Source organism: Papaver somniferum, chromosome 3, assembly GCF_003573695.1.
Source record: "Papaver somniferum cultivar HN1 chromosome 3, ASM357369v1, whole genome shotgun sequence".
NCBI classification, from domain to species: Eukaryota; Viridiplantae; Streptophyta; class Magnoliopsida; order Ranunculales; family Papaveraceae; genus Papaver; species Papaver somniferum.
The window spans coordinates 25,574,974-25,647,062 of NC_039360.1; the positions used below are offsets into that span (position 1 = coordinate 25,574,974).

The 72,089-nt window shown below is 36.7% G+C and overlaps 3 protein-coding genes and 1 long non-coding RNA gene across 6 annotated transcripts; 2 read left to right on the forward strand and 2 right to left on the reverse strand.

Annotated features, from left to right (window-relative positions):
• Positions 1–31,294: 31,294 nt before the first annotated feature.
• On the reverse strand, positions 31,295–31,645 carry LOC113359186. The gene has a single exon (XM_026602859.1). It carries the CDS (start codon positions 31,643–31,645, stop codon positions 31,295–31,297), a length of 351 nt encoding a protein of 116 aa, XP_026458644.1.
• A 1,404-nt stretch (positions 31,646–33,049) lies between these two features.
• LOC113355619 (putative uncharacterized protein DDB_G0270496) lies at positions 33,050–38,082 on the forward strand. 2 transcript variants are annotated; one of them, XM_026598525.1, is made up of 14 exons: positions 33,050–33,238; positions 33,593–33,683; positions 33,756–34,009; positions 34,330–34,402; positions 34,677–34,751; positions 34,888–34,998; positions 35,198–35,240; positions 35,430–35,526; positions 36,420–36,522; positions 36,598–36,687; positions 36,857–36,889; positions 37,089–37,188; positions 37,403–37,487; positions 37,801–38,082. In XM_026598525.1, the coding sequence occupies exons 2-14, from the start codon at positions 33,600–33,602 to the stop codon at positions 37,904–37,906; spliced, it is 1,254 nt and encodes a 417-aa protein (XP_026454310.1). In that variant the 5' UTR covers positions 33,050–33,238; positions 33,593–33,599; the 3' UTR covers positions 37,907–38,082. The 2 variants fall into 2 exon arrangements, with proteins under 2 accessions (XP_026454310.1, XP_026454311.1); XM_026598526.1 differs by having other exon boundaries at positions 33,600–33,683.
• Positions 38,083–44,029: 5,947 nt separating this feature from the next.
• On the forward strand, positions 44,030–45,976 carry LOC113355620. The gene is made up of 3 exons (XR_003362489.1): positions 44,030–44,242; positions 45,206–45,576; positions 45,706–45,976. It is a non-coding gene; the product is annotated as an uncharacterized LOC113355620 (long non-coding RNA).
• A 134-nt stretch (positions 45,977–46,110) lies between these two features.
• On the reverse strand, positions 46,111–53,212 carry LOC113355618 (pleiotropic drug resistance protein 1-like). Of its 2 annotated transcripts, XM_026598524.1 has the most exons (24): positions 52,603–53,211; positions 52,393–52,513; positions 52,208–52,296; positions 52,024–52,108; positions 51,755–51,914; positions 51,590–51,666; positions 51,443–51,496; positions 51,255–51,345; positions 50,844–51,145; positions 50,479–50,760; positions 50,073–50,389; positions 49,802–49,962; positions 49,595–49,698; positions 49,333–49,498; positions 49,139–49,246; positions 48,908–49,050; positions 48,455–48,787; positions 48,064–48,354; positions 47,896–47,979; positions 47,653–47,786; positions 47,331–47,558; positions 47,070–47,241; positions 46,675–46,929; positions 46,111–46,577 (listed from the first exon to the last, which is right to left on the reverse strand). In XM_026598524.1, exons 1-24 carry the CDS (start codon positions 52,929–52,931, stop codon positions 46,320–46,322), a joined length of 4,344 nt encoding a protein of 1,447 aa, XP_026454309.1. In that variant the 5' UTR covers positions 52,932–53,211; the 3' UTR covers positions 46,111–46,319. The 2 variants fall into 2 exon arrangements, with proteins under 2 accessions (XP_026454309.1, XP_026454308.1); XM_026598523.1 differs by having other exon boundaries at positions 52,208–52,513; positions 52,603–53,212.
• Between the last annotated feature and the right edge of the window lie 18,877 nt (positions 53,213–72,089).

The window sequence follows — 72,089 nt, forward strand, 5'->3', positions numbered from 1 at the left end:
ATTTCATCATACATTCTTTCCAAACATAAGATCATAATTTTTCATCCAATGGTACCTTTCCAAACAAATATTTAAATTTGCTGCATAGTTTTTCATAGGTCCTTCATGGCATATGGTTTTATCAAAAAAATTTGGTTCATTTTGAACTTTTTTGATCTTGTCGTCGATCTACTGGCATTTTCTGATATAGTTTTTAGTTTCCTTTCTTGGAAACTAGATAAGATGTTTTATGTCAATAGGACATTCTAAGTTAAATATATCCCCTAATATCTTGCTCCGATATGGATTTCGTCTTAGGATAATAGATTCAATTAGGCCAGTAATAATATTAAAACATAATAAGCTTGGATTGAACGAGTAAGCTTTAATATGAATTTTTCAGATTAGGACCTCCAAGGCTCTGATCAGTTCCACCGGAGAACAACCCAAATATATCGACTGTAATTCATTACTAGAAAACATCTTAAAATTCACAGAAATTCACGTAAACATAGACAATATACTACATAGAGAGAACCTTTCCCACAAAGATTCTTAGAACAAACACAAAAGAAAAATTTACAGAATCGACATAACACATTAACATAGACAAAATACATAATATAGAACACTTTCAACCTTTTCAAACCAAACATGCATCTGACAAACCACTAGTATTCCCTGCAAAGATTCTTAATACTCCATCCTTTTTCCGCCTCCTCCCTTTCAACTTCTTTGTAATGGCCTTTTCCCCTATTTCTCTGATACCGAGCCTCCCTTCTCAATACATATTCATAATCGAACCCTGGTGGCATCTCAGAACGATAAACAAGAGCATCTAGTGGTCTTCTCTGCTCCATCTTAACTTGAATTCTTGCCTTAGCTTTAGGATCTAACTTATCCTTTTCCTACTTACTCATGTTACAATATGCTAACCACTTCGCCTGATCAGGATAAAAAAATCCTCAACATCACAATTCAAACACACAAAGTAGTGGATTCTACGTAGATGATTGTCTCTACATCGCATAATACGAGTAGAAGATATACGAGCATCTTGAGGCACAATTTTGTGATTGCAAGCCATAGTTTTTATGATTTTATTTTCTTAGTCCCTAAAATCTCTGCTCTCTGATGTGATTTTTAGGCCTTAAATAACCTAAGGAAACCCCTTTAAGTTCCAGGAAGTTAAGTGCATGCAAGTAAAATCTCATCTGTACTCAGCTTTTTGTTTTCTACACGGAAAATTTTCAGACTTTAAATCCTCATTCTTCGAGAGGATCCTGGCTTTCTCCATGCAATATGTATGCAATCTAATGATTCACTGGGTAGGTTTCTGATACACGTCTAAGTCTATTAATATCAATTAAAAAAAAATAATAACCAAAGAATTAGGATAATTATTGACTAACTTGACCAAAAATTTATTATTCAAAACTAACTGTAGTTGATTAGTATATCCCCCCTATCTTGAGATTTGGTGTACTCTTGTCAGTGATAGCCATATTTTTATATCCCAATAGAAATCGGACATACCTTTCTTCCAGGTACCTATATCACCTTAGAGACCGTAGTATTGTCTACATCCTCTCTGTGTTGCTTTGTTGTCTCTGATCCTAGGTAATTCATCTCCCAAAATATAGTATACTCAAACTTCTCTGATGAATACTCATCCTAGTACTAGGTACTTTGTGTCAATATTTGAATCATAGGACGTTGTCGAATTTGGATTGGTTAGTATTTAGATATAATTATTTTAGTTTTTACCAATAATCACGGGTCTTTTTATCCTCAAACCTTTTTATGGTCTCTTCCACATCCTCTTTAATCCCTGCATCTTGTCTTGCTCTGAGTGAAATCTCATTTCCTTACTGCTTCAATGGGTGATCATTTCAATTTCTAAAGACATCTTAGTGGCTTATCCTTAGCGCAGCATTATGCCAACCATAGTAACTCAGGTTTACTTCCTGCACCACCTGATTTTACTGGAGAGTTTGGTATCAAACAAAATAGCATCCTAGCTAGAATTTTTTCTACTGATATACTGAAGTCTTGGAAAGTTAGGGGAGCTCTTAGTAAATTCTGGGGAGCAAATATGGGTTTCCAAATAAGAAAAGTAGACCCAAAGATTTTCATCATCTCTTTTTGTTTTAAGGAAGATTTCACCTGGATAACATTAAACGGACCATGGTATCCTTTTGGTAACGTCCTCGCAACCACAACTGCATACCAAGGAATGTGCATATCAACTGAAGAGGTATGTTTTCTTGATTTTCCTTGTCTTTTTTTTCGAAATATTATCAAAACTTAAAATGTTCTTTTTCTTAAAGAACTGGTCTGTAGATGTACACCAATCCATGTGCTGATGATGTTGCCTTTGAGGATCTTTAATACATCTTAGATTATCTCTAAGCCACGGAATTGCGCTCTTGAAAGCATTCTCTACATTAGATTCATGATCTAGAAGATACCATTTAAGAACCTGAATTAGAAGATGGGGTTGAAAGAGGGCGAACATATGTTGAAAAGAGTTACAACAGGTTCAATATCCCAAATGGAAACTCGACTTGGCCGCTCCCCAACAGCAGATTCATCCCAGCTAACCTATTCAAATGCAAATACGCACTTTAATTCTTAAAAATACATATTGAGTAGAGTTCCGTGATCCATAATGGAAACATGAATCTCCTTTATAATTATACTAAAACAATTACATTTGATATCATGCCCATGTATCTGCAGCAGATTGGGTTGTAAAAGATAGTAAATGGACTATGCTTGTAGCCACATGAGCGGCTGCAGCGAGAATTCCCATATACATGCTATATATCACTTGATGTTACAGATGACAAGAGTGTTTATTGTTGTCTATTATTAAGTTTTATACCCAAAATAAGCTCTAATTTCTCATTTGTGTACAAAAAGGTTTGTTACTTTTAGTGTGTTGTTGAACAGAAAAATATGAATAAGTACCAACATGATGAACACGAAAAAGTTTGTTACTTTAAAATATAATTAGATGAATTTGTTTAAAAAATAAAATATAATTTAAAAACATGAGAAGAATTTAAGGAAAAAGATCAAAATAAGTACCTGTGGTTTTCTTCCTCTTTGGGCATAACGATTCAATTGTCGCTGTTATAGTGAAGCTCATGGTCAGTTCAGCTGGAAGGGGGTTTGGTCAGAGGGTAGCGATGTAACATAAAATAATATGTAAAAGTCAATTTCAGTATATATTTCCCCTATAATATCAATTATATCAGCTTTCTCCTAAACAAATCAGCTTTCCCCCTAAACAAATCTAAAAGTATGTTGCCCAAAGTTGAACTTAGACCACTTTAGGCCGGTTCTCATGGGTGTGGCAAATCAATAGATTTGCCAGTTGTGCACCCACTATGGAGCTGACAAACAAACAAACTGGTCTGGCTAACTGGCAATCTAATTCTCAATCTAATAGAAACAAGAAGATTAGGGGTCCAAAATTTATCTTAGCCGAAGATGAATGCATTTGCAGAAACTATGTTTTCTTTACATAAGATAGTATCAATGGTGCCCAACAACCATCTACCAAGTTGTGGGATAACATATTTGCTAAATTTCGTGAAGAAACTATGAACATCAACGATCGCGATGCAAATGGATTGTCCGGTCGCTTCGTTATAATCAATGCCCAAGTTGCCTTGTATGTTGTTGCTATAATGCAAGCTGCTCGTGCTCGAGCGAGCGGTCTTGTCGATCTTGATGTCGAAAGAAAGTGTCGAACTGATTAGCACCACAAACATGGGAAAATTTTGGTTATGAAAGTTTTTATCCGATCGCTGTTGTATGCGTCAAAAATAATTTCACTTTCTCACTCACAAGTAATATGGATTAAGTATAAGGTAGGAAAGAGTTCGTATCCACAGAGAGGCAATTGCTGTTATGCAATTTTCAAATTCTTAAATAACCAATGAGGGTTTTTTATGAAAGCAATAAAATTAAGCAAAGCAAATAAAATAATTGGAATAATCAATAAGGAGAAGACATTGTTCACGGGATAGTATCATTCACAAACATGTATTTTCATCAATGACTAGAATTGGTATTTTAATCTCGCAATTATCAAAAGTCCTAGGATATTTTGATCGCAAGAGTATCCCGTTTATTTCCTGATTTTATCACAAACAACACTAAAAGATGCTATTGTGAAATCTACCTAGAAAGCAACCTGAAGTGTAAAAGTACAATTAAGTTTAACTCTCTAAGAGAAATAAGTTCTATGAAATAAGACTAATCAATGCAAACAAACGTGTAAAAGTACTAATTCGTTTTAACAAAGGTTATGATTCATATGCGATTAGTAAGACGTGTCACTACAAGAACTAACTACAAGATGCTACTAGAAATCAGAGATTAACAACTTTTACGTATTGAAAACTCTAATATAGCTATAGAGATGAAAACAAATCCAATTGATTCCGGACTCAACCAAACTAGCATTCAAATCATATGATAATAAAAACGATGAATCATAAACGATAGAATTGAGACAAAACTAATTCATCGAATCAAATAACATTTTTGATGAAATCAACTTTATCCCATAACCAATAATTGTATTTAGTTATTCATGTTAATGGAGTTCATCATCATAATATTAAAGTAAAGAAGATGAAAAATAACGAAAGCAAACCCTAGTCGCCGCTATCTCCAAAGCTCCAAGTAGAACACGTGATATCCAAAGTTGTAGAAGTCTCTTTCCTTTTGTAGTTTTTTTTTCAAAACTAGGTCAAGTCTCCAAAGTCCAATACAAAGATGTCCACCAAGCCCATATATGAGGAATATCCATGTGAAAATATGTCCCAAAAGTGGTCGCCGGAAAACTGGTTCCATCACCGGAACTTGGCCGGAAAAGTCGTCGACAAGCATCTCAAGTGTCCGGCAAATTCCACCCGGTCACCGGTCAATGGGTCAAATCGGTCAGGTCGACAGAGTCAATTGACTAACTCAGTAAGATCATGAGTCAGACAGACGAGTTAGATAGCTAGCCAGACTCAGCTGAGCTGAGTGGCCTTGGCCCGAGCCATTGCACTTTTCTCTTCAATCCATAACAAGACTGCACCCTCCGAAACACCATCAGCTGGATCAACATATTCATAATTGCAACTCGGCCATCTCAGTGCAGCATCATCAGGGGCATTCTCTATAGCTCACCAAATGCAGCAACACAACTGAACTCCTCCATTATAGCTTCCCTTGTATCAAAATCACCATTTTCCACAATATCATCTCCATTACTAGCTTTCACCTTAAGTCAATCTTCATATTCTTCTCTCAGCTAACTGCAACCACCTATACACACACAACACCAGAACCTTTGTATCATCACAAGCCACCTGCAACATAGTTTGCCATGGCAATCATCAACACCTGCTCAAAGCCACCATCTCAAAAACACTGTCACATGCCTTCACTCCCTGTAACAATAGCAACAACAACAACTTCAATTCAGAAACATCTCCTTCCAATTCCAACTCATGCAATGCTTGTTCTCCTGCATTTAGCACCACTGTGTCAGCTCAAAACAGCACCAGACTAGCACAAACCATTAGCATCAACAACTCAGTACTTGAGCCATTATCTCATCTCTAATCCATATATCAAACCTCAACACGACCAGTGGTGCATCCCAACCAGTTGAACCCACACTTCATAACACAATCCACACCTTGTAGCTTCATATCAAGAATAAACTCATAATCTCCATAATTCCATTGCAACCACAACTGCTCCATTCTCTACAGTCCTTCCATTTCAACCACCAGTAATTTAAAGCTTCACCATCTTCTGTTCTTGTCTTCCACCTTTCACCATCCCAGCTTCCTGTGCACCAGTGCCGTCTCTAACTGCAGCTCAATTCCTCCATAGTTCCACCACCAATTCTTTTCAAATTCTTCTGTAGCTTCTGCAACTTGATCAACACTATACAGACTTGAATCTCTCATCATATTATTGAATCTGACTTCACCTTTTTTCCAGTTCTTTCTTCCTAACTCATTTCAACAATATCAATTTAAACCTTAATCTCCAATTTCACCAGAGACCCCTAAATTACTGTTTGTTGAGAATATATGTTTTAAAACCATTATTGATTTCCAAAAATTAGTGTCTCATTTAAATGGTTTAAATGTGATAATTATTCTCTCTTAAAGAATAAATTTGTTTTGAGTTAATGTCAAAAACCGTTTTTTCTTGAATGAGTTAATGATGTTAATTAACATCTTAATAATGTTTTCCAAAAAGAAAATTTAATTTTTCATTAAAATTTGACCGTTATATATTTGTGGTTTTAATGGTGTTAACTCCACCATAATAACATTTTCATATAGCACTTAAATATTTTGAAACTCTTGAGTATAAATCAGAATTTTGGTTGGAAAAACAAAATGAGAAGAAGAAGAGTTTTAGGATCCTTTTTCTTATAGAGAGTTTTCATTTATGTTTCTTGAGTTTTACATAAAAATGAATTTTTGTGAGAAAGAAAAATAAGTGTGTGAACATCTCTTATTTTTCTAAATGAGTTTCTGAGCAAGAATGAAGTGTAGAAGTTTCACATCCTCTCACCGTGCAAGAGTGATTGTGTAAGAGATTGATCTCGGCTGTTTTATCCTGGGGACGACGCACCATTGAAGAACTGCTTGCACAATCTTGGGCAGAGCCGCGAAACATCTTAAAGAAAGCGACCTAGTCCGGCACTCAGCCATAACATTGTTTTGTTTGTTTTTTGTGATTGTTTTGCAGGCATAATTCAGCAATTGTTCCAACAATTTTAAGACGTTTTATTCTGCCATAGATATCAAAAGAAAACGATTGCTGAAACGCGATAAGTATCATTATTTTATTTCGTTTTATAGAAATATAATCGAAATAATTTTTCTTTGACGATTGAAAATGACGATTGAGATTTTAGGTAACCTGATACCTAAAGTTAATTTTATGTTATAGACTAGGATTGTAAAATGGTTGATATCTATTCATGAATTTTTAGCATAAAATATTGATGATAAACAAATATTTTTGAACATGTTTTTGAGTTTTATTTTTATCTCCGACATGAGAATGAATTGTGTCTAGAAATATTTACTAGACATACTAGACATCATGAGGATAATCCACGCCGAAATTCAGAATTTTTGAAGCACTAAAAGTATTTTTAAAGTATCTTAGAATACTAAATAACGTATCTGAAAAATTCTGTCGGGCAGAAATTTATTGCTATATGAATTCGTTTTTGCTAATCTTTGTGTAGATATTTTGAAATAGCGTAACATGAAGCTCATAGATCAGGAATTAATCTTCAAAATCCAATTTGAAGTTTTCCATTTGAATTTTTAAATTGAGAGATGTGGTAATTTCAAAATCGTTGTGTATGTCTATCTAAAATAGGGGACATGATACTTGAGATTGGAGAAATGTAATAAATTATATTAAAAATATGTTTGGATTTTTATTTCTTTATGTTGTTGTTTTGGTAATGAAAAAGAAGATTATTGTTAGAAATTAAACTAATGCACCATATGTGTTTGATAATATGCATAGTAGAAAGTTATAAGTATATGTATGATGTTATGACTATATAACTTTGAATCTTTGTTTGAAATTTAAGAGAAACTTGAAGTGATATGTTTCATTTGATTTTTAAGTAATTATTTGAGTGCATACCTTACTTATTTTTTTGGTTTCAAATGCTCACATGTACATGATTGTGACAGGTCAAAGTTCACTAATTTGAGCAAGTTTTTATTTTCCAATGAAATAAAAATTGCGGGAGATTAATCGATGTGAGTGATGAGTGCTAAAAAGTGCATATTTCTATATATTTTTCTTGGCATTTAACTCATCTTTTGTGCATTAATTCTACATTTTATCCCATATTCTGTATTTTCATTGTTTTCAAGAATAAATATTTTTATTAATTAATTTTGCATTTTTAGGTAATAAATAAAGTTTGGATGAATAACGGAGCGAAAAGAGCAGAAAAGTAGTGAAAAGCCGGGAGGAATTACACAAGGAAGCCGCGAAGAATGTTGTGCACAAGACCAAAAGGCTAGAAGTGGGCTTGAAGAGGAAGAATTGTTCTTAAAGAAGATATGGGCTTGGCATACCCAAGGCCCAAAACCCTCACCCAAACCCATTTCCAATATCCATACCCGCCTTCATATTCAGCCGTCGGATTGGATCATCGAAATCCAATGGTCGCTTCAGTAGAGTGCATCAAAATCCGAGGTTCTTGTCAAACACCGTAGTGCTTAATTTCCAAGCCTTCAGATTAGATTGCATTTGAATCCTACGGTCGCTCCTATGCATGTGCATCAAATATCGATACTTCCGCTAAACACTACAGCACCTAACCTCGATCTTCGCCGTTAACTTCGTTGTATCAAGACATCCGACGGTCGATACCAGCCTCTTCAGGGGTAGCCATCCGATTCACCTACAGCTTCGCATCCAGTGACTCAGTTTCGCCAATATAGAACTTTGATACCCCGCCTCACACACTAGCAACCTATACCTATTAACCTAAAAACATCGACCATTCTTCTGTTCTCTTCTCTTTCTTCTTCTCCCTCTTTCTCCCCTACCCCGACAGTTGCAGAACCACCACCACTCCCTGCAACTGCCGCGCCACCACCTCTACCTGTCTCACATCATCCCTAAACTACCAACCCATCATCACCCCCTAACTATCTAGCCCCCTATTCCCTCAATCTCTCACGTTTCTTCCCTGAAACCCTAAGCGTGAGAGGTTGATGAAGTAGGTGACCTAGAGATGAAATTGAAGCATGGGAATTACGCAAGGGAAGCAGAAGAAGTATGGGTCGAAGAGATGGAGCAATTGTCCCATCTAATTAGGTGAGAAATCAGAAACCCTAACTGCCCTATTTTGAATTTGGGGGAAAATTGTAAACCCTAATTATGTAAATTGGGTATAAATAGGACTTGTGGGTGTTGTTGTAGAGCTATGCTGGAATAGCCAGTGTCATTTGGTTTGATTTTGGGAGAACTGGATTAGCCAGTCTCTCCAATTTTTGTGTTGTTCCATTTATGTTCACTGTGATGTTTTATGTTTAATACTATGTGATGTTAATGTTTAGTTCCTCAATTGTTCTAAGTTTATCCACTGTTATGTGCTTCCCATGTTATGTTATTGTGTTTAAATTCATGTTTTGTTTCACTGTCAACTGTTAATGTATGTTTATCTTCATGTCTATCATGTTCTGAACCTCAAATGCTAGGACTAGATGAAATTATGAACCAGCTGAGATAGTCTTCATCATGTGCAGCTCATGTTCAGTGTTGCTAAGCCCTTAGACTAGTTGTGCTTTAATCAGACAATTAGCACTTTGGTAATTATCTTAGCTGTGAGTAGAATATCCCTTAGGTTAATGGTGGATTCAACATCCTAGTGTTCTTTCATCACTCTTGTTTATTGTCTCCCTTCATTGCTGTTTTCTCAATAGTTCACTGTTAGTTTACTGTTATGTTTAGTGTTTAATGTTTAGTTCCTCAAATGTTAAGTTTGTTCACTGTTAGTGGTGGAAGTTTAGGTTAGAATTCATGTAAATTGAGCTGATTGAGAAATGGAGGAATTTAGTGTCCACTGTTGCTTGTGATTGATTGTGCTGTTAAAAGACAGTCAATGCTAGGAGTAAAACAGTTGGACAAGCTTCTTCTCCTTCCATTCCACTTATGTATTCCCTGGAACATAGGCAGGCTTGAACCTTCACCTAGCTCCATTAGGGACAGGTATTTAACATAGAATTACACTATCTGGCTAGGTCACAAGGTGGATTCATAACCTAGTTGTGTTGTTTCTCTGTTTTGTATCTGTAGTTTTGCTCCCCTGCCATTGCCCTTGGCTTAGGCCTTGGTTTGCAACTGTCTTGATTTATCACTACCACATTGCCACTACCATACCATTGTATATGCCACTGTCACCTTTAACTCACCTTGTATAGGCCCTGTTTTGCTCTCTTTGCTTCATTGTGTCATTGTCACTCATTGCATTTAGATTAACTAGCTTAGGAATGCCTCAATACACCCCAAGTCCCTGTGGAATGACCCTGTTCTTGCACACAAGCTACAACTGACCCTGTGCACTTGCAGGTATCACTGTAGGCATCCATTTATTGTCTTATTTTCACACCTTTAAATGCCTACAAAGTTTTGGAGCCGCTGCCGGGGACTCGGGTTTGTTTCTCTAGTAGTTTTATTAGCTATTTTTGCATTTCACTGCATAGCATTTGCATCTGCATCTGCTTCACTTCATTTGTTGTTGGACCTGCTGTTCTGAACCTGTTTTTCCTCTGCTGGGACGCCACCAAGGAAAAGAACCAAAGCCCAACTGGGTTTTTGCAACAATATCAGAGCAGCTGGGCTGTGCTTAAAAGGTAACCCATTTAAGAGAACCCGAATTGTGGGCTTCCAATTTTTAATTGTGGGCTTGTAATATTAAAGCCAATTTTTGGGCTTTTTATTTTCTGTTGGGTTTGTAATTAATTTTTGTGGGCTTGTTTGTTTAATTTGTGGGCTTGTTTAAATTCTTTCATTGGACTTGTATTTTGGACTCTGGGTTTAAACCCAGCTGAGCTTGTAACCGATTGTGGGCTTGTTTCCACTCAAGAGTGGACCTCGAAACCAAAGTTTTAAAACAAACATCGGGCCTTAACCAACTGGGCCAAATTAAACTTTCAAAATTAAAACTTAGTGTTTCGTGGGCCGCAGCCTTCCTCCCATTCCATTAGAGGACCAACAGTGGGCTTGCTCCCAAATTCAAAAAAAAAAAGAAAAAAAGAAAACAAATTTATTTTCTTAAATAAATATTTTCTCTCCCATTCAAAAATCAAAAATTTCTCCCATAAAAACCAAAGTTTTCCAAATGTTTCCCTAAAAACCAAAATTTTTCTTTTTCCCATCAAAACCAAATGTCTCCCGACAAAACCAAATTTTTCCCAAAAAGTCCAATCCCATTAAAAACCAAATTTTCTTGTAGATAATGTGTTAGTTCAATTTCCTTTTGTATATATTTTGTGCTCATCCATTGTGACTCTGAATATGTTGGAGTTTTGCCTTGGATAACGGAGTTTTAATTCTGCTTTCGCCGAAATCGGGTATTCTCTCTCCTTTTACTCTACTCAGCATGTCCCTTTCCATATGTTGCATTTTAATTCTTTCCATATTTTTAAACATTCAGGACAATGTTTAGTTTAGGTTTGGGGGTATAGAGTAGATACCACGATAATATGCCATAATTGAAAACAAAACTCCATCTTTTTGAAAAAATTGAAAAATTCCAAAAAAAATTGAAAAATCAAAATAAAAAATTTAAAAATTGAAAAAAACAAAACATAAAAATGGAGCTCATTTACCTTGAAATGTTGACTCTTGTGCAAATATGTAATTATTAGGAGTCTTAGTCTAGATATTTAGGCACCCTGATTCTAGCACAATTCACATAGTGATAAGAAATTTGCACGCGCACGATCTACCAATACATGTATAGCCTCGATCTTCAAGGTGTTTGATAGGAAGTCACGATTGCCAATCACTTTAGAATACTGAACGAAACTTGACTAGCTTGTTCTTTGGTTGGTTGGGATAGAAGGTGGAGGTTACATTAAGAAAGACAACCATCGAATTTAACTGGGTGCATCAAAAAGGGCTACCTCTTGCAAAGTGTCATGTAATCTTTTGTTTCCTTTTGTATATGTATCAAAAGTGTTTCTTTATCAAAAAAAAAAAAAAAATGATGTATATATTCAGAAAAAAAAAATGAAAAAAATGAAAAAATCAATCAAGTATTTATCAATTCCATCCTCTCTTGTTCCAAAAATAAAAGAGAGTAGTCAATGTAAATAAGAGTCATGTAAATAGTCATTTTGTTGTTTCATTGTAATAAGCAAGGAAGGGTGTATGCCATTGATGTACAACGCGAGTAATTGTGAAATACCTCCAACTCATTCACAATTCTCGTAAAGTCCGGACAGCTAGCTAGATTTCGACCTCAGTTCTTAGCCTGAGAAACTATCTCTTGGTGATTAGTAGTCATAACATCCGATCTTTCTTTACACATGTGTAGATACACTTTACACTCTTATCACATGTCTTTATTTGTTATCAGTGCTAGGATTGTGCCTTAGATAGCTAGATTGACATCTCCATTTTGCTGTGAGCTTAAACTGTCTTGCACATGTCACATTTGATGGAATATGAGCTTATATTTTGGCCTAGAACTTTGTAGGTACGTTCTAAGAAAACCTTCACGAGACTTCACTCGTCCACTAGGGACACTTAGTGGTTTAAAAGGCTTAGTGCATACGCTAAATGCATTCGAGAGAGGTAGGATTTCCTTAGTTTTGTTTTACTTGAGGACAAGTAAAATTCAGGTTTGGGGGTATTTGATGAGTGCTAAAAAGTGCATATTTCTATATATTTTTCTTGGAATTTAACTCATCTTTTGTGCATTAATTCTACATTTTATCCCATATTCTGTATTTTCATTGTTTTCAAGAATAAATATTTTTATTAATTAATTTTGCATTTTTAGGTAATAAATAAAGTTTGGATGAATAGCGGAGCGAAAAGAGCAGAAAAGTAGTGAAAAGCCGGGAGGAATTACACAAGGAAGCCGCGAAGAATGTTGTGCACAAGACCAAAAGGCTAGAAGTGGGATTGAAGAGGAAGAATTGTTCTTAAAGAAGATATGGGCTTGGCATACCCAAGGCCCAAAACCCTCACCCAAACCCATTTCCAATATCCATACCCGTCTTCATATTCAGCCGTCGGATTGGATCATCGAAATCCAATGGTCGCTTCAGTAGAGTGCATCAAAATCCGAGGTTCTTGTCAAACACCGTAGTGCTTAATTTCCAAGCCTTCAGATTAGATTGCATTTGAATCCTACGGTCGCTCCTATGCATGTGCATCAAATATCGATACTTCCGCTAAACACTACAGCACCTAACCTCGATCTTCGCCGTTAACTTCGTTGTATCAAGACATCCGACGGTCGCTACCAGCCTCTTCAGGGGTAGCCATCCGATTCACCTACAGCTTCGCATCCAGTGACTCAGATTCGCCAATATAGAACTTTGATACCCCGCCTCACACACTAGCAACCTATACCTATTAACCTAAAAACATCGACCATTCTTCTGTTCTCTTCTCTTTCTTCTTCTCCCTCTTTCTCCCCTACCCCGACAGTTGCAGAACCACCACCACTCCCTGCAACTGCCGCGCCACCACCTCTACCTGTCTCACATCATCCCTAAACTACCAACCCATCATCCCCCCCTAACTATCTAGCCCCCTATTCCCTCAATCTCTCACGTTTCTTCCCTGAAACCCTAAGCGTGAGAGGTTGATGAAGTAGGTGACCTAGAGATGAAATTGAAGCATGGGAATTACGCAAGGGAACCAGAAGAAGTATGGGTCGAAGATGGAATTGTCTCATCACAGTTGGTGAGGTAAAAATCCTAAACCCTAGTTCACAGTCAATTTGGGGAAAATCATAAAAACCCTGATTATTGTTGAGAAGAGTATAGAGAAGATAGAGTGGGTGAAATAGGGTAGGTAATTAAACCCAATTACTGTTTAATTTGGGAATTTGTGTGATTTTGGAAAACCCTAATTTTTGGGGAATTTGGGGATTGTCTGTAAGCTATAAATAGAGCTGGGTGTTGTGTGTTGCAAAACTTATGCCTGGATTAACCAGAGCATCAGTAGAATAGTTTAGTTTGTTATTTCCATGAACTGTAGCTTTGAGGGTTATCAATCTTTTCAATTCCATGATTCTCAATTCAAATGCATTGTTAATTTTAGCTGTTCAGAACTCCAACATGTATTTAATTTGAGTGTGTGATTGTTACAATTTATATCAAGCTCATGTTCATGTTTATGTTAAGTTTGTTCACTGTTAGTAGTGGAAGTTTAGGTTAGAATTCATGTAAATTGAGCTGATTGAGAAATGGAGGAATTTAGTGTCCACTGTTGCTTGTGATTGATTGTGCTGTTAAAAGACAGTCAATGCTAGGAGTAAAACAGTTGGACAAGCTTCTTCTCCTTCCATTCCATTTATGTATGCCCTGGAACATAGGCAGGCTAGAACCTCCACCTAGCTCCATTAGGGACAAGGATTTAACCAAAAAAACAGCCACTGCCTAGCATCTTTCCTGTTCTTCTTTGTTATCTATCTGTTTTTGTGGCTTCCTATCACTGTTTTTATAGCTGTTTTTATAACTGTTTTGTGCCCTGTTCTTCCTTTGCCTTTGGCCCTTGGCCATTGTCTTTGATTTATCACTGCCATGCCATTGTAAATTCGCATCCCTTTTCCCTGTGTTGCTTCCATGTATATGCCATTGTCACCTTCACCATCATCACTGTTGTTTGCTGTTTGCTTTTGCCATTGTAAATATCCATGTTTTACCTTGGCCTAGTGCTCTGCTGCCTTGTTTAGCTCCAGCTGCACTAGGTCTTTTTGGATTTTCTGCCCTTTTCCTTCCCTGGCCTTGCTGCCAGTTCTCCCCCAGCTGCTACTACTTGCTGTTGCTGTTGCTGCTGCTATGCACTGCTTCTGCTGCTGCTGAAGCCACCACTGCTGCTGCTCCAGGTCCAGTTCAATTCTGGGCTACAAGTCCAGTCATTACAAAAGCCCACTGTATCTGCTTAGAAACCTAAGGCCCAACTCAGTTCAGTTCGTTCAGTCTTGGGTTAATCTAGAAGCCCATTGACACTCAAAGCCCAGTGCACTTCAAAGGCCAAGCCTAGTGCACTTCAAGACCAACTGATCCCAAGCTCAGTTCACTTCATTTTCAAACAAGCCTATAATCTAAAGGTACCCTAAGCCCAAAGCCCAAAAGGCTTCATAGTTAACCAACAACAGTTTAGGAGCCCAAAATAGCTAGAAAACTCCAAAATACTCCCAGTCTCTGTGGATCGACCCGTACTTGCACAAGCTACAACTGACGACCGTGCACTTGCGGTATTACTGTAGGCCCGTTTCATTTCGCTTCAATTTTATACGCTTTCCCGGGCCCACCAAGTTTTTGGCGCCGCTGCCGGGGACTCGGGTTTGTTTCTCTAGTAGTTTTATTAGCTATTTTTGCATTTCACTGCATAGCATTTGCATCTGCATCTGCTTCACTTCATTTGCTGTTGGACCTGCTGTTCTGAACCAGTTTTTCCTCTGCTGGGACGCCACCAAGGAAAAGAACCAAAGCCCAACTGGGTTTTTGCAACAATATCAGAGCAGCTGGGCTGTGCTTAAAAGGTAACCCATTTAAGAGAACCCGAATTGTGGGCTTCCAATTTTTAATTGTGGGCTTATAATATTAAAGTCAATTTTTGGGCTTTTTATTTTCTGTTGGGTTTGTAATTAATTTTTGTGGGCTTGTTTGTTTAATTTGTGGGCTTGTATTTAATTTTTGTGAGCTTGTTTAATTTGGACTGGTATCTTGTATTCTGGGTTTTTAAACCCAGCTGAGCTTGTAACCGATCACGCTAGGTTAACTCGTTAGTGGGCCGAGTACCCAAATTCTAGGCCGAGATTTTGGACTCAGTTTCACCAAACGTTTTCAAACCAGCTGAGCCAAAGCAAACACAAAACCAACAGTGGGCTTGCTCCCATTCAAAAACCAAATTTTATTATCTTTTAAAATAAATAAATAAATAAATAAATATTTTCTCTCCCATTCAAAAACCAAAATTTTTACTTGCTCCCAAATTTTAAAACCAAATTTTATTTTGCTCCCACATTAACAACCAAATTTTTTTTTTTTCTTTTATCCCACCAAAACCAAATTTTTCCCAAAAATCCAAACCCATTAAAAACCAAATTTTGGGCTTTGTAATATAGTTACTTAGCTTTTGAGCCCAATCATGTCTAGATCTTGGTCTACAGTTGGGGAATACAACAAATCCCTTAGAGAACTTGCGTGTGGACAAACTTCACGTTATGAACCTTCCACGGACCATGATGTCAATAGTCATAAAAATTATTATGGACATTTTCAAAGTCCCGAGCCGCAATACATGAACCCTAATGACTATTCATACATGCATCATTCATCGCAACGTGAAAATGAACATTCTGCTAGAGCCTCACTCACACAATCATCACTTATGGATCAATTAGAAGCTCGAGTCGCAGCTTTAGAAAAGCAAGCACATGAGGAATCTGTCACATCTAACTTTCCTAGGCAACCTTAAATCTATCCTTGTCCCGCATGTGATGGCTTAGACCACACTATTGCGAATTGCTATATTTTCCATGAATTTAGGCGGACTGGAGAAATTCCAAGGTTTGTAGAACCTTCATATTATTATGATGATGGTTATTGGGACCATAATCAACCTTTTCAAGGTTGCGATCAACCATTTATAGACCTTAACGACCATGCACCCATGTATCAATCACCACAAGGGGAGGACGAACAATTTCACATGAGCCCTTGTATGAAATCTATAATGGAAAACATCAATCTCCTCAAACAAAACACTGCTAGTTTAGAAATGCATACATTGAATGATCATAGCAGCATTGTTATCCCTAATGAAATTAATTATCAAAATAGTGTTTTTAACCCTACTCATGATAGTCATATTGAACATGAACCTAATCTAGAGGTAAATGAGTGGAATAGAAACACTATAGTTTTTAGGGAAGGACACTCTTGTTTTGTTGAGGATGATAATAATTATGATGTTATATTAGAAGAACATGTCTATACTGATGATGTTATGGAACCTTTGGGTTCAAATACATTAGGCTTCTCTGCCCAGACCTTAATGAATGATATCTCTTCTAGTATTCCATATGATGTTTCCATTGAATTGCCGATGCATGAGGACAAATCTGTTGATGATGTTGATGATTCTGATTGTGAACTTGCTAATTTGATTGATGATTGTGAGCATGATGTGACATGTGTAGATGATTTAGGAGATTTTGATTTGATTGATAATGACGTGCCTATTCTCCTACATGAGTCACAATCTGATGGCCTTCCAACCAACCTAGATTTGGTTTGTACCAATATTGTAAAACCAATTTTTCTGAGAATGCTTAATCTAGGTTTGGAACTGTGTGCTTCCCAAGTCCTCTTGGACCATTTTGCATCTAAATATAATATCTTTGAGGAACCACAGTTGGAAATGGCATGTTTGCCCGTCCATAGCAAAGTACACTTTGAGTTAGATCTTGTGCATGAGGAACCCCCAAAACTGCGAGATTTTGTTTCCAAAATTTTATCCATTGAAAAATCCAGGTTTGGGGGTAGCTCATTTTGTTTCACAGTTTCACTTGCGTTTCTTTCCTGTTATATTTGTGTGAAGCTGTTGAAACCTCTACACTTTGTCTTTTGGGTTGATCCTCAACTCTTTAGATTGTTAGTGTATGGTGAATTTTTGTATATAATCCAGTAGATAAAATTTCTTAAAACCCTTTTGTTCCTTTTGTATATATTTTGCTAATCCAATATGATCTCGGCTGAAATATGTTGGATTTTTTTCCTTGAATAACGGAGTTCTAATCTTGCTTTCGCCGAAATCGGGTATTCTCTTTCCTTTTTCTCTACTCAACATGATCCTCTTCATATGTTGTATTATAATTTTGTTCATATTTTGAAACATTGAGGACAATGTTTAGTTTAGGTTTGGGGGTGAAAAGTAGATACTTTGATAATATGCCATAATTGAAAACAAGAACTCCCTCTTTTTGAAAAAAATGAAAAATGAAAATAAAAAATAAAAAATTGAAAAAAAAAAAAAAAACATAAAAATGGAGCTCATTTACCTTGAAATGTTGACTCTTGTGCAAATATGTAATTATTAGGAGTCTTAGTCTAGATACTTAGGCACCCTGATTCTAGCACAATTCACATAGTGATAAGAAATTTGCACGCGCACGATCTACCAATACATGTATAGCCTCGACCTTCAAGGTGTTTGATAGGAAGTCACGATTGCCAATCACTTTAGAATACTGAACGAAACTTGACTAGCTTGTTCTTTGGTTGGTTGGGATAGAAGGTGGAGGTTACATTAAGAAAAACAACCATCGAATTTAACTGGGTGCATCAAAAAGGGCTACCTCTTGCAAAGTGTCATGTAATTTTTTGTTTCCTTTTGTATATGTATCAAAAGTGTCTCCTTGTCAAAAAAAAAAAAAAAATGAAAAAAAAAATGAAAAAAAAATAAAAAATCAATCAAGTATTTATCAATTTCATCCTCTCTTGTTCCAAAAATAAAAGAGAGTAGTCAATGTAAATAAGAGTCATGTAAATAGTCATTTTGTTGTTTCATTGTAATAAGCAAGGAGGATGTATGCCATTGATGTACAACGCGAGTAATTGTGAAATACCTCCAACTCATTCACAATTCTCGTAAAGTCCGGACAGCTAGCTAGATTTCGACCTTGGTTCTTAGCCTGAGAAACTATCTCTTGGTGATTAGTAGTCATAACATCCGATCTTTCTTTACACATGTGTAGATACCCTTTACACTCTTATCACATGTCTTTATTTGTTATCAGTGCTAGGATTGTGCCTTGGATAGCTAGATTGACATCTCCATTTTGCTGTGAGCTTAAACTGACTTGCACATGTCACATTTGATGGAATCTGAGCTTATATTTTGACCTAGAACTTTGTAGGTACGTTCTAAGCAAACCTTCACGAGACTTCACTCGTCCACTAGGGACACTTAGTGGTTTAAAAGGCTTAGTGCATACGCTAAATGCATTCGAGAGACCAGCGACAGTGGTATAGGTAGGATTTCCTTAGTTTTGTTTTACTTGAGGACAAGTAAAATTCAGGTTTGGGGGTATTTGATGAGTTCTAAAAAGTGCATATTTCTATATATTTTTCTTGGCATTTAACTCATCTTTTGTGCATTAATTCTACATTTTATCCCATATTCTGTATTTTCATTGTTTTCAAGAATAAATATTTTTATTAATTAATTTTGCATTTTTAGGTAATAAATAAAGTTTGGATGAATAGCGGAGCGAAAAGAGCAGAAAAGTAGTGAAAAGCCGGGAGGAATTACACAAGGAAGCAGCGAAGAATGTTGTGCACAAGACCAAAAGGCTAGAAGTGGGCTTGAAGAGGAAGAATTGTTCTTAAAGAAGATATGGGCTTGGCATACCCAAGGCCCAAAACCCTCACCCAAACCCATTTCCAATATCCATACCCGCCTTCATATTCAGCCGTCGGATTGGATCATCGAAATCCAATGGTCGCTTCAGTAGAGTGCATCAAAATCCGAGGTTCTTGTCAAACACCGTAGTGCTTAATTTCCAAGCCTTCAGATTAGATTGCATTTGAATCCTACGGTCGCTCCTATGCATGTGCATCAAATATCGATACTTCCGCTAAACACTACAGCACCTAACCTCGATCTTCGCCGTTAACTTCGTTGTATCAAGACATCCGACGGTCGCTACCAGCCTCTTCAGGGGTAGCCATCCGATTCACCTACAGCTTCGCATCCAGTGACTCAGATTCGCCAATATAGAACTTTGATACCCCGCCTCACACACTAGCAACCTATACCTATTAACCTAAAAACATCGACCATTCTTCTGTTCTCTTCTCTTTCTTCTTCTTCTCCCTTTTTCTCCCCTACCCCGACAGTTGCAGAACCACCACCACTCCCTGCAACTGCCGCGCCACCACCTCTACCTGTCTCACATCATCCCTAAACTACCAACCCATCATCACCCCCTAACTATCTAGCCCCCTATTCCCTCAATCTCTCACGTTTCTTCCCTGAAACCCTAAGCGTGAGAGGTTGATGAAGTAGGTGACCTAGAGAAGAAATCAAGGTATCGGAAAGGCACCAGGAGAAGCAGAGAAGACATGGGTCGATGCTAATTGAGGAGATTTGTCACATCAAGGTAAGAAAAAAAACCCAAGCCCAGTTCACAATTGAACTGTTGAGCCCAAGTTCACAGTTCATTCCAAAATCATTCAAAGGCCCAAGGCCTAAAGCACTTCATCATTACAAACAAACCCACTAAGCCCAAAGCACAATTAGAAGCCCAATAGCAATTTAGAGCCCAAATAGCTAGAAAACTCCAAAACACTCCCAGTCTCTGTGGATCGACCCGTACTTGCACGAGCTACAACTGACGACCGTGCACTTGCGGTATTACTGTAGGCCCGTTTTTATCGCTTAATTTTCACACTCCTCCGGGCCCACCAAGTTTTTGGCGTCGTTGCCGGGGATTGGTGCTGTGTTTTTCTTGTAGTTTTATTAGCTATTTTTGCATTTCACTGCATAGCATTTGCATCTGCATCTGCTTCACTTCATTTGCTGTTGGGCCTGCTGTTCTGAACATGTTTTCCTCTGCTGGGACGCCACCAAGGAAAAGAACCAAAGCCCAACTGGGTTTTTGCAACAATATCAGAGCAGCTGGGCTGTGCTTAAAAGGTAACCCATTTAAGAGAACCCGAATTGTGGGCTTCCAATTTTTAATTGTGGGCTTGTAATATTAAAGCCAATTTTTGGGCTTTTTATTTTCTGTTGGGTTTGTAATTAATTTTTGTGGGCTTGTTTGTTTAATTTGTGGGCTTGTATTTAATTTTTGTGAGCTTGGACTGGTATTTTGTATTCTGGGTTTTTAAACCCAGCTGAGCTTGTAACCGATCACGCTAGGTTAACTCGTTAGTGGGCCGAGTACCCAAATTCTAGGCCGAGATTTTGGACTCAGTTTCACCAAACGTTTTCAAACCAGCTGAGCCAAAGCAAACACAAAACCAACAGTGGGCTTGCTCCCATTCAAAAACCAAATTTTATTTTCTTTTTAAAAAAAAAAAAAAAAAAAAAACCAAAAGTTTCCAAATGTCTCCCGACAAAACCAAATTTTTCCCAAAAAGTCCAATCCCATTAAAAACCAAATTTTCTTGTAGATAATGTGTTAGTTAAATTTCCTTTTGTATATATTTTGTGCTCATCCATTGTGACTCCGAATAAGTTGGAGTTTTGCCTTGGATAACGGAGTTTTAATTCTGCTTTCGCCGAAATCGGGTATTCTCTCTCCTTTTACTCTACTCAGCATGTCCCTTTCCATATGTTGCATTTTAATTCTTTCCATATTTTTAAACATTGAGGACAATGTTTAGTTTAGGTTTTGGGGGTATAGAGTAGATACCACGATAATATGCCATAATTGAAAACAAAACTCCATCTTTTTGAAAAAAAATTGAAAAATTCCAAAAAAAATTAGAAAAATGATAAAAACATAAAAATGGAGCTCATTTACCTTGAAATGTTGACTCTTGTGCAAATATGTAATTATTAGGAGTCTTAGTCTAGATATTTAGGCACCCTGATTCTAGCACAATTCACATAGTGATAAGAAAATTGCACGCGCACGATCTACCAATACATGTATGGCCTCGATCTTCAAGGTGTTTGATAGGAAGTCACGATTGCCAATCACTTTAGAATACTGAACGAAACTTGACTAGCTTGTTCTTTGGTTGGTTGGGATAGAAGGTGGAGGTTACATTAAGAAAAACAACCATCGAATTTAACTGGGTGCATCAAAAAGGGCTACCTCTTGCGAAGTGTCATGTAATTTTTTGTTTCTTTTTCCTTATGTATCAAAAGTGTTTCCTTGTTCCAAAAAAAAAAAAAAAACGATGTATATATTCAGAAAAATCAGAAAAATAATAATAATCAAGTATTCAAATTCCATTTGTGTCATGTAAAGAAAATAGTTCTCTCTTATCCAAAAATAAAAGAGAGTAGTCAATATAAATAAGAGTCATGTAAAGAGTCATTTTTTGTTTTATTGTAATAAGCAAGGAAGGGTGTATGCCATTGATGTACAACGCGAGTAATTGTGAAATACCTCCAACTCATTCACAATTCTCGTAAAGTCCGGACAGCTAGCTAGATTTCGACCTTGGTTCTTAGCCTGAGAAACTATCTCTTGGTGATTAGTAGTCATAACATCCGATCTTTCTTTACACATGTGTAGATACACTTTACACTCTTATCACATGTCTTTATTTGTTATCAGTGCTAGGATTGTGCCTTTGATAGCTAGATTGACATCTCCATTTTGCTGTGAGCTTAAACTGACTTGCACATGTCACATTTGATGGAATCTGAGCTTATATTTTGACCTAGAACTTTGTAGGTACGTTCTAAGCAAACCTTCACGAGACTTCACTCGTCCACTAGGGACACTTAGTGGTTTAAAAGGCTTAGTGCATACGCTAAATGCATTCGAGAGACCAGCGATAGTGGTATAGGTAGGATTTCCTTAGTTTTGTTTTACTTGAGGACAAGTAAAATTCAGGTTTGGGGGTATTTGATGAGTGCTAAAAAGTACATATTTCTATATATTTTTCTTGCCATTTAACTCATCTTTTGTGCATTAATTCTACATTTTATCCCATATTCTGTATTTTCTTTGTTTTCAAGAATAAATATTTTTATTAATTAATTTTGCATTTTTAGGTAATAAATAAAGTTTGGATGAATAGCGGAGCAGAAAAGAGCAGAAAAGTGGTGGAAGCCGATAGGAATCACGCAAGGAAGCCGCGAAGAATGTTGTGCACAAGACCAAAAGGCTAGAAGTGGGCTTGAAGAGGAAGAATTGTTCTTAAAGAAGATATGGGCTTGGCATACCCAAGGCCCAAAACCCTCACCCAAACCCATTTCCAATATCCATACCCGCCTTCATATTCAGCCGTCAGATTGGATCATCTCAGCATCCTACGGTCGCTTCATCATAGTGCATCAAAATCTGAAGCTCCTGAAAAACACTATAGCACCTAACTCCATCTTGAGCCGTCAGTTTCGTTGTACTTCCGCATCCAACGGTCGCTACAAGCTCCCTTGTATCTCGCCGTCAGATTGATCTATCAATTCCACATCCAACGGCTGAGCATCGCAAATCATCAAACTTGTTGTACCCGATCAACACCCAAACACCAAATTCCCTATACCCCTAGTCAAACGCCCCATAACCCTAACTCTATCGACTTCTTCTTTCTTCTCCATCTCTTCTTCCTTCCCCCGTCTGCAGAACCCGTACCACCACCATGTCCGCCATCATCACCACCAACTCCACTTCCACAACCACCACTCCCTGCAACTGCCGCGCCAACACCTCTACCTGTCTCACATCATCCCTAAACTACCAACCCATCATCACCCCCTAACTATCTAGCCCCCTATTCCCTCAATCTCTCACGTTTCTTCCCTGAAACCCTAAGCGTGAGAGGTTGATGAAGTAGGTGACCTAGAGATGAAATTGAAGCATGGGAATTACGCAAGGGAAGCAGAAGAAGTATGGGTCGAAGATGGAATTGTCTCATCACAGTTGGTGAGGTAAAAATCCTAAACCCTAGTTCACAGTCAATTTGGGGAAAATCATAAAAACCCTGATTATTGTTGAGAAGAGTATAGAGAAGATAGAGTGGGTGAAATAGGGTAGGTAATTAAACCCAATTACTGTTTAATTTGGGAATTTGTGTGATTTTGGAAAACCCTAATTTTTGGGGAATTTGGGGATTGTCTGTAAGCTATAAATAGAGCTGGGTGTTGTGTGTTGTAAAACTTATGCCTGGATTAACCAGAGCATCAGTAGAATAGTTTAGTTTGTTATTTCCATGAACTGTAGCTTTGAGGGTTATCAATCTTTTCAATTCCATGATTCTCAATTCAAATGCATTGTTAATTTTAGCTGTTCAGAACTCCAACATGTATTTAATTTGAGTGTGTGATTGTTACAATTTATATCAAGCTCATGTTCATGTTTATGTTAAGTTTGTTCACTGTTAGTAGTGGAAGTTTAGGTTAGAATTCATGTAAATTGAGCTGATTGAGAAATGGAGGAATTTAGTGTCCACTGTTGCTTGTGATTGATTGTGCTGTTAAAAGACAGTCAATGCTAGGAGTAAAACAGTTGGACAAGCTTCTTCTCCTTCCATTCCATTTATGTATGCCCTGGAACATAGGCAGGCTAGAACCTCCACCTAGCTCCATTAGGGACAAGGATTTAACCAAAAAAACAGCCACTGCCTAGCATCTTTCCTGTTCTTCTTTGTTATCTATCTGTTTTTGTGGCTTCCTATCACTGTTTTTATAGCTGTTTTTATAACTGTTTTGTGCCCTGTTCTTCCTTTGCCTTTGGCCCTTGTCCATTGTCTTTGATTTATCACTGCCATGCCATTGTAAATTCGCATCCCTTTTCCCTGTGTTGCTTCCATGTATATGCCATTGTCACCTTCACCATCATCACTGTTGTTTGCTGTTTGCTTTTGCCATTGTAAATATCCATGTTTTACCTTGGCCTAGTGCTCTGCTGCCTTGTTTAGCTCCAGCTGCACTAGGTCTTTTTGGATTTTCTGCCCTTTTCCTTCCCTGGCCTTGCTGCCAGTTCTCCCCCAGCTGCTACTACTTGCTGTTGCTGTTGCTGCTGCTATGCACTGCTTCTGCTGCTGCTGCTGCTGAAGCCACCACTGCTGCTGCTCCAGGTCCAGTTCAATTCTGGGCTACAAGTCCAGTCATTACAAAAGCCCACTGTATCTGCTTAGAAACCTAAGGCCCAACTCAGTTCAGTTCATTCAGTCTTGGGTTAATCTAGAAGCCCATTGACACTCAAAGCCCAGTGCACTTCAAAGGCCAAGCCTAGTGCACTTCAAGACCAACTGAGCCCAAGATCAGTTCACTTCATTGTCAAACAAGCCTATAATCCAAAGGTACCCTAAGCCCAAAGCCCAAAAGGCTTCATAGTTAACCAACAACAGTTTAGGAGCCCAAAATAGCTAGAAAACTCCAAAACACTCCCAGTCTCTGTGGATCGACCCGTACTTGCACGAGCTACAACTGACGACCGTGCACTTGCGGTATTACTGTAGGCCCGTTTCATTTCGCTTCAATTTTATACGCTTTCCCGGGCCCACCAGTGAGGAGCAATGAGGTTGCTGATTTCTTTGTTGGTGCACAAATTATGGAAAATGGTTTATAACCAATTGAGCTATAAAAGCAATTGAGGTATGTTTGATGAACTATTTGTAGTTATTGTAGTGATCAAATAATGGCGTTCTAAATTGAATAAACTAATCAATCTTAGAATAAATTTATGGGAAACAAGATATTAAGAATTATTGTATATGACAATAAACATGTGACTCATTTAAGTTTGGACTTATGAGATAGAATTTTATACGAACCCAAAACCGAAATAAGTAGAAACCTAGTCAAAACTAATGTGAATATCAACTCTCACCAAGAAATGAACATAATATTAATTATGGATTTATTTGTTATTCTTGCATGACTTTGCAAGGATATCAAATGTTATTAACAATGCTTTTCAAGCTAAGTTAATGTGAATTATGGATACGGTGAGAGGTTGGTATATATTGGTGTTTTACACCATGTTTGTTTTGATAGGTTATGGTTCAAAAGATGAACCAAATCGTTTTAAAGAAAGTGGTGTTGTGATATACTCACATCACTAGGATTTTCGGTATTGGTACGATCTTAAAGTTTACTTTAGGTAGAACAATCTTGTTAAAGATGTTCATATTTTCCAAAATGAGAAAGAATTCTGGTTTCCCCATATCTTGTTATTTACAAGACTGAGATTAGAAATTTGTTGAGTTTGATCAATGCAATACTACAAATGATATGTTATGGATAAAATGTTTGAGCATAATATTGCAATTTTATCATAATATAAATTGAATTTTGAATATTTTAAATATGATATTTTGTCATGCTTTTTAAGAAATCAATGAGTTGGTGATGAATATGAGCATGTTATATTTTCTTATGAACTTGGTGAATTCTTTGAGTAACATGTATGTAATGTTACCTAACTCATAAAAGCATGTACCTTTCAAATCTTACACAACTTGCAATTGGATGAAATAAAATATTTGAGAATTTTATAAAACATGTTTGCTGCTTCGAATAGCTTGTGTTGATATCAAATATGATTGTTTGAGTAGTGAATTAGGAAATGTTGTCTTCAAGAAAATTGTTTGAATTTTTATCCTTTATATTGTGTAAAAAGTTTTGGATTTAGATCATAAGTTCATTACATTTCATAATTTTTTTTGAACTTTGGATATTGTTTTGAAACTCTTGTTCGAGTCAAAAAAATTGTGAGGGTTCCATACCTTGTGTTTTACCAATTTTGATTTGAATTAGAGGAACTAGAAAAATGAAGGTGACAAGTAATTCAATAAGAATAAACCTAGAAAAGCATCTATGGTGAGACTAAATTTTAGTCATGAATATTTTGTTGCTTATAGTTTGAAAGATAACTTCTCATAGAAAGTAACTTTGTTCTTTAAAAATTTAATCTTTGGAAAAATAAATTCGTGAACCTATTATCTTTAGATAGGAAAACAGAAATTGTTGACACTTGCATTAATGTCTCTAAATTAACTTACATGCTTGTTTTGTTGATGTTGTTTCTACGATATATGATTTTTTATATTCATAAGTAGAAATATATACTTTTGTGTAAGTCAAAGATGAGAATATATGTAAACCAAGCATGGAAAACTATGTAGCTTCTACCATAAAAGAAAGCATATAAGTTATATAATTTATCATTTATATTCTGAAAACAACTTTAAAACAATTTGAAAGAAATAAATTGTTTACTTGATTCATTTGGATGATTTCAGAATTGATGAAAGTGAAATGCACAATACTCTTTGTTTTATATGCATATATGATTTGTTGAATTTTTATTCTAACTTATAGAATGAAAATGAAATTGAGAACATGCTTAGTTTACTATTTGACATGAAAGACTTGAATGAAGATGGTGTATGTTGTTAAAATTCTTTTTTCTTTGGATCTATTTCATTTCAATGAAAATAGAACTTTAAAAGAGATAGAAATATATATATATATATATATATATATATATATAGTCTGACCGTAAACTAGTTTTCACTCATTTGGTTTAGTGCTAATGCTTTTGAGATTGTGTGTGATTGCACTAGACATGAGTACGGTAGCTCAGTATGTTTCTTTGCTACGTGATTGACTATGTATAAGTATTTTTTGTAGTGGGGGTTTAATATATTACTTCTGTAGTGGGGTTTTTATATTCAGATTTACCAATCCTAGTACGAAAAATTGGTAAATTTTTGAGAAGGTTATGAGGTGTTTCAAACACACCTTACACCTAGAAATACACTATCTAAATGGTTACCGAAATCCTTTAAGGATGTTGTGAAGCTGATTGGACATCCTTTCAGTTGAATCCTTTAAGGGATGGGGTGATTCGATCCTCTATAGTGGATAGAGGAAAAGACATATTAATCCAATGTGATAGTACCGCGGCTATTGCAAGAATTGATAACGTTATGACAACTACAAGAGTTGATGTTATGAGAATGGATTATATAAGGTCTGAAAAGATCTTTCATTAGTCCTTTGACGAAAGGATTGATAAGAAGATGTGAATACATCTTAGGGATGAGGTTGATGCCCATTGAGATTGAGTCATCTATGATGGATACCCAACCTAGAAATAAGTTCAAAGGGACTAGACGAAGTCATAAATGATATGGAGATGCGAGAATCATGCTTTTGAAGAATTCATCCCCACGACATGACATCCTGAAGCGAGTAAAAGGTGGAGCTTAATTTTAATTTTAAAATTTTAAACTCTTAATGATGTTTATATCTCTATTTAGAGTGGGGTAATTTCATGAGTACTCTTGATAAACTCACCTATATAAATGTGAAAGTGTGGCCGCTTTCTATGAGAATATGGGCAGTTTTCTAGATCATTCATTAAACTGGGATACAAGCACATGGCCATAATGTGTTGACTTTAGACTTTACACTAGTATAGTCATGTGTGTTAAGTAATCTTTTATCTTCTAGAGTTCAAGACTTATGTTCACTCTATGGTCATATTTAAGAGAGCCTATTAACACTACGTAAAGGTTCAAGTCGCGAGACACCTTTGCTTATGCACAATTCTATAAGTTCTTGCTCAATGTTTTGAAAAATATAAGTGGGGGATTATTGAGAATATATGTTTTAAAAACATTATTGATTTCCAAAAATTAGTGTCTCATTTAAATGGTTTAAATGTGATAATTATTCTCTCTTAAAGATTAAATTTGTTTTGAGTTAATGTCAAAAACCGTTTTTCTTGAATGAGTTAATGATTTTAATTAACATCTTAATAATGTTTTCCAAAAAGAAAATTTAATTTTTCATTAAAATTTGACCGTTATATATTTGTGGTTTTAATGGTGTTAACTCCACCATAATAACATTTTCATATATCACTTAAATATTTTGAAAATCTTGAGTATAAATCAGAATTTTGGTTGGAAAAACAAAATGAGAAGAAGAAGAGTTTTAGGATCCTTTTTCTTATAAAAAGTTTTCATTTATGTTTCTTGAGTTTCACAGAAAAATGAATTTTTGTGAGAAAGAAAAATAAGTGTGTGAACATCTCTTATTTTTCTAAATGAGTTTCTGAGCAAGAATGAAGTGTAGAAGTTTCACATCCTCTCACCGTGCAAGAGTGATTGTGTAAGAGATTGATCTCGGCTGTTTTATCCTGGGGACGACGCGCCATTGAAGAACTGTTTGCACAATCTTAGGCAGAGCTGCGAAACGTCTTAAAGAAAGCGACCTAGTCCGCGACTCAGCCATCACATTGTTTTGTTTGTTTTTTGTGATTGTTTTGCAGGCATAATTCAGCAATTGTTCCAACACTGCTCAACTCAGATCCAAAATCTAAACTATAAATCAGAAGCATACCCATCGCACAACAGCACCACCAACATCTCCAAATCAACTCGAATCACTTATTTGTTCTACCAAATTTTCGATTTACTCAAACCCATTAGTTAGTTCTCATAAATTCATTCCCCTGAGTTTCAACCATCTCCCTAATCTCAACAGCAGCCAGTTCTCTTCTTCTCTCGATCAACATCATAACCTCACCAGAATCTCTACAATCTCACGATTCTCCCAGCTTCATAATGGTGTCGCCATCTCTCTCTTGGTTTCAGGTGGAGTAAGTGGAGAATACACAATGATGAGAGATTTGATTTTTCTCTGAATTTTAGGGTTGTGTAGTAATGGGAATGGCTATATCCACTGGTACCCAGAATGACTCTAGGCACCCGTGGATAGGATAAGGACCAACCAAATGACAGCCCTTATGTTGACTTGTATTGGTGATGTCGACTGTCCCGTATCCTCCATTGTGCTCCCGATAGCGCTTGCTTGTTCAACGACGATTCTACCTTCCTTGCTCCAAATGAACGCTCTTTTCTTCTCTTGAATTCTTCCACCAGCAGCAGTCGTCTCTCTCTCTCTCTCTTATTTCTCAGATCCACTTCTTCTTTCCAATTTCTCTTCATCACTAAAGTTGTCATACTTTTCAGACAAAAATTTGCATCACTAAAGCCGACATACTTTTCAGACAGAAATGAAGAAATAAAAAAATAATGAGAAATAATCCCTCCAACAGCAGTTGCACCTTTTTGCCTTTTAAGCAACGTTTCTTCTTCTTTTGTTCCAAATGACTCAAAAGTACCTAAACACTCAAAAGCAAACATAAGATACATAATTTACAAGAAAACATAGCAAAGAAAGCATAAAAAATAAATAAATATCAAGGTGTTTTAGACACCTATCATTATCATATTTTGAAAGTGTTGCTTAAATATAATCCAGAAGTGTTAGCAAACATGCAGAATATACCTGCACGTTCACCATACACTTCTTCTCCTTCAACGCCAGCTTCACAACCATCTCAATCATCTCACCCCCTTCGGAGAATCCATTTTCTTCACCGGAAACCACAACAAACAACAATTCCAACTTGAATGTCGATGCTGCGATTAATAAAAGATTATTAGGAAGAAATGCTGCAAGAGCAGCGAGAAAAGCTACCCAAGAAGGAGAAGCAAGTGATGGTGTTTTGGATACTTTGATAGAGCATCAGAAGACCGTCGAAAAACAACGAGCAGTAGACCGGCAGTTCTTGACTAGGGAGATGAAAAACATCGACAAACTCAAGAGAAATTTATTTCAGACTATGACAAGAATAAGATTTTAAATGCAAACACCTCAACAATGAATACCAAACAATAGATGGTGTGGGAGATGGATATGGACATGTTAGCAGAGGAATTGGAAGAAAAACGAAACAAGAGAAATTTGGAAAAACAATTTGGAGTTCAAGCTGAAGATGAGGATGATGAAGACCACGATGAAGTAGTGCCACTTAATTAATTAATGTATCGTCTTTAATTTTAATGAAGATGTAGTAGTTTGGTTATTGTGAATGAATTTTTTTTAGTTTTTTCATTACAAATTGTTCTAGTTTTTTCATTACATTAAAACTTAAACTTGACAACATCCATCAAAATTAAACTTAAGACTAGAATTGAATTGTTCTAGTTTTTTCATTACATTAAAACTAAAACTTGAAAACATGAAAACTAAAATTAAGACTATAACTAAACTTAAAAGCCTACAACCAAACTTAAGCCTAACATCCCATACGAGTTATTAGAAAACTCCTTAAGAATTTGATAATGCGCTTCTTATTCAAAAAAAATTCCTTTCCATCTTCGCCACTCGTATCGAGTTCGTATTCCCAATTCAGTATTGGTATCACCTCTAAGACGATATCGAGTGACAATCCTTTTCATAGCTATAAAATCCATAAGATCTTTTTTGATAGTCATGAATCGGAAAAACAAAGCAGCACGATCCCGGTTATGAGGATTACCTGCCTCTGTGCAGAAGGCATCATGAATTTTACTCAAATAAATCATACTAGGTAAACCGTTCATCCGTCGTTCTCCACCTCTCTTCGGGTAGTATATTACATAGTTTCTACAAAGGGATAAATCTTCATCTTCAGTAAATCTAGGATCATCCATAAATTACCCAGATAGTAAAGAAGTTTTTGTAGAGAAGTGAAGGTGTGATTTTGAAATGGATGAAGTGGAGAAGTTTTTAAGTGAAGGTGTGATTTTGAAATGGATGAAGTGAAGGTATATTTATAAGGATTATTGGCGATTGAGTTTAGACCGCTAGAAATTAAGTCTAGACCGCTACTTCTAATGAAAACCGTTAAAAAAAAACTTAAACAACTTCAAAACAAAATTATGAAAAAAACAACTAAACTTAAACAATTTCAAAACAAAACTATGAAATAACAAATGAAACTTAAACAACTAAACAACTTCAAAACAAAACTATGAAATAACAAATAAAAGTTAAACAACTAAACTTGACAACACTACTCAATTCGTCCTCCATCTCTTCCAAACTCAGCCCACATATTCGCTCTTGGATCTTCCCTTAACCTGTTATACAGAGTTTTGTTCTCAATATGACTAGTCATTTGCGTATAGTTCCTTGCAGGTGATCCTATTGCTGGTTGAATCTCATGCCTTAAGTCTTCATCTTGATGGTTAGTCCAATTCTTATTATGACGAGTTTCCTGAATTACCATGTTATGCATAATGATGACAGTCAGTATAGTCTCATGTTTTTCACGAGCACTTAGACCACGATAAGGCCCACAAATGATGGCGAACTTCCGCTTCAAAATTCCAAAAGCCCGTTCCACATCCCTTCTCAGTTCCATTTTTTTATTATTGAAATATGAGTATGAACGACCCATTTCACCAGCAGGTGGCTGACGGTAACATTGAACTAAAGTTGACAATTTTGGATAAACTCCATCTGCAAGATAATAACCATGAGTGTAGCGATTCCCGTTGATAGTGAAATTTACTTGAGGACAAATTCCATACTTTAAGTCTTCAAACAAAGGCGATTTGTTTAAAACATTTATATTGTTCTGAGATCCCGGGAGACCAAAAAAAGCGTGCCATATCCAACAATCATAAGAAGCAGCAGCCTCAAGGATAACCGTTGGTTTTGGTGACCCCTATACTGACCGGATTAATAGGTCGGGCATCCGACCCATACCCAATGCATGCAGTCAAGACTACCCAGCATTCCGGGAAATCCCCTTTCCTGATTTTTCTTTAATATTTCTCTAACATCCGCGTCATTTGGTTTTTGTAAATAGGTAGGACCAAAATGATTAATCACTGTTTCGCAAAACAACGAAAGATACTTGTATGCAATTGTTTTGCCAATGCGAAGGTACTCATCATTAGAATCTGGAGGTCTGCCATATCCTAGAATCCTTAAGGCCGAAGTAACCTTTTATTCAGGGCTATGACCTATAATATTCAGTGCATCATACTGATAATTAAATTGAGGTTCTGCCTGACAAAGCTCACCAATAATCTTTAGCACCAAATGTTGGGGCATGCGGAATCGTCCTTGGAAATTTTCATTAGAGAACACACAGTCGGGAAAAAAATAATCGTGCATCAGCTTCTCGTGCCATTCATCCCGACCTCGGTACGTATATCTTCTTGTGAACACTTCTCTTGGCTCTGGATCTCTAGGTATTTTCCCCGATGAATATAGCTGCAGCAAATTGTTGGTTAGTTCTTTATCTTCATCTGACTCATCATCAATTTATAGAAACGCCTGAACGAATATTCATTGTTGTTCTTCAAATCGATTCATATGAATACACACTTCTTCGTCAGAAGAATCCATTAAATTGAAACTAAAAATTCAACAGAGGATTAAATGTATAAAAGAATAAGATGATAGAGTCAATGAGAAAATGAGATGTGATTAAATTGAATTGAATGAGGTGAATTTATAGGGAGACGTGGAGGGAAATAGTCGTTACTTCATTATTTAATAAGCGATAATTACAAGACCGACCGGTTTTATGAAGACCGTTAGCGGTCTAGTCTCAACCGTTCGACGGAGAACGGTTAGCTCTCATAATGGCGCGGCCAGTTTGACAGGCCAGCTGGCACGGCAAATGGGTGGAACCGGCTTTATGACATTCAGGGACGGCCCTGCGGGTGGACGAGGGGATTGTTTGGATTTAGAGATGACTCTTACTTTCTCCAAGTGTGAGCCAGTCTATATTCGTGTAGTATGTTGTCTTTTCCGTCTCGGTTTAGAAGTAGAACCCAGGTATCTAACAGGTTAGGTTTTTCCGCCCGTTTAGACATACAGTCGTTTTCCATAGAAGAAGAAAACCACAGCTTAAAGCCTTAAACCCTTGTCTTCTCTTTCTCTTTTCTTAAGCTTCTCCATCCGCGCCACTTCTTTGCACCACCAACCCTCATTCACTCAGGTAAGTAGAACGCCGTCTGTCTTTGATTCTTCTGATTGAATTTTTGATACTTGTATTTGTCTATCTATAATATTTTCTAATTTCCCAGAAACCCTTAAAACACAAATCGATTTATATAGGTTTATTCTGAATAAAGCCCAAACATTGAAATCGAGTAGGCACAGGGTGTATATAAATCAGTTTTAGCAGTCATTTAGATAACAGTGAAACAGAATGAAAATTCAATATTATACTATATCGTTTCAATTAAAATTTAAATTACAAACAATATTAAAATTCAATATTATTTGGACAAACAGTGTGGTTTCATGTGTGTTGCTGAAGTAGTAATTTTGATGTTCATTCATTTCTAAGGTTTCAGATGGGGTTCGTTTCGAATAAATCACGCCGAGTTCGTATGACCGATGCTAGTTCAGAAGAAGAAAGTGATCCTGAAATGGATATGGTAATTGTGTTATTTCTGTTTGTTTGTTTTAGTTTTTTTAGGTTAGGTTTTGATTTAGAACTTTTTGTGTAGTACAAAGAGGAGGAAGAAGAAGAGGATACGGAAGAAGAACAAGAAGAGGAGGAGGAAGAAGGAGAGGATGCGGAGGAAGAACAAGAAGAGGAGGAAGAAGGAGAGGATTCGGAAGAAGAGCAAGAAGAGGGCGAGGAAGATTACGATGATGAGGAGGAAGAAGAAGAAGATGATGAGGAAAGAATTAAGGCACAGAAAGATGAAGAGATGGAAGAACTTGAGAAAATGGTCTCAGATATTCGCCAAGAACAACAGTAAGTCTTCTAATCAACTACTCCGTTGCAATTTTCTCTTTATTTGAAAGGTAACATTGCATGGAAGTATGGAACAAATCATGAAAGTAATTGGCGCGAGTACACTCCACACTGTTAAATATCTCAGTTTTCTCTCCTTCTCTGGATGTTGAAAGATAATTTTCTTCTTAGTAGTGGTAAATAAGATATTACTACTAGGTCTTTTGGATCTCTGAGCGTAGCTTGTGATGTTAGTTACTCATGCAGTCGCTTTTAACTATTTTAGAGAATGTATTTACTTTTGTGTTTCCATTTTATGTTTTCTGTTTCCACTCATATAGAGATATTATGAAGAATCTAAAGCATCACAAGAATGAAGATATTCTGAAAGGTCAAGCCGTAAAGAACCAAAAGGTATTAGTACGGTTACTTCACAGTTATTAGGAAGCATCTTCTTCCAATCTGAAGATTACAGATGTATTATTTATCCCACCAATTCTTATTCTTTTGTGCAGCTTAGCTTTGAGTTCTGTTTATACCTTCTTGTTCCTTGATTCTGTCTTGTGTCTGTAACTTTTTCCAGTACTCTCATTTTCTTACGTTCAGTAATGCATTGGTTTGTAATCCGCTATGTTTGTTCTGTTTCTTGCATCTGCATCATTCTGATAATTTTCCGTCTGTTTTGAAGGTTCTCTGGGATAAGACTCTTGAGTTCAGGTTCTTGTTGCAAAAACCTTTTTCGAGTTCAAATAAATTACCAAAGGTGAGCTATGAAGACGATATCTACCACAAATTATGGCTCAATTATCTTTAATTTCTACTAGGAAAAAGAGAAATGGTATTTCTGTCTTCTATCTTCTTCCTCTTGGTTAGTTTAATTGTGTTGCACTGTTTAACAGGAACCCCTCCGATCATCTTTTTGTGATTCTGAGAAAGCAACAAATAAAGCGTATTTAGACTTGATAACATCATCTGAGCAAACTATAAATTGTTTGTTAGAACTACAAGAGGTTAGCTGTCTTGTTTATTTCTTTATTACTAGCAATGTTATTTGAAGGCTAGGCAGTGCTTATCTGTCGTTATTTGAAGAGAATATATTGTAGAGATAAAAAGGTGAAGAGAGCTCCCTGCACTAGTTGAAATGGGAGTCTATGTTAGCCTAGTCAGTGTGTGGACATCTAAAAACCTTTTTTATATGTACTTTGGCAGGCTTTACTGGAGAAGAGTCCGCACGTTGCTCAAAATACAGATGGTATGCTATGAATTCTTGCAAACTTATCATAGTCTTAGACATATGGCATCAACATAAAGGACATTAGCTTTTGGTTTATTTGTTTTTAGGTTTCATGTGCCAATATATGATAGTTGAAGGATAATTACTAATTAAAAATTCTTTGAACTTTTAAAATTGTTCTTTCTCTTGCCTTCTCTGTCACTTAAGGCAACACAAAGGAATCTTCTAAGGAAGCAAAACAATCAAAGAGTTTGGATGCGAGGACTGACGAAGAATGGCTACCTATTCAACAAATGCATTCGAGGTATTCGGCTGAAAAATTCTTGTGCTACCTATCTCCATCTTCATGATTATTCACGTAGTATTTGAACACCTTAAATTGATAAAGAACAGCAGAAATAACTATCTTACTGTCATACTTTTTAGATGCGTGGGTAATGTTATCATAACCCACAAATCTATTGTACTTATTGCTTTTTAATTTAATATGTATGAGACGTGTAGTGAAAACTGTGATTTGGATTGTTTTATATCTCTATATGCTAGCTTTGTCAGAATTCATTGACATGACTACAGAAGCTTAGGACCGTGAGGTTTTGAGGCCTATGTAATGTTCTTCTTTACTATTAGGTACAAAGTTTTAATAAATTTGGGACATGAACATGCATGTTGTTTATTCAAGGGGGTCCCTCACAATTGTTGTTTAACCTATCCCGAGAAAAGATAATCGAATCTTTTACATAGAGTACTTCTGTAAGTTCCCTTTGCTGTTGAGTATTTTAATAGCCTCCCCTTCTCGTGGTTTATATCATGTCCCCATTTTCATGATCAAGGGAACCCATCATTTAGTTCAATCCGGAAAGAATAAAAGAATATATTCGTAATAATTAGTGAGGAATAAGGAAGGTATTTGACTAGTTGATTTTTATATTTAGCAAAGTGTTTTAAATGTTTGCAAATTCTGTATGATGCTGAACTTATATAAGTGCTCCGTCTCTGTTGGCGTAGCTCGTCTTGTTTCTCCCCTTTTTATGATCATTTTAAGCTTTTCTACCATCTTAAGGGAGCAAACAAGTGAAAAATAACGAAAGAAGTATTTTGAGTGTCATCGATATCCATTCTTCTTAACAAATACTGGGTGCTAGTATATATTTGCACCACATTGTTGTAACTTCTATAACTTCTCAATTATTGCAGATTCACTTCCTTCAGAAATAGCTCAATAGATAAATGGCAGAGAAATGCACAAGTAGGAACTGGTGTGGCTGGGATTAAAGGAAGATTGCATGCATTTAATCAGGTTGGCCTCTACTTCTTTGCCCATGTTCTTGGTTAGCGGATTGTACTATTTGGCTTACTTGTTTTCTTATCACAGAATATTAGTGAACAAGTAGCTGCTTACATGGGGGATCCAAGCAGAATGATAAAAAGCATGCAGCTAAGAAGATCTACTGTTGGTACAGTTGTAAGTCATAATTTACCTTGACTTTTGTTTATTTTGTTAATTTTTGGTCGTGAAAGGAAAAATCTTATAGAGGAAGTTCTAACCTGTAGAATACCATATTACAACTTCTGAAATTTGTCTTATGTTTCATTCCTATATAACTAAGGTTAACCTGGCTGATATTATGCAGGTTCCTGATGTGTGTGAAAATGGAAAAGAAGAGGTATTCAACTTACCTTAGGTTTTAACTTGTACAATCAACTGTAAAATGGTTATATATTTTTTTTGTTTTTGTTTTGTGAAGTAACACCATTTATTTTTCATCCTGATACTTTTCTTTCTTTGATAGACCACATTTAGTGATTGCAGCTAGTCTGTTTCAGAAATTCTCAATTTCTAATGCTCTTTTTTGCAATCCTTAGGATGCAAACATGGATGGAGACCCCGAACTTTTGGATGACTCTGAATTTTATCAGCAACTTCTGAAGGAATTCTTGGATTCGTACAACCCAGCCTCATCCGGTAAATTACCTATTTTTAAATCTGGTGGCCCTATTTTCTTTGGGATGCATTTTTCACTTCTGTGGATATGATGCTCAATTTACCAAAATGGTTGATATTTTAAATATGTCGCTTCATTCTGATACCATTAATAGTCATGAACTTACAGATATATAGATTATCTCTGGCCTAAATATAAAACTAACAAATTATATTATTTTTCACTTCCTGCCAGAATCGGCATATTATGCTTTAAAGAGATTGCAGACCAAGAAGCGAAAGATTGTCGATCGTCGTGCTTCAAAGTGCCGCAAGATCAGGTAATTGTCTTCTTATCAACTTTCCGATGTGATATTTGGCATCATAGTTATTCTCACCCTCCTGAAACTTCCAGCATTTATGGTTTATTAAAATTTTGGCAAACAAGTAGGGTAACTTGGTCGCCTGAAGTCATTGTACTGGAGATCATGAATATGAGTACCTTTTGTGTCTGATATCCATCTAAATTCCAAAATGCATACAAGTATTTCATATTCTTCATAATATGTCGATCATCATCAAGTCCGAGCAGTCCTTTTCAATCTTTATTTTGTTCTTTACCATATGCTGTTTCCTGAATGATACTAATTTCAGGTACCATGTTCATGAAAAGATAGTGAATTTTATGGCCCCAGAGCCTCAAGATCTCCCCCCAATGGCTCCAAAATTATTTGAGAACTTATTCGGACTGAAAAATTAGAGAACTTTTTTTTTTGATCAATGTCTGGTCTAGTCTTGTCCTGCCTTCTGGGAGCAAACGAGGTGTAGAGCTCAATTGTTTGAGGGCTCGTAGAATTTTGATATATCAAATGTAATGATGTCGGAATGTGCTCTATTTTGAAACCTAATAGATGACCGAGAAATTTTCTTCTTTTATTTTTATGTTTTACAAATAGATGAGACTGCAAAAGATACATGACGGGAGAAATCTGATTTGCGTGGTAAATGGATGGATACAACAAAAAATATTAAACAAATGAATGAACAATGCTTATAGATTTTTATCATCACAGATCCTCATAATGATATGCAAGGTTGAGTAGAGCAAGTCTTACGGTGGAATCCAACCTATTCAAAGCTTGGAAAAAGTGTAATATCGAGTTTAATGGATTCCAAGTTGGTGCCATCTACACTTTTTCGAGTTTAATGGATTCCAAGTTGGTGCCATCTACACTTTTTCCAAGCCATGTTCCATGATTTTGTGGAATGGTGCGTGGAATCCAAAGAAATGCTATTATGAATAGCATGCTATTCAGAATAGTTTTTTTTTTTCTTTTTTTTTTTAAACACAGAAAAACCACTTTTAATTTCAACTATGCAAATATATTTTAGTCAATTGACCAAATCGAAACACTGTTCTTTTTAGCGTTGAACGCTATTCCTTTTAGCTTTTTTATGATTCCATCATAACTCATAAGACTTGAGTTTCCATGAACAATTTTAAATGCTGAGGTGGCATGGAAGATGGAATTCTTCCACCATAAAACTTGCTCTTAGTAATGTGGTTCGATAGTTTTTTTTTATTCAAGTAAATCGATATATTCCTATTAAATGAGTCATACTTACTGTATATTAATATATTAATAGGTGAAATCAAATTCTACTTTAAAATAACAAGTTCTTCGAATTCCATCATCCATTACATACGAACAGTCAAAATCTAATCTAATCGCTTTTTATTAAATTTGTCTTGAAAATAAATAAAAACGAAGTATATATACAGAGCTCAAGAGGAGAGATGGAGAAAGAACGAACGAAAGAAACATCAAACTTGAGAGGAGGACACAAAACTTGACTAGAAACCGTAGAAAGAGATAGATGTTCTAGGAAAATAATACCTTTCATTTTAAGTTACTCCCTCCGTTCTATTTTAGATGAAGGGAAGGTGTTTTCATACATATTAAGAAACAAGAAAGGGAGTAAATATTTTCCAAATCTATCCTCATTAATATCTCCTAAAATATTTAGATTTTTAATTTTCAATTCCTAGATTTTGATGTGGATCTGGAATCTAGTGGATTATTTAAAAATTTCATTTGGAAAATTGAACTTATATTATACTTTATGTTTATGTATGATTCCAAAGCATGGACAAATCACGAGGTTTGGGGAGAAAATATGAAAACCTTCACGTAATTTAGGACTTGAAAAAAACCCTTCCCCTTCATCTAAAATAGGACGGAGGGAGTAATAAATTAGAAGGACTTCGTAATAATTATACTTTGCCATAATTAGCAGTTGTAGTATAAACCAGATAATAAAATCATGTAACCTTGACGGCTAACTTTATACTAGCTCATAGTTTTGTGGTGCTCTGTCGTGTGGGATAATACCAGCCTTGTTTTATTTTACTAGTTTTTTTAACGATTTTCAAAACCCATTAAGTTGTTATCATCTCACATATTTCCAATGCATAAGGGAATTTAAAATGAAAATAATAATTAAATACTATAGTAAATGAGTGACTAATGTGTGGACTAATGTGTACCTCGTTTTTGAGGGAGCGTGTAATTTAAAACATAAGTTAGTATATTTCGTAATTGCAGTTGTCAGTGCTGTGAGGGATAATAAAAGGAGAAAGGCTGTCACTAGAACGGACCATACAAAGAAGGGTAATATATGCATAGTCATTCCAGGTCCACGCATGTTGAAGATAGTAGTTATAAATTATAGAACCTAAAATCGATGAAATACCAAATAAATGAAGACTAGAAATTGCTGAATCAGCTGCTCCTCCAGAATGACTGATAATACCACTTATGGGAGGATAGACCAATACTTCGACTAAACTGAGCTTAATACGAGAAAGAAACTTGGTGACAACAACCAGAAAGACGTATTTCTTAGTCATGGAAATGTCATGCCAGGTGCACCTATCAGAATGTTAAGAAACCAATTCCCAAATCCACCTATCATCGCCGGCATAATCCTTTTTATTCAGAGGTATTATACGTGATTTTGCCTTTAGCATAATGTTTTAAATTTTATTAATCATCTACCTTGGTTTATTACTTCCACAATCGAAATGCTTGTGAATGAAGAAAACTTCTCGAAACCAATATTGAGAGTCAAATTGATTATCATATATCTATTATTTTTTAATTGGGGTTATTTGGTGTTTCACACTTAGAATTTGTCCAGTTTCATTGTTTGGTCTAACATTTGGCCAACTTTGGCTTTGGTAATTACAAGTAACGTTGACTATAGTCGAGTAGGTTAATACTAACCTTAAGCCAGTTGTGCATTCATGATAGGAGGATTTCAGAGCTTTCAAAGAATGACATGTCTAGCTCTAAATCTGCCTATTTGAGTCTCAGTGTCCCTAGACCTTCCTCAAATAACAACCTTTGGAAGTGCATAAAACTGTTCTTCAGACTATTGACACTGTTATTTTCCCTAAATGTTTGTTTTCTAATGAATTTGTTATGCATGCTTTGGTTCTACGCCTCTTTTCTAGTTCTATTTGGACCTCTTCTCCCATTTGTTTGTCTACTTTTTTTTTAACTTCCTCTTGCTCTCTTGTTAACCCCTAGTTCTGCTTTGTCTGAAGAATCAAAGATTATATTTATATCATGCGGTCTATCCGGAGTAGTAGGATAGTCTTATCACTAGTATGAAAAAGGAAAACCATGGTGTTGTTATTGCTAGAGCCAGAGCCATGCTTGTTAAAAGTACCCCTACTTTCCCTCACAGGGATTTCCTGAATGTCTTTAGTTCCGTAAAATGGATGCATGTTCCTCCAGGATGGATTAAATGTAACACTGATTGAGTGTCTGATGATATCACTTTGGATTATGGTACATGGTGTGTAATGAGAGACTCCTCCAATAAGATTTCCTTTTGTGCTCCTACTACCTTTGAATTTTATTTTCCCGATGAAGCAGAGATCCGTAAAATTTGGGCAGTTTTTTAAGAAGGTAGTGGAGTTACAGATCACTCTTGTCATTGTGGAAAGTGATGCAAAGGAACTAGTCGACCAATTTTCAACAAGAAACTTTGAGGGCAACTAACAGACTGACGCTCTTTGTAAAGATACTTTCCTTTTTAGCTAGTGACATGTAATTTTTCTTTTGTTCCTAGAACTTGTAATGTTGTTGCTCACGCTGTAGCTCAATGAGCAAAGGTAAACAGTAAGTGTGCGTTCTGGTCTAGATCTCAAATCTGGCTTCTGCCTGATGTTGAGGCATGCATGTTTGGATACCACTCCAAAAATTACTTTTTGACTTATGGAAGCAGAAAAGTCAGAAGTTAGTTTGGATGTAAAATTTCAGTACGATTATTAGAGACAACAAATTAACTTTTTTGTGGAGTAAAAACATTTTGCCGACTTCCGTTTTTGATTTTTATTTCTGAGATACAAAAACACTTCTGTTGCTTTTTTTTTTTTTTTTTTTTGCAGGAAAAAAGGAAAGAAACAACAAAGAACAGGAAAGCTAAGAAGAAGAAGATCTCACACAATGAAAGTGTTGAGCTATACAAGAAGAAGGGGAAGATAACCACATTTCAGAAGAGTGTTTAGAAACAGCTTGAGCTGCTAAGAGGTGAGTCACTGAGTTGGCTTCCTTTTTGACAAAGCTAAACGAAACTGAGTTGAACAGCCGAATAAAATCCTTCAACCTGATGATACTGTTGCGAATTTTCCAAGGATACTGATAATGCGCAAACCTGAGAGAGTTGATGATGGTCAAGGAGTCTCCTTCCAGAATAATATCTCTGAATCCCTTCCTCACATCCAGGTCTATAGCAAGCAATGCTCCATGAGCCTCCGCCTCCACCGCAGAAGAGAAATTTAACACCTTATTCTGGCAGCCTTGAAATTTGACATCACAGTCTCTTGCAACTGCACTACAAGCAAAGCCTTTTAGCCCTGCTGCTCCATCAAAATTAATCTTTATAACATTGGCCGGAGGAGGTTCCCAGTAATCCTTACAAGCTTCCAGTAAATCACTTTCTGTTGGACTAACACTCAACGCCAATATATTGCTCTCAAGATTGAACCAGTAAAGAGCTTCCTTTATTATAGCCTGAATGTTGAATCTACCATTATTAAAAATTATATTGTTTCTTGAGTTCCAAATGGCCCAGAACATGCAAGCTCCCATCTTCAATTTAGAGTGATCACCCCCTTCACAAAGCCAACTACTGATGTAGTTTTGAATAGTATGTCCTTGAATTGTATTGACCCTGAGATTCATAGGGGAAGCAGATAGAACAACATGAGTTGCCTGGCAATACAGAAAAAGATGATCTATTCTTTCCACTTCAGCATTACAAAACTTGCAATCAGAGTTGATGCCTTTTATATGCTTGCTAATGTTACCTGCCACTGCCAGTCCATTTTTCAGTATTCTCCAGAGGAATAAGTGGACTTTTGGTTGTAAATTCCTAATCCTCCAAAACTTATTCTAGGGGAATTCAGTATTGCGCGAAGTAGAAGGTTGTCTATCAGCAACAGTCTTGAAGAAAGATTTTGATGAGAATACTCTATTGGGATGGTGAATCCACAAAATTTTATCAGTGTTTCCGCTCTGCGTGTCTTCAGGTAAATGGATTTCCAAAATCTTCTGCACTTCAGATTAGTTGAAGAGCTGCTGCAGCTTAACTTCGTCCCATATATTCTCGTTTGGTATTTTTAAATCTTTTACCTTCTTGATATTTCCATGCACTTCAGAGTTTCTGTGGGGAGCTTTATTCGGAAGGTTGGGTATCCAAGGATCCTCCCATATATTAATTTTGCTGTCATCACCAACTTCCCAGCAACATCCATCCTTCATTTCTTCTCTACAAGTGAGCATTTCACTCCAGGTGGATGAACAACTGGTACTCTTTTTAACTTCCCAAAATCTACTACCCTTTAAGTGTTTTGCCTTCATGAGTTGAACCCACAGACAATCATAGTCTTCAAATAACTTCCAAATCAACTTTGCTATCATGGCTTTATTTAATTTCTGAAGAGATCTTACGCCGAGACCCCCTTGCTCTTTGGGTAATTCCATTTGATCCCATTTTATAAAATGCATCTTCCTTTCCTGATTGCTGTGACCCCACCAAAAGTTCCTTATAGTTATAGTAAGATTTTGCAAAGTCTTCTTCGGAATAATGGAGGTAGCCATGAAATACGGAGGAATAAGACCCAAGACTGTCATGATTAACACCAATCTTCCAGCATGGGATAGGAAAATACCTTTCCATCGAGCTAGACACCCATCGAACTTGTCAGAGAGGAAATCGAAAGAAGAATTCTGATGAGCTGGTTTCAACAGGTAGTGCCCCAAATAACTTGTCACTATTATCCATTTGTTTAACACCCAGATAAGAAACCACTTTAACCTTTCTACAATCTTCAACTCATTTACTGAATAACACAGCAGATTTGCTCATATTTGCACTTTGACCAGACCAAGCAGCGTAAATGTTAAGAACATCCATGAAGGTTTTCACTGTCTGGGTGCCAAATAGATGTGAGACAGCAGGGGCATATTTATAAATTTTATACCCATTATACAAGGCATTGTTCTCCAAAGTCCTCATCAGTCAGGATAGCCCCTGAAAGCATAGAATAAATAGATACAGCAATAAAGGGCATCCCTGACGTAATCCCCTGCCACTATTAAAATGACCTTCCACTTGATCATTTACAATAGTAGATATACAACTCATAATTAACTCATGGGTTCTACCTACTATGACAAAAGTCCTAAGACAATGACTTAGAAACCTCCAGCACACCTTGTCGTAAGCTTTACTAATATCGATCTTGAGAGCAAAAGCACCTGTGACAGATTTAGAGTTTGCCATAGAGTGTAAAATCTCTTTGGCAGCCACTATATTGTCGATAATTAATCTGCCGGATATAAATATGTATCAAAACAGGCAGGCTACTGACGTTTCTTGAGGCCTTGGTCTAAAAAAAAATAAAAATAATAAGAATATAGCCACACGTGTGAGTACTGACCTTTGTATTCCTTGAACCCTCACATTTCTGAAACGCAATTTGTGAGCTCTTCCTTCGATTTCTCTCTACTCACTCTTCAAGGTATTCTTCTTTCTCAGTTTTCCTCCATTACTTGTTTATTCTCACTTATTGAATGTTATTATTATGATTTTTCGGTATCTTTTTGGGGTTTTTCATTGATTTTCAATTTTTTCACTCAGAATCTGAATTTAATTATAGATCGATTTTAGTAAATTTCATTGATTTTAGTTGTAGATTTAATCTGGGTGTTTGTTTATAGATCGATTCATGTAATTTAGTTTGTGTAAGAACAAATTCAGCTAAGGGGACTTTGTTTTATACGCTGAAGTTAAAGAAAATCTCTGAATGACATTGGTGCTGTTTTTGTTGTTGTGTCTTAATGCTGAAATATATATTTTAAAGCTCGGATTCTAAATGACTATAGATTTGGTTCTCTTTTGTACAAATGGCTAGTTCTGATAACGCAAAATGAAACACCTCAACTATTTAGCCAAATTGGAGCAATGCTATGATATTAGAGTTGGGAATTGATTGCTCATAGTCCAAACACATATCAATACGCCTGTCTGTTTGATAATTTAAATGTCAGTGGTATAATCTGTGTTTGTTAGGAAGTCCCTCTTTATGTCATCATTGAACTTACCATGTCTTGATGCTGAAACAACACCATGGGGAAACACAAACTTGATTATGCTGTCTTCAAAGTGTGAGCCAGTTTGTATTCGTTTAACATGTTGTCTTTTATATCTCAGATTACATCTGTTGCAGTGTTCTTAATGTAGTGGTGTTTTGACAAATTTGTGTCTACTGATACCGCCTGTCTCTTTGATTCTGGTACCCTTAGGTTGTGTATTGATATTACTTGCTTAGTTATGACCTTTTCCCTGTTTTTGATTTTCTTGGTTGCGCTGTCTGTTTGCTTAAGCATTTTAGTTTTCTTTGGTTATTGTGATTTAGTTTTTGTTATATGCTTCTGCAATTTGCGAGAATTCATATAGTTTATAATTTTTCCCTCTAAAACAGGCAAAATCAAGCTCCTGGCAAGGAAAAAGAAGATTAACTTTAGAAATGAATTCAGTAGCAAAGAATGTATGCAACATCTTCAGGAACCTTAATTTTGGTGGAAATAATCCAAGTCCATTGTTGAGTTCACTTCAACAATGGAGAGGAATCAAAGTTAGAGTAAGAGGTGGAAATGTAGAACAAGCTTTACAGATTATGCAGAGAAAAATGACATCAACTGGGATGGAGAGATTGCTAAAGCGTCAAGGTCAGCAAACTACTCACATTAAGAACTCAGAGAAGAAAGTATTAGCTAGAAAGAATCTCGATCGCAGACTTAAATCACAAGATTTAGCTCGCAAACTGAACTTCATCCTTCTCAAGAAAATCAGGTAAATAAACCCTCGATCATTGATTTCATTCTCATGTTTATTAGACCTTAGGTAGAATTAAGAAATGTACGTTTAAAAAACCCGTAGAAATGAGCTTCATTGGTAATCACTGTTTAAAATATGTTGTAGATCGAGCGATTGAATGGAGGATATGTTGAAGAGTACAATCGAAGGTGCTGAATTCTTGAATCAAGTTGGGTGTACAGAAATTCCACCGTTTTTCCTTCTCTGTGATTGCTCTGAGAAGAGTTTTACTGTCTTGAATTATCCAAGTATTTGTTCAGAGTTATTAATTTTTAGACGTTACGAATAATTGTTTAAAGATTTTCACTTTCTTGAGCTCTGTGGAAATGGAATATTCCTGGTGTTCAAAAATTTATAGTTTTTGTTTCGCCTTTTCTGATAATGTTTAGATGAGAATTGTGAGAGAAGTGATTCTGCAAGAGAAGCAGTAACTTTCAGGCTGACTAGTAACTTCCATACAAGCGATATTGGCATCAGCAACACTGGACAGACTGGATTATGGAAGGAAAATGTAAAAACTTTCACTACTTTACTACTGTATACAAAAAATCAACATCTCATGATACTGTGAGCATTACATAAATACAATTCAGTTCGTGTTACATAATATATACCACAAACAATACAGAAATAAAAAAACCGAAACCAAAGTAGTGTATCTGTCTTCGGAATCTACATTAATGCTTATAGTACTGATTCGGAGAACCATTATTTTCTTACTATCTTTTCTGGAAGTTAAGTGTTCTGATGGCGAAGGCGAAGACAAAAGCAAAGAACACATTGATGCCAACAATAACAACTGCAACCACTGGTAGGAAGCTATTTTTAAATCCAAAGTAACTATTTAAAAATTGTTCTACAGTTTCCTGTGTTTCGAGCGGGGTTTGTATATCTCCAAACTGTGTAACGACTAGTCCGTATAATGACCAAGCGACGGGGCATGCCCAGTAATACCATCTCCACCAAATAGCCATTCTCTGCAACAATACAATAATAAGACATTAGCTACTCAAACTCGTTAACTGTCAAATAAAAAGCTGTTGCTTCAACGAATGTAAATAAGCTGCAACATACCGGTCTTGGGATAACGAAACCAGAGAACAGATTCCATAAACCGTAGAAAGCAGAACCAATTATAGCGGCGATGTTGTGGTTAGGAGTTATAGCCACGGTCATCATCCCATAGTATGTGAAGTATAACATTGAGAAGAACGTAAAGAATAAATACCAAAAGTATTTCTCAGTTGTCCATTCAAACCCAATCATGGAATACACAAGAAGTGAATAAATGATTGACTGAATAAGGACATACGGGATCTCAATTACAATCTGCACATAAATAAGAAGGGATTTCAGTAGAGAATTAAACAAGAAATCATTCCAACAAACCTTTGCAACGCTAAAGTTTAAAAGAACATAACCAATATGAAACTTTTGGTAAATTTTCCGAATAGTAAACTAGTAGTTACCTGTCCAAAGGCATAAGGCAAGGCAGAATACATTCCAGCTGCTCTTTCTCTATAAAAGACCGTTCGTTCAACAGCAACTAGTGGCTGAACTGAGGATGTATTTTGCACACCGAGAAAGAGAACAGCAGCATACATAGAACCCATAGCATTAAACAGATCTTGTGTCCTATCCCTGCAATTTCGAAATGATGGAAATAAGGAGACAAAAAAACAAAAACTGCATAGAGTCGGTGGCATTCATATTTATATAAAATGACTTACGTCTTGGTCCCAAGACCCCAGAAAATTGTACCGAACATCAACCCGATGACGGTTGTAAAAAAGAATCTCACTGCATTATATTGAGGATTTCTCCAGTATGACCAATATTGTTTCCACAGGCAAGCTGAGCATTGACTGAAGAAGGATCTTGAGTACTGAGTTGGGAAAAAAAGGTCTTTTGTACCAGGAGGAGGGACACTTAGATCCTTGATGAGCTGTTTGTTCCTCCTAAGAATAGACCATAGATCATTAGTAAAATTTAGAGCAAACACATTTCAGCTTCATTTTAGACATTTCAAACAAGCGAAGAAAGTAACCCTACCTATAAAGTTCCGAGTTTTGGTATAATTCAGTGAAGTTAACACCTAGGCCACTTTCTTGTCCAGCTGAAGTAACCTCCAACATCCATGTTGCTGGATTATACCTATCTTTAATTTTACTGACCCCTTCGATTCCCTGGATGAGATGCAATACAGTCTTATCAGTGGTTGTCTATATAGTATCTGAAGGTCTATGAGAGTAGAACCATTTCATTATTGGTTTTGATTGTTTAACATAGCCTCACCTCAAAGTAACTGATCAGATGGCAAGAATGGCGACCCAATGGACCAACGTATATTTCCTCCCCTCCCCGCTTCATTAGGAACAACTGTGACACCAATTAATCTTTTTAGCATGTTATGACGGTGTATATAGTAGTGTTACAATTCTTACATCTTTCTGTCTGACTTACCTCATCGAAAGCTTCAAATATATCAATACTGGGTTGGTGAATGGTGCACACAACAGTTCTTCCTGTATCAACAGTGTTCCTCACTGCTCTCATCACAATGGCTGCTGCCCTCGCATCAAGCCCAGATGTTGGTTCATCCATAAAAATTATAGATGGGTTTGCAACAAGCTCAACTGCAATGGTTAACCTCTTCCTCTGTTCAGTTGAGAGACCATTCACACCGGGCAGCCCAACCAATGCTCCCCGCAACGGAGTCAGTTCTACTAACTCCATAACTTCTTCAACGAACATCTGCAAACATAATTAGTTTTTCCTGTTAGATTGTTCCCAAGCAAAGCCACGGAGAGCATTGAAAACCGGTTATATTTTCCTCAGATTCAAACTGCCTGACCTTTCTTGTCGCAGGATCAACATCATTAGGTAACCGAAGCCAAGCAGAATACGTAATTGACTCATAGACAGTCACAAAGGGAGAATGAATATCGTTCTGTTCACAGTATCCAGAAATACGAGCGAACGTTTCTTGTTTCTTTGGGTAGCCAGATATTGTGATGCTTCCTTCAATATATCCACCAGTTTTTCTTCCTGCCAAGACATCCATAAGAGTAGTCTTACCAGCACCACTAACACCCATCAAAGCTGTAAGAACTCCGGGCCTAAAAGCTCCACTGACACCCTTAAGGAGCTCCAACCTATCTTCGGTGACTCCTTGAGCTTTCATTTCCTGAAAAAAAAGTTCGACGAATATTTTATAAATTACCCAACTTTATCAAGTAATGGAACTGTAATTTGCTAAGACATAATCTCTTAACCAAATTATATGTTTTTGAAGCTTAATATTTACCGCTGGCATGTCGACCGCATATGTAATGTCGTCAAAAGTGATAGAATGAGGTTGAAATGGAAGTACCATTCCACGTTTTCTGTTCGGATTAGCATCATCAGATACATTTGATGACATACTTCTCTTTATCTCTTCACTCCTTTCTGCATTTTTATTATATTCACTCAGTTGAACCTCTAAACTCTAAAGCATAAATTTACTAAAACTAAAAAAGCTTTACAAATAAAATACCTCTACTTCGACGGCTTGTTGAGCTCTTTTTCCTAGATAATGAGCCCATCTCTTCTCCTGTTTGTTCAGATTGTGGATCTTCAGCTACAGCCTGAACCTGTGCAAATGCTGCATATATTTGACAAAACATTATACAATGCCACCCCAGTTTGAAAGACTAGAAGAAAAATGGAAAAATGATGCAATATACTTACGGCTTAGATAAGTAAGTGCCAGAGTGAAAAACACGTTTAATAAGAGAACATATCCGAACAACGCCCCTACTCCAATCCAGTACCAATATGGTCCTGTATAGAATCCACGTGATTTCAAAACAGCAGTTCCCAGTCTCTCTGCAACACCGGGAACACCGGGAAGAGTCTGCAAATGAAAAGAAAAACAAAATCTTAGCTGATCTTATTTCGGTCCAACTTTTAAAGTCCATTTTGTCTTCTATTAGTGAACTGAAACACATACCTTGTCCCAACTATGCCCAAGCAACTCGTTAACTGCAAGTCCATTCATTCCATACATCAATGGAGATATCCAATATCCCCATATCCACCATTTTTTTACATTTACTGGAGCAAACAGAACAAGATCAGATATAATCAAAATTCAAAAGTAGAAACAGAAGGCTGTATAGTAGAGCCAAAATCAAGTTTCCAGCTCGAGTAAGATTACCTCGTGACAAAATGAAACCACTGAAAGCCAAAAGAATGACTAACACAAACGAGGCAACTGTATTTGCAACAACCATGTTTCTCCCAAGTCCTGCAACTGTTCTGAATAGTCCTGAAGCCACCTGGTGAAGAAACAGGAGCAGAAAGAACTGTCTAAACAGCCTGCAGAACAAAAATTTAGTTTCATTGTTAGGACTACAAAATTTCGAACAGAACTTCAAAGACCAAATTGTAACAAATAAGAGTCTAGGATCACTGTTGGAGTTCATTACCTTTCAACGTTTGGGTCGAATCCAATTACATAGTAAGTGACAAAGACCCACACAAAAACTTCTGCAATTGTCACAGGAATTTTGAGGATCCATGTAGGAATAGCATAAGCCCATGCTGGAAAGAAAAGCAGGTCTCTTTGCTTGTAAAAGACGGGAAGCTTTACAACAGTCATTGCAAGTTCCGAAAATCCGTTAAACAAAATCACTGTCAGACCAAAGAACAGCGCTCCCAGATAAACTCCACCATCATTAATGGTGTCTTTGTTCAATTCAGTACGCAAGAAGAGTGTCATTCCTATTACAGCTGTTATCAGAAGCTGAAAACAGAAATATAACAATGTTAAACTAATAATCACAAGTTTTCAACTTAAGAAGAAAATGCTCGTGGAACTAGTTAGTAACTCACTTGAAACAATTTGAAGATGTAAACGAACGAATTCCTCTTCATCAATAAATACTCTCTTGCAGTACAAGCTTTCAGAAGTTCCTTCTTGCTAATTCCGTATCTCTCTGTTGTTAAAGCAGCCGGGTGGCTCTTTGCTTTGTTGAAAGGAGTGGCTAGTTCGTCGCCTAATTGTCGACCAACATGAAACGACTGGAAAGCCTCAGCAAAATCTTTCACTGGAATAAAAGTATAAGGCTCATCTTTACGCGCCCAGTACTGTCTCTGATCTTTTTTCGATGTCACCTACAAGATTTGAAGCCCATATATTAGGTTTGACAAGAAACACAAGATTATAGACGTAACGGAAAGAAAAGGAAGAAATTTACTTCTTGCAAGAAGTCTGCAACTCCTTTCCTCTCTGGACATTTGAAGCCCATAGATTCAAAAAAATCAAGAACATTTTCACGGGGACCCTGGTAAACAATCTGCTGATCCGAGATTAGAATAATGTCATCGAACAGATCATATGTTTCTGGTGCTGGCTGAAGAAGAGAGATCACAGCAGTTCCATTCATAATATGGATGGTTTGCCTAATTGAATTCACAATCTGAAATGTCGTCGAACTGTCTAGACCAGTAGATATCTCGTCCATGAACAATGCCCTTGCAGGTCCAACCAGCATTTCCCCTACAAGAAAGAATTGAATTTCAAAATTTGTTTTGAAGTTGTATTCAATCTACTGCTACAAATACTAGGTGTCCATTTCGGACTTGGATGATCATATGAGTTTTTCTACCTGTTGTAACACGCTTCTTTTGGCCACCAGAGACACCCCTCACCATTTCATCACCCAGCATGGTATCAGCACAAATTTCCAGCCCCAAAATCTAACATTTTCAATCACAAATGAAAACTAAATAAATAAGAACTTTGCGTAAATAGATCTCGTTCCTTAATAACCATGATGGTTTCGCAGTGATATACCTTTAAAATATAGTCTGTGACCACACTTGCTTCTTGCCCTTCCAATGCTGCTGACTGTTTCATGAAGTATATTCAGCTTACCATACAAGAAAATGTTCACCTTCCAGCACTGTTAAATAACTCCACAACAGGCGAAGAATCACTCACCTTCATGTAGACATCAATATCCGGATCAGGTTTGATATTTGCTGCTTTTTCTCTTCTTGATAGTTCAGTCAACATATCTGCAATTTTAACAAAAGTTATATACCTTCGACTCAAATGATGCAAAAACTCCTCTATTCCAAAATCCACCATTACTTGAAAACTTACCATAACCGGTTCCAGCTCCTTGACATCTCGCCGAAAAAGCCAAGGTTTCTCTGACAGTCATTTCTCCGATATGAAGATCATATTGACTGATATATGCTGATGTTCTTTGAGGAACAAACTCATCCATTTCATGCCCATTATAAGTCACTTTCCCAGATACCTATAACATACAGTAAAGAAAACCCCATTTCATTTCTCGAGCACAAAGACATAATCTTACAACCTAAATCTCACCCATGAAACCAAAACAAACCACAAATTCTCATTACCTTAAGATTTCTATCAAGCTTCCCAGCTAAAGCCAAGAGTAGAGTAGTCTTTCCAGAACTTGGTGGTCCTAATAGCAGTGTCAGTCTACAAAAGCCAAACCAACAAAATTCAGACTATTCATTGATAAATTCTAAAACCCCCCAAAAATAAATTTGGATTGTTAATTACTGCAATTATAAGTACCTGCAAGGCTTGATGATTCCACTAATATCATTCAGGATTCTAATGGGTTTCTGTCTACTTGGCAGAATATGTAGAAAACTCAAAAAACCCTGCCAAAATGAACCCAAAATGAGAAATTTCAGAACCCAGACACAAAAAAGGGAACTACACAAATCAAAAACACTTGCAAAGAATATTTTTTTTACCTCTACATAATTTGCAGCATAGTTGAGAATTGTTGGTAAAGCTCTGCCACCAATATAAGCTTCTGCATCTATAGTTAGATGCTCATACCTTACTTCAATTGTTGGAATGTCAATTCCAACTCTGAAAATCCCAACAAGAAAAAAAAACTCAAAAAATGGATCCAAAATCACAAAAACTGATAAAAAATAGAGTGATAAGCAACAATTTACCTATCAATTCGATTTTTGAGTTTAAGCAAAAACTTCTCATTATCTTCTTCAGCAACTCTCAATAATCTCTCAATTAACTGCTTTTTCTCTTGAAACCCAAGATTCTGAATATCAATTTCTTTAGTTTCAACACCATCTTGTCCAGTTAGAATCCCTTTTCTTATACGATTATAAGTTGGTAGTTTCTCCAAAGCAGCCCATTTTAATGCTTCTTCATCATCTTCATCTCTAGATGATCTTGAAAACACTTCACCTGAATTATTCCTCCATATTGATGAACTATTCCTTCTTAAACTTGCTACTCTGTAAACCTCTCCACTGTCCATCATCACTCCCCAAAACAGCAAACAACACTATTTCCTAAACCCCAATTCCAATTCCAAAATCTAAATCCAAACCCCTTTTTCACCAAAGGTGTGAATTTTTTTTTCTAAAGTCTGGGGGTTCTTTACTTTGTTCTTACTCCTTGTGTTTTTCTTTTGTCTCTTGACTAATTAGAGAAAGAGATGTGCAAAGGAAGTAGCTTTTCTATATTTTCTGTACACATACATTTATAGTCAAGAGATGTGTTGATCAATGGAGAGAAGAGACTGCAATGAATAGGCTCTAGCTAGCTTTGAAATTGAATACAGAAGATAAGACTTCTAGATTGAATTCATTTTTTAGTATTATTATTACAATGAAGAATTGAATTTTTAAAAAGTTTGACAGTCAAATTCAAATCTCTTGATTGGGTCTTGATCACGGTGTTCTTGATTGACTATTGATTTTCTTCCAACTTTCAAAGTTTACACGACAAAGTTTTTGATGTCAGCAAAAAGATGGACCGAAACTACCATGTCAGATTATATGTCTCATTTGGATACGGAGAATAGTGACTCATTAGAGCTAAGCTAACCAAGTGTTATTGTTTCAGTCTTTTTCTAAAGACTCCCGAAACGGGGTTTTCCTTGGTGCGCCGGAAGACAGAAATAATTATCCATTTATCGGAATGCAAATTCACAAATTAAATGACGAATGGATAAACTCCAATTAAAAACCGACACTCACATATAATGAACCGCTGGGCCATAAAAGAAAAATATGGGATCCGATTTGCTTAGAAATTTTATCATCCGTGAGAGCAAGAGTGATTCTAAACATGCCTTCATTTATCTTGATCAAAAATGGGCTTAAATATTTCCTAAAATTTTTGATTAGTCTTAATTTTACACCTACGGTCAGCTGTGGGTTATCCTGTGTGACATAGTCATCTAGGATAACTTACAGGTTCACGGTGGATAAATCATTTTTGCTTTGCATTAATGTTAGGAAGTAGTGCAAATCTTGTACACTTGACAAAAATGTCCGGAGAGGTCAGTTTAGAATGTTTGTGATTTAAAAAGACATAAACATAATGAATTTCGCCTTTACAACAAGACAAGTGACGTGCCGTTTGAAATCCTAATGTGGCCTTAGTTTCATGGATTGATAACGGCCCTGGCGATACTCATACTTCTTGTAGCTGAACTTTTCATCCCCACGGAATCAGCATTTAGATGTCGTACTCGTCATGGTATCTAGAAGCATAATTGGTAGTACTGATTTCTTTTGAGATTCATCCAATGAATCAATTGAAAAAGTTGACTTTGAAATTCTAATTATTGAATTTTTTGTTCTTTTCTGTAATAGTATCTTGGTACTTTCGTTAGAGACGTGAAAGGGACATATATGATTTATTTATATTTATTCCAATAAATGGCGTCAGAGATGGATGAAAAAGGGTGAAAGCATCAAAGTAACACGTAGATTTTCTACACGAATCATCAAATGCTTCTAGAACTTTTATACACGAATGCATCTAGAAATTATCGGAGGCATTTGGAAGAAAACTCTAAACAAAATCGGCTAATTACTCTTAGGCTCTTAGCATCGATTTTTCGGTTTAAATTGGCTAAATTTTATAACACAAAATTCGTTAAAAAAACCAAAACTAACGATTTATGGGTGAAATAGATTTCTAAATTTTGATAGTGTTCAAATGGACAAAATTTACAAATATACTTTTCTATTAACCAATTTGCGCAATCTGTCAAAGAAAAAAGAAAATAAAAACATGGTTTACCTAAAATAAACCTTAACCATTTAAACATGAAGGATTATTTACTATGATATCACTTCCGCGTGTAATACTACCATCATTGCCTGCATCACTGCTACTACTGTCACCACTATCGCCACCACCTCCGCCAACACCTGAAGAAGAGGAAGATAGCTTGCAACTTTTACGATTAGCTGCCAAGGTAAACTCAACTCCAACAGCTCAAATTCATTGTTCTCAAATTAAAACATAGATTGAAAATTTTATCTGAGGTGCTTCCTTGCACATTCATCAATACCATTTCATACATTGCAAGCAACACCAACTCTGCCACCTGCCCTGTGCTTCATACAACCCATTGCCATTCTATCTCTAACTCACTTGCCTATATAGCACCATCTCCTGCAGCTCTGCAACTCATACTTCTTGCACCATTATCTCACAGAACAGCTACTTGCAATCTCAAATATGCAAAGCCAACCATGTAAACACTTCCCTGTAATCACCTAAAGCATACATCTAGTACTCTCTTGCATTTCAGAAACACCCATTTCATCTTCTTGGTTCAACTGCAACCAAGCTCAATCCAATCCTACAGCTGCAACTTCATTTCATAACTCCATCAACGTACCTCTCCAAATTTGCAGTCGCTACAGCACCACCATCAACCATACTATTTTATGAAAAATCGTCGTGGTAGTGAAGTGTTTCATTGACGACTCTCAAGAGTCGTTACTATTTTAAAAACGATCCTCAAGGGTCGTCATTGTTTCATTGACGACCCTCAACAGTCGTTAATGATTGAAAAACGACCCTCAAGAGTCGTCATTGTTTGAATGACGACTCTAAACAGTCGTTAATGCATATAAAAGGGTCGTTATCTTCTCCGGAAAAATACATCAAAGGGTCGTCATGGTCTTATTCAATACTATTACGACCCTTTAATGTATTTCCGCCATTAATAACTCTCCGAAGATAATAACGACTCTTTTATATGTCTTAACGACTATTTAGAGTCGTCATTGAAACAATGACGACTCTTGAGGGTCGTTTTTCTATCATTAACGACTCTTGAGGGTCGTTTTTGAAATAGTAACGACTCTTGAGAGTCGTCAATGAAACACTTCACCTCCATGACGATTTTTCATACAAATCTTGGCATTTTTTTTTAAAAAAAAAGAAAAAGAAATTGCAAACAAAAATTTTGAAAAAAAAAGGTTAAAATCAAATTAAGTAAGTTTAACAACTAATCAACTTAATTAATACTAATGATTTGGGGGTAGTTTAGCCATTTAAAAAAAAGATAAGGGATAAGCCCCGATTACTATTTCATGACCTTTTTTGTCCTGTATCTACGAGCCCCAATTATTTTTCCAGGGCCCCCAATTCAGCCCTGATATATTAAACCTGGATGAAACCAATTCCATCCTAGTCAAAACGTGCTGAAACAATATGCACCATAAATTAAACCTAAATGAAACTGGTTTCATCCTAATTTATGTTATATTAAGCCTAGATTCATCCTAAACTGGTTTCATCCTAGTTTATGTTATATTAAAACTGGTTTCATCCTAGTTTAAACTTGCTAAAACAATATACACTAAAAATTAAACCTAAATGAAGCTGGTTTCATCATAGTTTATACAATATTAAACCTGGATATGCTAAAACAATATACACGACAATTCAAACCTAAATGAAACTGGTTTCTTCCTAGATTTACTATATTAAAGCTAGATGAAACTGATTTCATCCTAGTTTAAACATGCTGCTGAAAAAATATACACCACAAATTTAACCTAGATGAAAGGGGTTTCATCCTAATTTATACTATGTTAAGCCTGGATGAAATTGCTTTCATCCTAGTTTAAACGTCCTAAAACAATATACACTAAAAATTAATGAAACTGGTTTCTTCGATTAGATTTAAATTCATCAATCATAAGGAATAAGGAATTAAAGAAAACACAGGAAAATCACTTAGTTAATTGCATCAAATTACATGAATGCAAAATCAATCGATTCAAGAATAAAAACTGATGTCATTCTAAAAATAAAATAAAAAACTATTAGTTAAAGAATCACTTAGGCGTATTAGTTTCAGAATCACTTAATTGATGTGTTCAGAAAATAAAATTAAAACAAAAATTAGGGATCTGAAACTTACGACGTCTGCTCATCTTGTAAAATTGATGGAATATTGAACCCTAATAATCTTAGTTTCAGTTAGGGCATATGAAGAAACAAAAATTATCGATGATCGTGTTGTTATCGTTTGTAATTGTGAAGAGATACTGTGGTGGCTATAGTTCCGTCGATGGATTTAGTTTCTGTCGATAACAGTGATGATGGTTTGTAGTTACTGTGTACGATGGTGGCGGTAGTTGTGGATGATGGTGGTGGAGTAAAAAAAAAAGAGAAGAACAAGAAGAGGTTAATGAAGGCGGTGTTGATAAGTTTTTCATGGAGAAAACAGATTTAGGAGATGAGCGAGAAAAAGAGAAGATATTCTCGATGCTTTCTAAGTGAAGTGGTAATTAAAATAAATAAATAAGGATATTTTAATCAGTTTCAAATAAAAAGAGTACTGTCCATTTGACCCAGGGAAAAAATTTACCCGTCTATTTGAACCGAAAAAAGTAACTTTTTGGCCAAATCTCCCATTTTCTGATTTTATAATATATCCAGACGAAGGATGGATTAAAAAAAAAGTCTATCATAGGAGCTCAAAGAGTTTGGTCTTGGCCGTTATGGGATCGAATGTTCTAAATGTGGATAAGGGGACCTAATGTTTATCAAAAAAATACTATTTGATAACTAGTCTAATTATCAAAACTAAACCTAATTAGAATAAAATATTAACCCTAAACCAAAAATTAAAAAAGTTCTTTTTGCTCTCTTCTTCTCCTCCATCTCCTCTTCTGCTTCGATATTTTTTCTTCAACGGTGGTTAATTATCAATTCTTAGCCTGTGATGACTTTAATCGGGTAAGGATCGAAAAACCCACTCCTTTCATGTGCCATTTAGTTGTATTAATAGGTTAGATATGATTAAATTAGGTATAGGAATAATGATTTCCTATCTGTAAACAAGTTTTACGATTGAGACAATATGAACTGTTAATTGTATATAATATTTACGGTTAAGAAACTAACCGAATGTTTAAATTTTGAAAAAAAAATTCAAATTTTTCCCAACAGTGGTGGCTAATCTTTAAAATTTTCCAAACAGAAAGTCTGACTTTGTCTACGGTTGGGAAAGTATGAACTCCCAACCGTATATCCTATTTACGGTTAGGTTTCAAAACCTTTTTTTTTCCAGAAAAAAAAAACTTTCTAGATTTTTGATTTTCAAATAGTAACTATAGAACACATTATTAGTCTTATTTAATCAATAATCTTATATTAAATTAGTTAATACTCCCTCCGTCCAAAATTAATTGAGTTATTTGTAGTTTGCATAATTATTAAGGCTAAGAGAAAATGGGAGTATGTTTAAGTATTTTTTTTGCAATTGTACCCTTATGTATAATAACTAGTAAAACTTGATTTATCTCTTAAACTATACCACGGTTTATCGTAAATTTTATATCGTTGAAAAACATTTTAAAACACCTACTTAATGAATATAAACATGAGATCAAATTATAAATATTTCTTATAGTAACAATAATCAATTAAAAGGGTAGTTTTAAAAGTATCCCCTTGATTGGTCAGATAGCTCATTTATTTGTGGGACAAAATTTAAAACCAATAGGCTCAACTAGTTTGGGACGAAGGGGGTATAATCATTAGCACTACTTAGTTCGGGATATTCCAGGCATTAGTAAAAGTTGTAGGATAAAGGGTTTTATTGATTGTTATTTGACGAACTGATTTGGCCATCTTGGGAGACCTCAAAACCAAAAACTTGGAGCCCCTTTAAAAATAAAAGAAGGAACACTAAACCTGATCTTTATTGTACATTTTATGGAGTAGCACAACCTTACGGAAGTTCCTATAGTATGGATGTAAAAAAATCCACATCTCGAGGATAATTCATATAAATAGACATGATCAGAATCTCATAGATATTTTTTCCACTGTGGAAAATGTAGAATATCCATAAATTTGGACCCACCTTATCTTTTTTATTTTAGATATATTGAAGAGAAAAAACTAAAAAGATTATCATTCGGTCAAAATATAAACAGATTTATTATTAAGAAATCAAAAAGTTGTTATATTTGGTCATTGAGTGACTGGACAAAGAAATTTTTTTTAAAAAAAAATACATCTGGACACTTAATGTTCGGATAAAGTATCCGGTCATCCGATGACCGGACGGTCTCTCCATAGCTACCTCCACATATTTGAGGGGGTTCCCTCTTGACTTCACAAACATACGGATGTTAAGATCACGCATAGTAGCACTTTTTGGTACATAAGATGTGGATCATCACAAACATGTGAATGATGTTTTGCTCCATATGAGTTGCCCTTATTCCATCTTCCCACTGTAGGGCTAAAAAACCTGGCTAGTTCAAGGTCTATAGGTTTTATTTGAAGCCTACCACTAGAAGACAAAAATGGATATTCTGAAGTAAAATGAAAACCCTTTATCCAACTATTTAAGTTAATGGATAATATACGCCTGATTAATTAGTGTTATCGTTGATGGTGGTTTTTAGTTCAAGGGCTAAAATCATAAACCCTGTATTTAATGCGCTGTCATCCTGCAAAGGAACAAAAGTCATTTAAAACCAATGAGTGCTTAAGCCTCTTCGCTCACATATGTATTGAGCAATTCAATATATCCGTATATATGAAATTTACTCAGAATGGTGCGTGCAACAGCAATCCCAAAGTATTATGTGAATTTTATCTTCCACCAGCATTATTCATTAATGCATGACTTGCCTAGTATTTTCCTATGCTATGTTCCCAGCCGAACTCTCAATATTGACATGACATGATGATTAAATGTTCATTGTCAGCAGAGTAGCATAAATCTCCCTAAGTGTCAGTATTGATATCTGCATGGAAGTACTCACACAGGCTACATCACTCTCTGACAAAGAGAATTTTGTATCGACGCACTTTTAAGTTAGCTCGATCGAACACGCTTAAATTCTTTAGGGAAAATCTAGACTATTAATATTAGTCTCAAAAATGATCACGGCCACACCATTTGGCCGCGGGATTCAACAATCCTAGACTACTCCTGGCAGAACTAGGCGATCATCATGGTGACCACCGCCGGGCCTACCAATGCCCTGGACGAACGGATTCTACCTAGTACACTCGCAGTGCCTCGAACGATTAACCTCAATGTAGGTAATCGCGTTGTTGGCAAAACAAGTTCAAACGAGTTGAGACCGGCAAAAACGGTCTCAAAATCCATTGCATTCGTCCAACTTAGCCAGCCTAGTTGGACGGCCTAGATCGCATCTCGAACGATCGAAGAAGTACCAATGTGTTCATTGGCGGTCCATTGGTCGATCGACCTACCCGCAACAAGTCCATAATGCATCAAGTCATTCGATCGAAATAGGATGGGCGTGGCCGTTTTAAAACCCTAATTTGTACTTGCGGCAGTATGCTGCTGCCGCAAATCGATCATGACCACCCATCTTCGCCAGCCAAATCGAGTGGCTTAGATCTAATTTTAGACGACCCAGGAGCTGTCAGCATACTAACTAGCGGCTCGTCTTCACACATGTCCGATCGGCCTATTCAAATCAACGCCCGATGCTTTGATTCGATTAACCAAACTAGGGTTGGTCACACGGTTTCCAAACCCTAAATCAACGACAGCAAGCTACTACCGCAAAAACCATCTCGCCCGTCCAACTCCGCTAGCCTGGTCGGACGGCTTAGATTGGATACTTGATGATTGAAGGGGAGATTCTATGATCACCGACCATACCCCTCCTATAAGGAGCGATCGGTCGAGCTATAGCTCGCCCGTGTGATCCCAAACGATCGCCCAAAGATGGCCCTTCACGCTGCTTTAACAACAGTCATTAACTTCCGCAAATCGTTTCGGCCATTCAACTTGGCTAGCCGATTTTAACGGTTTAGATCTAACCAATATCGACCGATAGGATTTTAGAATGGGTACGATCCGCCAGTCGCCTACAGGGAGCGATCGTCCAAGCAGTAACTCATCCCTAGAGCTACCAAACGATCGCCCAAAGATGTCCGGTCACGTTCTTCTTTTTTAGGACGATCGACTTGCGACTAATTTAGACAAGCTCTAAAACAACGATGCTCCATGAACATCGTTTATTTTCAGCTTCTTAATTAAAAGCGATGCTTTACATGCATCGAGTACATATGGTATTTTATGAATTTCGGCATCACAAATAACTTAGTTATTTAACCTAATAACGTTGCGTGCTATCCTTTACGGCAAGTCCCACGACTTGAACCATTTAATCGAGACATCAAACGTGTCACAAAATGGGGGATGCTCACTGGGATATTGGTCTGGCGGTTTACAGCGTGCGGCGTGCAACGCGCCCACTAGGAGAAAGTGTCAGGAAAGGACGGACGGTTAACAACGATGAGAATAGTGGGCGAAGGTGTGACAACATGATGATCACCACCTCTTACACAATCCCACTACTTCACTAATTAATCTCCTCCACTTCCTACGAGATCATGGGTGCGCTCAAATGACTTGTATAAATAGGTTTTTAACCTATATCAAGAGGGAAAGTGTTATCAACACAAGTATCCAGAAAATACCAAGAACTGATAGCTTACATTCTGCAAGCCAGTTCCACATTCTGATACAAGTCATAAACAACCACATCTTTATAATTCAACATTCTGATCTCAAACACCTTCTTCGCTTCCCTCCCTAAGATCAACCCCTTCTCCTTCACTTTGTGACCGAATTAAATATGGAACGGCCATTTCTTGGTTTAGGCCAGAGTCTTACAGATTGATCTCTCAAATATAAAAGCACTCCCGTGCAGTGCATTGTTTAGGGTTTGAATTCATTTCTCATAAACACACCCAAATTACCAAAAACCGCAGAACCAGTTTTTACCCTCAAACAATTGGTGACCACAATGGGAGATTGATCTCTCGGTTACAAAATCAGTTTATCGATATTCATTCTAGTTTTCTCGATTTCAAAAGGGTGGATCTTAGATCCAATTCAATCATTAAATTCAATTTAGGTTCAACAACCGATTTCAATTCCGGTGTTCCATTCACTAAGAAGTTTCACAAAAATGATTTTTCTAGAAATGCTACTGGAATTTCCTTGGATAGCTGAGCACCAGTAAATCTCCCAAATCAAATGATCATAAAGCCGCGTGGAGACATAAGAAGACGTGACTACTACTTAGAAGAGCACAACGGCTTCTCTCGAAAATCCGGATGGAGAAATTGCCTTTTCTGCAACACCACGTATGTTATATGGGAACACCAGAAATGCCTCAAAGTTATCATTGATATTAACATCGCCAAAACACACACCACATAGAAAAAGAGAGGATTCGCATATCCGTTGTTCCATTATGGAGATAGACGACAACAAATCTTAGCACCATTGAAGTACTAGAAATACACCTGCAGATATCACACAAGAAAATGTCTATCTCTATTCCACCACTGCTACCAATTTATGGTCAGGAGTATCCGCTATCACTTTATCAGCAAATCATGTAGATCCAGAACATGGTGTAATTCTGAGGATTCGTATATCTACAATAACAAAGGAGGCTTGACACATTTTCAAATCATCATAAAGGGGTTCGCCTATTATGTCAACCCGGACAAGAGAAATCCCGTGACATCTTAAGATCTACTGGAGCCGACACCTCAAGAGAGCAGCCTCAAGAAAATAACGATGCCCGTCGAGAAAGAATCCGTATCTTGGGCGAATCACTCGGTCAGACTTAGAAAGAATGTTTCAGCGAAACAACGAACATCCAAATGATTATGTCAGGAGGTCCAGAATTCAGGCAATGGAGGGTAATGATAGTTTTCAAATAGTGATTGTAGATAGTGGTAAAAGGGGTTCTTTTCGAACTTGTGAAGGTAACCTTTTTTTTTTTTTGATTTAATAAAAATAAAGCAAATTAATTTTCAAAGAGTGATGTCAAGATTTAAAATGGACTAAGGCTCCGGATTCTCTATTACTTCAAGTTGATTGGTTACAAAAATATTTCATAATTATTATCTAGCTCTTTTTCCATTAAATCACTTATTAATCTATAAGGTGTCCAAATATTAAATTGTAATCCTTAAGCATGATTTATCAAAGAATTGATTCTAAGCATAAAACATCAAACTGATTCACAACTAATTAAGAAAACCATTTTTATCTCTTTTTTTATTGATCCAAGTGAATTAAATAAAATAAATAATTAAGAAATTATAAAAAGAATTTACCAATCAATCATGAGTGAATAGATCCTCCATTGCCTCAATCACCAAGAATTTAGCTGCTCATAATGTTGGAAAACCTCTCAAAATATTTCATTGATGCTCAAAAGTGTTTTACAATGAAGAGAAAGACAAGAAAATGATGTAAAACAGAATTTTGCGACCCACAGAAGGCGTCCAGAATCAACGACAAAGCTTAAGTGCTGTTGTCGTTGAAGAACTACGACCCACAAGTGACAGTCGATGTCACTGTTGATAAACGACGGCTTTGGAGAGTCTGTTCTTCACGTTCTTCCTCCTTGCAGCAGCAGCAGCAACAATCAATGGTATCTTCCTCGTTTCGGCTCTGAACTCTCTCCTCTTTCTCTCTAAACTTTTCTATGACTTGAAACCACTCTTATATAGCCCTCAAATCCCAAATAACTCGTATAAATTCCGACTTTTTCTTCTCTGCGCTGTTGAGAGAATAATCCCTTTTGTTGAGCTTTTTCACGTGTTGTTAGCTATAAAATAGCTACCAAACTCTTCCCTAGACTTGAATAAGACCGTGTACATGTTAATCCATCGTCAAATTCCTCCAGAAATCTCTCAAAAATCTTTGAAAGTGCACAACATGACACGTCTCTCTGTTTTAACTTTGATTGCTTCTCCCGGATATTCTAGCCCAATTAAGCCCATGAAATCATCCATACTAGAATTTTATATCCATATCACGTCCAGCCCAATCAATTTCCGGTGTTTAATCTCCCTAAAACAGCTCCAACAATCGGATCAAAAATCAACAGCGAAATGCATGGCCTTTCCCGCCAAAACCAATATTTGAAATTTGAAGAAGACCTCCCCTTATCCAGTTCTGGTGTCCCTTTAACAGATGCCTGGAAATGGGTCACCCCTTAGTAATTAGGTTGCCCCTTATCCAATGTGAGAGTCCGTATAGTAGTTTTCTCCCACGAGCGCAAAAACCATTTTTTAGCCAATTTCGCCGTAAAAGCTTATTTCTCCAAAAACACCTACAAATAAATAAAATAACCAAATAAGTATAGAATCGAGCACTAACACTATATACAATTGAGATATATTAGACACATAAATGCGTCTATCAAATACCCCCAAACTTATTATTTGCTAGTCCCGAGCAAATCAAAACTACAAAATAAAATCCTAACTCACTGTCGCAGGCATCGTCGATTGCATTTAGCATATGCAATAAGCCTTTAAACCCCTAGGTGGCCCTAGTGGCCGAGTTATAGTCTCGGGAGGGCTTACCAGAGATATACCCACAAAACCTGTACTCCAGAACTTAGCTATCTACGCAGAACCTTGGAAGGCACTAAAGAATCTCCTTGGTTGGCATACTTATTGACTACAGGAAGAAGTACCCTGATGCGAAATTCCAATTGATGTACACGAGTTTGCACTCAAGCATACTAAAATTCATATAAAGTGACAGAGCTCTACTCAGATAGTTGCACTATGGACATCATATTCGGAGTCAAAACTAATCACATGGATAGATCAAGAAGATGGATATAGAAAAACATAGATGGTTTTGATGTTTACTAAGTGAACGGCGTTTCCCATATCTGTCTGAAGGCCTCCGCCAAAATGAACCTATCCTAATGGATTTAGATACTAGTCTGACTAATATCAACACACTGGCATATACAAGGGTACCAGTAGTCGATAACCTAACTCTAGGTCAACACAACTGGCATATACAAGGGTACCAGTGGTCGACTTTATTGAATTTATTCCTTTTGGTCAAATGGTCTGGTCTCAATTTTTTTTTTTTTTTTTTCATCACTTTTTCTTTTTCAACTTTTTTAAATTTTTTTTTCAAGGTATCTCAATCACTCTAATTCACCCTAGCATTGGTAACAACTTGAATCGTGGGCCCCACCTATTACTTAGAGAAACATAGTTTAAAAACAAAATAAAATAAAAATAGAAGTGAAAAGGACTCAACGAGATATGGTGAAACTATCATGTTATTTCTAACACCTGAGCTCTGTGCTTTTATGAATAGACTCTTTAGATGTTTCCATCTAATCAGATTGGTTCCTCAAACTCCTACAATCAAAATGCTTCCATCCACTTAGATTAGTTAGTGCAATCCTAAATAGGCATAAATTTCTAGGCTCTGGAGTTTATTTATTTATTGCAACTAAAAGCTAACAAAAAGTTTCTTCCCCACCCCCAAACTTAAATCTAACATTGTCCTCAATGTTTCTCATGAAAGAACAGTACCAAAAATATAAGTAACATGAGGAAATAGTAAAGAGAGAGTTCGGAAAGATAGTACCTGAGTGAAGTGAAACCAAAAACTGAATATAGAAATTATACAACATACAAATCACCTCGATGGTCAATCAATGGTAAACAGGGTCCTCCAGAGGGACCTCCTCAACATCACTTGTAGGAAAAGGCTCTAAAAAGGGCTTCAATCGCTGACCGTTAACCTTTGAAGAACTACTACCATCCAGTGTCTCGATTTCAACAGCTCCATGAGGAAAAACAGTACGGACCACAAAAGGACCGGTCCACCGAGAGCGCAGTTTCCCGGGGAATAGATGCAAACGAGTGTCATACAGAAGAACTTTTTGACCTGGAGAAAATGACTTCCGTAATATGTTTCTATCATGCAAAAGTTTCATTTTGTTCTTATACTCCTTCGCACTATCATAAGCATCTATACGAATCTCGTCCAACTCATTGAGCTGGAGTTTCCTATGGGCTCCTGCCTTGTCAAGTGAAAAATTTAGCTGCTTAACAGCCCAATAAGCTCTGTGTTCTAACTCAACAGGTAAGTGACATGCCTTGCCATAAACAAGCCGATAAGGCGACATTCCAATGGGGGTCTTAAATGCAGTACGGTAAGCCCATAAGGCATCAGTAAGCCTAGACGACCAGTCTTTCCGATTAGGATTAACTGTTTTCTCTAATATACGTTTTATCTCCCTATTGGAAACCTCTACCTGTCCACTAGTCTGTGGATGATACGGGGTAGATACCTTATGTGTAATACCATATTTCTTCATCAGAAGTCTAAAAGTCCCATTACAAAAGTGCGACCCTCCATCACTAATTATAGCTCGCGGTGTACCAAAACGTGTAAGTATATTATTTTCAAGAACTCAATCACAACCCTATGGTCATTGGTTTTACACGCAACTGCCTCAATCCACTTAGAGACATAGTCTACGGCGACAAGGATGTATAGGTTACCAAAAGAATTAGGAAACGGACCCATAAAGTCAATACCCCACACATCAAAGACCTCAACAATTAAAATAGGGTTCAAGGGCATCATGTTCCTACGGGAAATGGTTCCTAATTTCTGGCATCGTTCACAAGTAGCGCAGTAACTGTGGGAGTCTTTAAACAACGAAGGCCAATAAAATCCACACTGCAATATCTTAGCAGCAGTTTTCTTAGCACTAAAGTGACCCCCACAAGCATGATCATGACAAAAGGAAATAATACTGGACTGGTCACTCTCAGGTATACATCTCCTAATAATTTGGTCTGGGCAATACTTAAACAAATAAGGATCATCCCAAAAGAAGTGCTTAACCTCATCTAAAAATCTAGAACGATCTTGTTTACCCCAATGTTGGGGCATTCGACCAGTAACAAGATAGTTCACTATATTCGCATACCAAGGTAAGTGGGTAACAAAGAACAATTGTTCATCAGGAAAGCTATCCCTTATAGGAAGGGAATCATCTGGGGAACTAACAACTAGCCTAGACAAGTGATCTGCTACAACATTTTCGGCACCCTTTTTGTCTCTAATGTCTGGAGAAAACTCTTGCAACAACAGAATCCACCTAATCAATCTAGGTTTAGTATCCTTCTTAGACAAAAGATATTTTAAAGCAGCATGATCAGTATATATGATGATCTTAGAACCTAAGAGATAGGGTCTAAACTTGTCTAAGGCAAACACAATGGCTAATAGTTCCTTCTCGGTAGTGGTATAGTTCAACTGGGCATCATTCAGAGTTTTGCTAGCATAGTAAATCACATGAAGTAACTTATTTTCTCGCTGTCCTAGCACAACACCAATAGCATAATCTGAAGCATCACACATGATCTCAAAGGGTAGGTTCCAGTTGGGTGCCTGGACTATGGGGGCGGTAGTAAGTAATGACTTGAGCTTCTCAAAAGCCTCTAAACAAGCATCATCAAAAACAAACTTAACATCTTTTGCAAGCAAATTGCAAAGAGGTCTAGACATCAAGCTAAAATCCTTAATGAAACGACGATAAAAACCAGCATGTCCTAAGAATGACCTAATATCTCTTACGGTTTTTGGGACCGGTAAAGTTTTAATAAGGTCAACTTTGGCTCTATCCACTTCTATACCCTTTGAAGATACAATATGCCCTAGAACAATTCCTGAACGAACCATAAAGTGACATTTCTCCCAATTAAGCACTAAATTCTTTTCCTTACACCTAGTCAAAACTAATGACAAATGATGCAAGCACTCATCGAAAGACGAACCAAACACTGAAAAATCATCCATAAAGACCTCCAAAAACCGTTCTACCATGTCAGAAAATATACTCATCATGCAACGTTGAAAAGTCGCAGGGGCATTACATAGCCCGAAAGGCATGCGTCTATACGCAAAGGTACCAAAGGGACAGGTAAAAGTGGTTTTCTCCTGGTCTTCTGGGGCAATAACGATCTGATTATATCCAGAGTAGCCATCTAAAAAGCAGTAGTGACTATGTCCAGCTAATCTCTCTAGCATCTGGTCAATGAAGGGAAGGGGAAAGTGGTCCTTCCTAGTGACCTTGTTCAATTTCCTATAGTCAATACAAACACGCCAACCCGTGGTCATTCGGGTCGGGATTAACTCATTGTTATTATTCTGGACTACAGTAATACCAAATTTCTTGGGAACAACCTGAACGGGGCTGACCCACTTACTGTCTGAAATAGGGTAGATAATTCCTGCATCTAATAGCTTAAGAACCTCAGTTCGAACTACTTCTTTCATATTGGGGTTTAGTCGACGTTGCATCTCCCTAGAAGGTTTGGTGTCTTCCTCTAAATAGATCTGATGCATACAAACAGTAGGACTTATACCCTTAATGTCTGCTATGGTCCACCCTAAAGCTTCTTTGTTGTTTTGAATGACGGTTACTAGCCTACTTTCCTGATCTATATCCAAGTCGGAAGAAACAATCACAGGTAAAGTCTCAGACGGGCCTAAAAACACATACTTCAGGGTATCTGGCAATGGTTTTAGGTCCAACTTAGGAGGCTCTTCTAAAGAAGGAACTAGGGTAGACTTAGAAACCGGTAGTGGTTCGAACTTAGGTTTCCATCCATTACTAGTATCTAACAAAGGGGTTGAATCTAACAAAGCATTCACCTCATTAATTACATTATCATCATCAAAATCAATCCCAAAGTGAGCTAGGCATTTTTCTAATGGATCTTCTAACAAAGTGTTTGGTAATGACTCCCCGACTAATGTTCCTATCATGTTCACCTCTTCTACATTCGAGTCATCTAGTTCAGAGGGTATCTTACTAATATTAAAAATATTCAGCTCAATAGTCATATTACCAAAAGACAAATTCATAATACCATTTCGACAGTTAATGATCGCATTGGATGTAGCTAAAAACGGGCGACCTAAAATCACTGGTATTTGGTTCTCTGGGTCAGGGACAGGTTGGGTATCTAAGATAACAAAATCCACTGGATAAATAAACTTGTCAACCTCTATGAGAACATCCTCGATCACACCACGAGGAACTTTAACGGACCTATCAGCTAACTGAAGTGTTATCTGGGTAGGTTTCATCTCACCAAGTCCTAGCTTAAGGTACACATGATATGGAAGTAAATTTACACTGGCTCCTAAGTCAAGCAAAGCTTTCTCAACACGGTACTTACCTATTGTACAAGCAATGGTAGGGGACCCTGGGTCTTTATACTTAGGAGTAGTGGTATTCTGAATAATAGAACTCACATGACTAGCTATGAAGGCTTTCTTCTGCACACTGAGCTTACGCTTTCGCGTACACAAGTCCTTAAGGAACTTGGCATAAGAGGGAATCTGCCTAATTGCATCTAATAATGGAAGGTTGATATTAACCTGCTTAAAAACCTCCAATATATCATTAAAGTTTGACTCCCTCTTAGTCGGAACTAGCAACTGTGGGAATGGGGCTCTGGGAACAAAGCCGGGCTCAACAGGACCCTCATTGGTCTCCTTGGAGACTCTATCAGTCTCCTCATTTTCTGGCTCAGCAGGGTGAACTACAGCATGTTCACTATCAGGCATGACAACCTTGTTGTCCACTCCTAAGGGTTGTGACAGCATTCACATGATTGTACGATTTCTCTCCTTTTGGGTTGGGATCAGTACGACTAGGGAACCTTCCATCTTCTCTCTCACTTATGAACTTAGCTATTTGTCCTACTTGAAGTTCTAATTTGGCAAGACTCTGGGAATTATTCTTCAATTCTTGCCTAGTTTCTTGTTGAAAGCTCATGTGGTTCTTTGTTAGCATTTCATGGTTATTTGCTAACATAGTGAGAGTATCCTCTAAGGTAGAGATCTTTTTCTCGGAAGTGTTCTGAAACTGGGTTTGACCTGAAGAGTTCTTAAAACCAAAACCTGGGGGAGGCTGAGAATTGCTAGACTGGCCTTGACTCTGGCCTTTAGACCAAGAGAAATTAGGATGGTTTCTCCAACCAGGGTTGTAGGTTTCTGAGTATGGGTCAAACTTCTGGCGGTTCTCAAACTTAGCATTGTTATAGACAACATGGGCTTGCTCTTCACTAACCTGACCTTCCCAAAATGAATTATCGGGCTCTATTCCACAACTAGAGACTTGAGAGGCTCTATTAGGTTCAACAAGGGACCTATTTTTAGTCTGACCCATTTCTAAAGCTTCTAACCTTCCGGATAAAGCAGCAAACTTAACATCTGACGCAAAACTCGTATCTACCATATTGGTGCTACTTCTATTGACCAAGAGTCTTTTAGGGGGTTCAACACAAGATTCCCACTGTTGGGATTTTTCAGCGATAGCTCCTAAGAAGGCAAAAGCATCATCAGCATTTTTACTAGTGAACTCACCAGCGCACATATACTCAACCATGGCTTTGGTCGAATAGTCTAAACCATCATAAATAATCTGTACAAGTTTCATATTATCAAATCCATGGTGAGGACACTGAGATAGGAGATCATTGAATCGCTCTAAAAACCTATAAAGAGACTCTCCCTCTTGTTGCACACTAGCACTAATTTTCTGCCTAACAGCTGCAGTTTTATGCTTAGGGTAGAATTTCATATAGAAGGCAGCGATAAGTTCCTGCCATGTTTCTATGGATTCAGACGGTAGGTTGTTAAGCCAGGTCTTGGCTTTATCTCTCAAAGAAAAGGGAAACATCTTAAGTTTCAAGACTTCATCGGTAAGGTCCTTTATCCTAATTGTCCCACAGATTTCCTCAAAGTCCCTAATATGAAAATAAGGGTTCTCATCATCTTTTCCTAAGAATATAGGGATCATCTGAAGAATACTAGGTTTTATCTCGAAATTAGCCGTAGTGGCTGGCAATTTAATGCATGAAGCTCGGTTGGTCCTAGTTGGGAACATGTAATCTTTCAAAGTTGCCATCGTTGGCACAACAGAAGTACTAGGGGTACTTTTATCACTCAGAGATAAATTCTCAAAACTGAAGTTTCCAAAAACAGGGCTCTCCAAAGAAGAGTCTTCGAGCTCCCTGCTTAAATCAGAAGAACTACTAGGTTTTTCGCTAATCAATCGACCTAGAGTATCTCTTTTCCAAGCCCTATTAACAAAATCGGGCATACACTAAAAAGAATTCAAAAAGAAATAAAAATCCTAACAGGAAGGTTCTAGCAATCACACAACAGGCTGACTCGACTTTACCACAGCAAACCTAAAGATTTCTAGCAAACAACAAGCATGATGGCTCCACTTAGATTGTTTCTAGACCAGCTTCTAATCCTTCGAAAGGGAATTCGTTACAATTTGAGCAAACCCCTCTGGAATCAATCCGAGTTAAAGCAAGTTGAATCGAGGCGAGGGCAGCTCAGTGGAGCTTTGATACCCAAAACCTCACCGATCCAATGCGGCGCAGTCACGCATTCAACTAGCAGTAACCGTCAAGAACTTCAAGGTGTGCTTAAAAGAGTAACCAATATTTTTCGAATGATTGTCCTGTTAAGCTCGATACCCTATAGGTCTCTTTCTAGTCCAAATTTTAGGCTTAGGTTCGCTTTAGGTTTCGTTTTCCTAAGGCGGGCAAGAAGGGAGCGGTGATGAAATCCGAACCCTTATCTTATATGGTCCAGTCCTTGCCCTTTACTAGGAATTTAAAAACAGTCCATATTCAAGTCCTCAGCATATATTCACCTTAAGGAGTCCAGTAACCCGCTTGCAGGAGATTCGCGGGTGTTTAGAATTTTACCTCCCGTACCAGACGGGCGAAGAACCGCTGAAGTCGACTCGGGCCACGACTCCTATGCCGTGTGCGAACCCGAGGGGCCGAGACGATATTGTAATCGTCGTCCTTCCCTGCAAACAGTTTATATTTAAGGGTACCCTTCCGTAGGGTTAAAAAATAAAAATAAAAATGTCCCAAAATTAATGTCCAAAGTCCATAAAAAAAAATACAAAAGAAAAGAAAGTCTAATAAAAAAAATTACAAAAAAAATGTCTCTCTTTTTTTCTCTCTTTTTATCAAAATAAATAAATAAAATTCTTCTTCTTTCGCTCCTTTAGCTTTGCTTTTCGCTCCCAAACTTTAAGTAAATCACCACAAGCTTTGGCAAAATTGTCTTTCACTCCAATCTTCAAAAATCTGCAAGGAAACAAAAAAACCAAAAACGTAAAGAAGAACAAAGAATAATAAAAATCTAAAAAAAAAAATGCTAACTAAACACAGGTCCCCGTCGGCGGCGCCAAAAATTTGATAGTTTTCAAATAGTGATTGTAGATAGTGGTAAAAGGGGTTCTTT

Bases quoted from the DNA above. Each gene is read 5' to 3' on its own strand.
- LOC113359186 (XM_026602859.1), bottom strand. From the start codon at position 31,645: ATGGAACTGAGAAGGGATGTGGAACGGGCTTTTGGAATTTTGAAGCGG.
- LOC113355619 (XM_026598525.1), top strand. From the start codon at position 33,600: ATGGGGTTCGTTTCGAATAAATCACGCCGAGTTCGTATGACCGATGCT. The intron at 34,999-35,197 runs GTTAGCTGTCTT...GTACTTTGGCAG, and splicing joins GTTTGTTAGAACTACAAGAG to GCTTTACTGGAGAAGAGTCC. The intron at 35,241-35,429 runs GTATGCTATGAA...CTGTCACTTAAG, and splicing joins CGTTGCTCAAAATACAGATG to GCAACACAAAGGAATCTTCT.
- LOC113355618 (XM_026598523.1), bottom strand. From the start codon at position 52,931: ATGATGGACAGTGGAGAGGTTTACAGAGTAGCAAGTTTAAGAAGGAAT. The intron at 50,390-50,478 runs GTGAGTTACTAA...TTCTGTTTTCAG, and splicing joins ACATCTTCAAATTGTTTCAA to CTTCTGATAACAGCTGTAAT. The intron at 48,355-48,454 runs GTCAGGCAGTTT...TTATGTTTGCAG, and splicing joins TTGATCCTGCGACAAGAAAG to ATGTTCGTTGAAGAAGTTAT.